The 65626-nt window shown below is 42.5% G+C and overlaps 1 protein-coding gene across 1 annotated transcript; it reads left to right on the top strand.

The window, feature by feature from the left end:
- The first annotated feature begins 6827 nt into the window (after positions 1 to 6827).
- Positions 6828 to 41647, top strand: LOC115091723 (short stature homeobox protein). Its single transcript, XM_029601881.1, has 5 exons — positions 6828 to 7283; positions 10740 to 10948; positions 14810 to 14867; positions 15042 to 15130; positions 40842 to 41647. The coding sequence occupies exons 1-5, from the start codon at positions 6995 to 6997 to the stop codon at positions 41085 to 41087; spliced, it is 891 nt and encodes a 296-aa protein (XP_029457741.1). The 5' UTR covers positions 6828 to 6994; the 3' UTR covers positions 41088 to 41647.
- The last annotated feature ends 23979 nt before the right edge of the window (positions 41648 to 65626 follow it).

Here is a 65626-nt window from a genome sequence, read left to right as displayed (position 1 = left end):
AAGGAAATCCAAAATTAGCCGTAAGGAGTTATGCATTATCACCCAGATACTACCCACCCTAAAACCGTATCTGTTGCAAGAGAAGACCGTAAAGGAGATAGCTACTGCTAAGCCGCCCCCTTTCTTCTGGTAATAAAGTCACAAATGAATTACTCGTCCTCTTGGGCATTGCTCCACTGTTTTATATATGACTTTTCTCTAAGGTTTCCAGAATCCCACAAAGAATTCCCTTGCGAAGAACAAAAAAAAAAAGCTTCTTATTGTTCAGTGAAAAGCAAATGCATAACCATTCCTTCCCATTGTAAAGAAATAAAAAAAAATAAACCCAAACTAGCTTATAATCTGTAGAAACTTATATTAAATGGCATGCAATTCGAGAGCGAGAGAAATTGACCCTGGATTTAAAATTCAACGAGAAATTGTCGCAGTTCTGCAAATCTCATGGAACTGGGGGGGGAAATGCAACAGCTCATTGACTTAATCTTTTGAATGCCATTGCGATATTCGTTTGTTTTGCTGTTTCACGCTCTGGCGCTATACGTAGCCCCACTTCATTTTTAAAATGAAGCTGGTTCCCATGGGAGATTCATACAAAAAAAAAAGTTGGACGACTTTTAGACGTACTAATCGCCTTATACAACTTACGACAAAACGCCGAAAAGGGACTTGCACTCCGATTCTCTTTAGACGGTTCATATACCATAAACCTATATTGTATACATTTACATTTTTGTACCCGAATTAATAAACACTAAAGTTTGGAAGTTGAAAAAAAAAGTCGGTTAGAACTACAGAACAACTGTTTAAATAGCCTTAAACTAGTTTTCCCCACTAGCATTTCTTGGGAGAGGAAGGCACCAAGGTTTACGGTGTGTCAAGATGTTTCTAAGCATATGAACGGCTAAGAACAGCACATTTCTCACCCAGAACCGTGTAAATAATGGGGAGTGCTTCATGCATTTCTCTTTTCGGTATTTTTCTGCAATCCTTGATTAAAGCTTAAATTAGATCCCTTTCATCGCTGGGAGCTGTATAAAGCGATTAGACGCTTAAAAATAGTTGCTGTACATAATAGCCGCCCTAATTATTCCAGGTGTGACGGCCATTTCATAATTTAGAGATCATATGAGCTAGACAGTATTATACGTTTTTTTTATTTGTTTTTCAATTGTTTTTCAACACAACATTGTCCATTAAAGTTGATTAGAAAAAATATATAATTAAAAATGTCGCTTTATATAATGTATTTCAAATGAATAAAATTGCTATTTATTTACAATACATGTCTTACTGCAAATATGTATTAATTTGATTTTTTTTTTCCCTTCTGCGGCCTCTATTCTCGATAAAATATAAACCTCAAGTTTATACGAAAATAAAAAGTGCATTGATGACGGGAAAAAAAAAGTCAATCCTATGTTATATGACATGTCTTTTATTACATTACAGACGTGTGTAGGATGGATCAATCATCCACAATCAGGATTAAAAGAGTGTCTTTAATGAAAATCTATTAGACTCTGGTTTCGGACACGGATGTTGCGTATAAATCAATAAAAAAAAAAAAAAAAAAGGGAATCCAGGCGTTGCTTCCTAATTTAAAAAAAAAAACAAAAAACTTTTCATCTATGAGATGTGTTAAGACGTCTGTAAAATACTGAAACCCTCGATCGATACATATAAATATTTAATGTTTGGGAGGGAGGGGGAGACAAATTGAAAACCATTAACACTGCAACTATCCTTATTATTAACACAAATTGCCCCTTGGAATTCGGCGCTTGAGAAAATGGAGCCAGACTGAGAGAGAGAGAGAGAGAGAGAGATGGAGAGAGAGAGAGATGGAGAGAGAGAGAGGGGGGGGGGGGGGACACACATCTCGTGCATTAGGCTTTACTGCTCTCAGGCGGACTCGGCCCCGTACCAACATGTCCAGGAGGGGGGAAAAAAATCATTGGTGTATCCTGCGCATGATTATTATAGCTCTGAATTAATCAGCAGAGAAAGAATAAGTTCCGGGGGCTCTGTTTAGGGCGCGCTATCTAAAAAGTAAATGCCCAATTAATTGACGCTTTAATTAAATGGATACAGTACAGCAAGTGTCCTCGCTATCTTGATTTTCATGATTTCCTGGTTGGGGGGGGGGGGGGGGGGAAAGAGCTTCATTAAAAAAAAATCTTACGAGCAGGAGATCAAGATGGCATTTCCTTAGCACGTCGGAAAGCAAGCTGCGCGTTGCATAATTCTATAACCTCTGAAAACAAGGCATACATTAGACGCGCATTCTCCAATAGCGCTGTAATTCATTAGAAAGCGTCTTGACGTTCCCTTCCGCTTGATCTATTGGCGTGAGCGTCCCTTTAGGGGCATTCGGCTTGCCCTGTACTATTTACTTTCGACATTACATTTCTCTGGGGGTACTTGTTAAGTCAGTAGCCGGAATGCTATAGGCACAGGGAGAACAGATGCTCTAAAAGTGGCTTTAATTATAGTAATATCCTGGTGAAGCTAAAACATCGGGGGCGGAAATATCTAAAAGCATCGGAAGAAATGCCAATAAAGTTTAGAGCGACTCAGTTGTTCGAGACAATTGCATAGGTGGGGATGAGTTTAACTTTATGGTGAAATATCCAGCGGGTCTACGAGTGTTTGGAAACAAAAAAAAATGAGATTAAACTCCTTGACATTTCAATCCACAAGGCCTCTCTGTTCTTTTCCTGTCACAATGTAGATTTGGAAAATGTTCTTTTTCCGCATAGTTATTTTTTTTTCTCCCAAATGTAATAACTACTACTACTATACCGTGTCGGTGCAGACAAGAGACACTCACACCTGGGACTAAGGTTACATGTTTCAAGCACTTTCAAGCAGCTGAGAGGCTGGAAGACCTGTCCAAAGAAGCTACGGTGATAAGAAGGGTGCAGAGCAAAATCCTAAAATGTATAAAGATCGCGATGTTCTAGCTCTTGTGAACCCCGGTGAGTTGTAAGGAGTGTGCAATTCAGTTTTGTTTTGTTTTTTTTTAATCAGTTTAGTCTGATCAAGCAATTATTTCATCTTCTGCAGAATAGTAAAAAAAAAATAAATAAAAAAAACCATCCGGAAACTTCTAATTAATTGGAACATTTCAGTGATTAGTGGAGGACACCTGTAAGGTTAGATTTAATTTTGGAACTGAAGTTCCACTGAAGGTCGGATTCCGCAGTGGAAGATTGACTCCTTCCTCTAGTACAGTCCAGGTTAAATAAAAATAAAAAAAAAAAATATATATCCCAGATTAGATTTCATCCACGGAGGTACTAACGTGATTTCCTTGTGTAATAGAAAAAAAAAAAAAAAAAAGCAAATAAATTTTGTCAGGATCCCCTCTGCTCCGTTTTCAGGTTCAGCTATGTCCCGTGATTCGGTCTTTTTTTTTTTTTCGCACGCTAAATCCTCACTGTACAGATTCAACATGATGGTCCCGGGTCCCAGGCAGGCTTTTCAGGCTTGCTGTCAACTGTGCACAATATTCAAAGCCCAGAGCAAGCAAGTTATTTTTAAACCGAGGTTTTGCGCCTTTTCTTGAGTTTTTCCCTTCTCCCCAGCGTTTCTTGCTAAGTTTACTGAGCGGCTGTGGCAATAGTATCTGTAGGAAAATATAGTCCTCAAAAATAATCATAGTTTATTTAAAAAAAAAAAAGTGTAACAAAAGTTTCTCACTTCTGGCATTTACTATGCGAGAAGTGGTTTCAAAATACGATCAAAATAAAACGCCGATCGGCTCGGGGTCCCGGTCCCATCTCCACCCCCTTCCCAATATCGGACATTCTCTAGGGGGGGGGGGGGGATTCGTATCTGGGGAGTCATCTACCTATTTATCTACCTCTTTATCCACTCAAGACTGCTCCCTACTGCAGATATTTATACAGATAAAGAAGAATGCCACACTAGGGTAATGTTTACTTGTTTTCATAGACACGTGAGTTCCAAACGCATTAGTTTTAATAATGTTAGGGTCGTTTCCTTAAATTAGGAGGTCTGATCTCGTTGATTCAGATTGCAATACTGGAAAGTTTGAATTAATCCCCAGAATTGTATTATCAAAGTGTTGTATATATTTATGGCTGCCGATTCATACAGTTTATGCTGCCAATTCATCCAACTATTGGGTATTTTATTTCGCCATTCCATCCCCACCCTTCCAAAAATAAAATCGAAGGCATTTTAGGATATTACATTTCGCTACCGATTTTGATGTTGAATGATGCCTGTGACCTTTATTTTTGTTGGCGGGGGGGGGGGGGGGGGGAATTGGTACAGCAGACCCCATGGCAGAGGAGGAGGAGACCAGGCCTCAGGTGGTGGTGGTGGTGGTGTTTGCGTTAAGCGGGGAGCGACATGGGAGAGGATAGAAGGCTCCTTCTGTGAATAGTGGCCGTGAATGACAAAGTTTAACCCTTTCGCTGCACCTCGCCTCCGCCCGCACTAATAAAGCACCCTGCCAGGCCATTGAGAGGAAAACAATTCCAGCACAATTCGGAGAATTAGACTTTAAGAGGCATCCCACGTTGCATTCTGATCCGGACGCTTCTCCAATTATTATTATTTTTTTTTTTCGCACGGTGCATACATAGTGCGTTCTCGTTCCAAAGCATTTTAAGGACCGGGCTCCAAGCAAAATGAAATGTTTCATTCCAGTTCAGTTCTAGTGCAACTGAAAAAAAAAAAAAAGAAGAAGAAGAAGAATGATGCTTGATGAATAGACATTGGCAATTGACCGCACTGGGAGAGGCAAAATGAATGTTGGCCTTTAATATAAGTACCGGGGACAGGCTCTGCAGCTCGCCAGGTGATCGGAAAAGTTATCACCTGATCCCATACTGTGTAAGCAGCTTAGGCACTGTCTTGGATCCAAACAAGTTGCCCAGAGAAAGAGAAGGTCCCTCAGATTCTGATTGTGCAGAGCAGACCTGTGCTCACCACGGTTCTAACAGATGCATAAACTTTCCAATTGCAATAGGATAATTCCTTGTGTGTGTGTAATACTGTATTATACAGATGCTATATACACTGTGAGCACACACTGTTTACAGTAGATTCAAACACAAGCAAAATGCATTTGTTAATTTGGAAGGTTTGAAAGTTGTCTGTCACTTGGGGGAACGCACTAGAAAGCATGGACACGATGAAATGATGCAGTACTTAGGAAAGATCGGCGAATTGGCTTTCAGCTGATCAAATGGTGGTTCCCCGGATAGGTATTAACATTCGCGTAGAAGCAATGATCTGGGGGGGGGGGGGGGAAAATAGTATTTTATGTTTCCTTCCATTTGTTTTTTTTTTTTTTCTCTTTCCGAGAAGGCGTTTGCTTTGCTTACGGGGCCGATCCTGATTAATTAAACCCATCTTGCTCATTATTGGTTTGAGCTGTGCGGATTCTCCCAGCGATCCTACACTTCCAGGCAAAGAAGAAAAGAAAGTGACACCGCGTTTCAATAAAATTGGCAGAACACGGGGTGGTATTAGAGAATAGAGAAAAAAAAAAAAACAACAACGAATCCAGCAGCAGGGCATTTGCAGCAATAATAATAATAACAATAACAACAATAACAATACTGAAGGCAAAGCAGGGAATTAAAAAAAAATGCCAACTTTATTTCAGGACAGCAGGGCAAGCAAGCTGCGGATATTTCCGTGTGGCAGTTTATTTTCGTATTTAATCCGTTCCCCAGGAGATTACGCGTAGCCTAACCCGCGTTGGATGGAAACATCAATGCGCAGTGCTCGGTAAATGCAAAGTGCAACCCTAACTGGTTTCCAAAAGTGCGATTCTCTTCCAGAAATACGCGTTTAAGGGCGCGCTGGGTACCTAGAAATCAGATGAACTTGTTTTAGTAACTGGCATTTTACAGGATAGCACAGTTAGGATTCGTAGACATTTCAAATACAATAAAATCCTCACCCCCCCCCCCCAACCCACACCGCGCGGATGAAACGGCACCGCGGCTGCGAAATACACGGGGGGTTGTTGTATGAGCTTGGTGGAGCCCGCGCTGAGAGGAAGGCGAGTGAGACGGCAAAGTTTGGGGAGGGGGACTAAAGGTACCCCCCACCCCCCCCCCTGGCTTCCGAAACGAGTCGTCTCGCCCTGCGTGGCACAACAGACAGACAAGGTAAAAAAAAAAAACCAAAAAAAAAACCAAACAAACAAACAAGTAGAACAAAGCGCATTATCTACCTTCCGCCTCTCCGTCCTCTTATCAGTTTCCAAATTTATTTTTTTTTATGTTTTATTATTTTTTTTTTAATGATTTTAATGTTGAATCTCCTTTCGTTTCCTCTCCATGGCTCTCAGCTTGCCTGCAAAAAAAAAAGGACTGTGTGACTGTGCCGCCGAGGAAGGGATCTCCCTATAATTAATCAATAGTCGCCCAGGACTTTGATAGGGACATCCCTTTTTTTTTTTTTTTAACAGAAGGCGAGTACCTGTTTTGTTTACTTTGCCCTCCCTCCCCCCTCCTCCTCCCCACTCCCCCTCCCCCACCGCTTTGCTCCGGCTTGTTCGTGGGGGGGGGGGGGAGGGGGGCTCTTTTACGCGTCTAAATGAAGATACCACGATGGCAAACAGTGATGAAAGGCAAAGCAAGCCAATTGCCTGGCCTGAGGTTGGAGGGGGGGGGAGAGAGAGAGAAAGCTTGCTTGCTCGGTACAGCACTCGGTAATTGCTGGAGACAGGGAGAGCTGGGGGGGGGGGGGGGGGGGATGGGCCGAGGTGGCCCCGTGTATAAATAGTGGGATCTGAAATTGAAAGGCATAAATAACCGCAAGGAAGTGCGATCCAAAAACCCTATGCAGCCCGTCCTCCGCGCGCAGATCAAAATTGCACCGGGAGACCACCAGATCTCCCTACCGGCGAGGAAAAGAAAGAAACCACCCAGTGGATTGTCTTGTGGGATAGAGAGAGAGAGAGAGAGAGAGATACTGCAAAAAATAAAAAACTCGCCGGGCAGCTATGGAAGAACTTACGGCGTTTGTGTCCAAATCTTTTGACCAGAAGAGCAAGGAGGGCGGCGGCGGCGGGGCCAGCAGCGCCACGGGCAAGAAGGAGTCTATCACCTACAGGGAAGTTTTGGAGAGTGGCCTGGCCCGGGCCCGGGAGCTGGGCCACTCCGACGGCCACCCCCAGGACGGCCCGGACGGCGGCAGCGGCGGCGGCCATTGCCCGCTGCATCTCTTCAAGGAGCAGGCGGAGGACGAGAAGGAGAAGCTGAAGGAGTTCGGCCCGGGTCGGGCGTCGGAAGGTAAGCGGGCGCGGGGCCGGCCCGAGGAGCTCTCTGAATGCAACCCACCCCCCCCCCCCCCCCACTCCCTCTCTCACCCCCCTCCCCATGCTCCTTCCACTTCGGGAAAAAAAAAAACAAAACAAAAAACTATTCGTTTCCTTTCTAAAGCGGCGGCTGAAAAGCAAAAAAATAAAATAAAATAAAATAAAAATAACGCAGATCAGGTTTCCACTTGTGACAGCAGGAGAATAAGTTGCCTTTCGTTGGTTCCGATTGGACCATTTCTAAGTTCCAGGGAGGTTTATGTTTCGGATGCTCATAAAGATTCTCCAAGCGGGAACTTTCTAAAACTATAAGATTTAAATTGAGCCCCCCCTGCATGGAAAGAGAAACTGTCCCCTCCGTACAAAGAGACTTCCCCTTCCACTAGCAAGGATGGTTTTAGGGTTTGGTTTTTTTAGAAATGATCTTTATTTTGTTCGGAGAGGAAAAGGCCAAAATAAACAATGCTGAAACAGTCCTGCTTTTTTTTTTTTTTGTTTCTTTTTTTTTTTTAAGAAGCGAAACTCGGGGGGCGATTCCTTGTTAGCGTCCCCCCCCCCCCCCCCCCCCCGGTGCAGAGGGCCTAGTCGGAGAGGCGGATAGACAGACAGACCATCGCCGGCACAGATGGAGCTTTTGCGAGCCTCGCATTGCACAGGTGTTTGTTTCTGTGCTACAGGTCCCTTGCAGCCCCCCCCCCCCCCGTCGGTGGCATCAGAAGGCCACACTGCGGTCCTTTCCCCCCCCCCCCCCCCCTCCGTCACCTCCTGGGCAGGGCACAAGCCATAGCTTTCTGCTTCAGCGGGAGGGCAGACAAAAACATCGGCCGAATTCAGAAAACTTTTATATTATTTTCGGAAGGTAAAAACAGGTGTCCTCTCTTTCTCTCACCCGCTCAGTCTCGGTCTGTGAAATAGATGAATCTTTCTTTAAAGGTGTTTTGTTTTTTGCATTTTTCGATGCCCTCTTATGCTTGTTTAGTGTCGATGATCACACCGATTTGCCTTGCATGTTAAGGAAACAAGCAGATAAGAAAACTATCTCACCGCTAAGGGATGCGTGTGTCAGTGTGTGCTGTGTCTGTGTGAAGTAGAAAAGGGGGTAAGGAAACCTACACATAAATAGTACCTGTTCGGCATTGCAAGCAAAGTGCGGTTCGCCGAAGTAAAGACAGAGAATAGCAAACGCAGGGTACTTCAAATACCGAAAAAAAAGTGTATTTGTCTACATATGAATTCCATTTGAATTAAAATGTGCATACATCATTTACATTCATGGAGCAATTTAATATTTATAGGGTGTGTATGTGCTAGTCCACCCATTATTTCTCTTCCTTTCATATTATATACACGTTTGAGGTGTAAGCATTTTTTAAGAAAACACACGTGAAGCAATCCGGTTATCTAGAAAAGTTTTGCGGTGACCTGGGCTGTGTTTTAATCCGGAGCGTTGAATGATTAGGAAAACAAAGAACAGTTAGGCATGAAAGCAGATTATTTTTTTTATGTGGGAAGAAAATGCTAACTTATTCGAAGAGCAGGGGATTTTTGCAAATAGTGATGATGATAGTAGTATGGATTAGGACAGGATTTGATTAAACCATTCAATTCCGCACCATTGAGTTGTGATCAATGAAGGAACACTTTTGTAAGTCCGAGACATAATTGCATAGAAAACAGGAGCTGAGCTGTCAAACAGATCGTGTTTTGCTGCTGTACCCGGTCCTTGGTGTTTCGGCGTTTCTATCTGGCTTGCTCGCTTCCAGTTGTGTTGTTGAATGCAATAGTTAGATATTTATATTGTCAGAATGCAAGGGGCAATCAAGTTTATGGGGGTAGATAAAAATAATAATAATAATAATAATAATAATATAATAAAGGATTATTAGCTGATTAGAGCTTCACAGGAGTTCTTTAAACACGTCCGTATAATTATTACAGGTTTGCAATTTTGCAGCTTACACTAAGGGCGGTAATAACAGCAGCATCTCAAGAAATGACTTCAGCCTGAAGGAGAAATCGGCCAGAGATTTAAATGTCCTCATGCGTTGTTTTGTTTTTTTGTTTTTTGCTGTCGACGTTTGTATTGTGGAGTGAAACAGAAACTGTAGCCATCGGAAAATAATAATAATCATCATCGTCTTCCTTCTCCCCTCCAGGTTTCAGATCGGATTGTTTCTCTCTCCCAGGCTTAGGTTTCTGTTATTTTGCTGAAGCCGGGGTCGTGCATGGCTGGGGGGGAGGGGGCTGGGGAGCGGGCCCGGGCCCAGAGTACGTGGAGGCCATAATTGGACTCCTATTAGCCACCTAGGGAGTTCCGCTTTCCTTCCGATTGAAGCGACCCCCGATGCAAAGCTCGGGGCTTCCTTCTCATCTCGCGACCAGGGCTGGTTGGTGCTAAAAAGAGTTTTGGGGGGGGGGGGGGGCCGCAAAGCTCCCCCTTTCTCCCTGCCCGGGTGCCGTCCTGGGGACCCCCTTAGTTGTTTGCCGGCCAGGACCATTAAACAGCTGAAAGCTTCCTCTTTAAAAAAAGAAAGAAAAAAAAAAGAGAAATATTTCTGAGGAACTTTCTCAGCACTTAATCAGCACATTGCAGGTTTCAATTAACCTGGCGCAGGCATTTCTCATTTCCAATAGCACGTCTATTTTTTTTTTAACAATATATTGTTTTTTCTCTATATAGTTAATTTTTTTATTTTTATAACGGTGTCTTCTGCTAACGAATTAAAAAAAAAACAACACACCAGACATTTGATTTCTTGGGAGAAAAAAAAACATTGATTGAGCAGACCCTTTTTTTTTTTTTTTTTTTTTTTAATGTAAGGCTTTGCTTATTTATTACTAAGTGGTAAATAAAATGAACCAGGAGAAATATACCACAAATTATCCGAACATTTACTGGTCCGTTACCAGTATGTACATCTGAAGCAATGATACAAAAATAATAATAATAACATTAATATATTAACAGGCATTTACCTGCTCTCGTTGCTCTCCCCTGCATACATTAATCTGAATGAGGGCTATTTGCACGCTGCCATATCTGGTGGGCAGGAGCCGAACGGGGCTCGCTCTCTCCCTTTCAGCTGGGAGCTCGGTGCATTAATACGGTCCTAAGTATTATTGCGGATCGATTGAAAGCACATTACGGACCGCATTGCATAGAATTCCTCTTACATTAACAGCAACTTGCTCTGAGCCGTCTGGGGGGGGGGGGGGGGCGTCCGAAATAATTCCACCCCCCCCCTTGTAATTCATCAGACCCCCCCCCCCCCAAACATTTTTATAACTGGAAGGGGGGAAACGTAGGAACAAGATCCTGGGCTTTGCTCGACTGAAGGGAATTATCCTCCTCATCATCCTCATTATTACTGGGGGAGGGGGGCATTGTAACCGGCCTTTACCTCTTGCCCCCCCCCCCCTTCCCCCGCAGGGATGTACGACTGCAAAGAAAAGCGCGAGGACGTGAAGTCGGAGGACGAGGATGGCCAGACCAAGCTCAAGCAGCGGAGGAGCCGGACCAACTTCACCCTGGAGCAGCTGAACGAGCTGGAGCGCCTGTTCGACGAGACGCACTATCCGGACGCCTTCATGCGCGAGGAGCTGAGCCAGCGGCTGGGCCTGTCCGAAGCGCGCGTGCAGGTAAGGCCGAGCCCCGAGAGAGAGAGAGAGAGCAGGCAGGCTCCCGGTCAGCTCGCCCAGCTCCCTGCAAGTTTCACGACTTCCTTTCCCTATGGGGAGGGAAAAAAAAAAAAGAAATATATATATATACGACTTAGGTCAGCAGCTTGGATTTATTTATTTTTTTTTTAATTTATTAAGATGGGATACATTTAAAAAAAAAATAATAATAATAAAAAAATAAAACCATGTTTGGTGCTTTTTCCATCTAACATTTTACCAAAGCTTCAGTGAATTCCAAGGTGGCTTGTGAAAAGGGCTGATGATTAAGATTTGCAAACGCTCTTGTGTTGCTCCCATGTTATCTCCCTCCTGCACCAACTGCAGTGGGGGGAGAGGTTGCCTGGATTACCAAGAACCGAGGGGGGGGGGGGGGGGTAAAACGTTCCCAGCTGATGTGCCTGGCAGCGGGGCCGCTCGCCGAGATGTAAGCCTGCGCCACCTGGTCTCTGCCTTGCCCTGTCAAGAGTTTGAGCAATCCTTTAAGCTAGAATGTAATAAAGAAACGAGCACGTATTGATTTCCAAGTGCTCGCCCTTTGCAGGAGGCGTTGACGTGAGGCATGCCTCGTGGTTCTGCTCTCCGGATGTCAGGGGTGCCCGAGAGGAGAAGAGGCCAAACCTATATTAGGAAGGGCATGGAAGGAGAAATAACAGAGAGGATGGGATCAACCTGTGGAGTGCGGGGCCACGGCTGCTTGCGGGCAGCAGCAGCACTACGATTTGTTTCTCAGAGAAACAAATCGTGGTGTTGAGCAAACACGAACGAGAAGAGCTTTCAGGCAGGAGTACGAATAATCCACACAGCTAAGAAATGCAGGGGGGGAGCGGGGGCTTTATTTATTTTTCCAAATACATCACGGAAAAGTTTCGTTAAGAAGGAGAATACCTCCTGCATAATGCGAGAAAACGAAATAGTACCTGTCTGACGGCGTCGACTGGCTGCCTGCTTTCGAGCCAGAGGGGGGTAGGGTTTGCATAGGGCTACTTTGAATTTTTTTTTTTTTTTTTTTTTGCCCCATCGAAAGAGCAGCCCTGTCGTCCCCGGTCTCGTTTGCTAGAGTGGAAGGGCCGGATACCAGGGGGGAATAGCGCCCGATATTGCCAGGGTGAGCGCGCTGCAGTCTCACCGAAGATTGATCTAACCGCCTGCTCTAAAATTAATGAAAAGATTAAACTTTCGCTGAAGGGGACGTCAACTTTTATGTCAGCTCCCCGTTCGGCGGCTCTCGCTCTGCAATATCTTCCAGGGCCTTGATGTACTGTTTCGATAAAATTAAATTACTGGTAATTTAATTCTGTACTCTTTTTCTTGCAGTACTTTATTACTGGAGCAGCACCTTAACAGGCTGCTCAAAAGTTGCAGGAAACTGTCTCTTAAATCGCTTGCAGATCCTGAAATGACAAAAAAAAAAACCCCAAACCACACACACAAAAAAATACCCCACCACCCAAAGAAGTGATATTGATTGGAGAGTGAATAAGACAAATGACAATAGTAAAAAAAAGAAAAAAAAGAAAAAAAGATTTTCTTTAACAAAAGAGGAAGTAGGATACACTGTATCTCCTCTTTTGCTAAAGACAATCTGTATTTATCTTTCTATCTATCCAGCTCTAGATATAATACGTACGTACACACACACACACACACACTTTGCGATTTTTTTTTTTAATAGCCGTTCTCTCTGCACAGTCTGTCTCTTGTTATTAAAGGATATAGTTTCAATTTAGAGTGGGGAATTTGCTGTAAATAAATTGAAGCTCCAATGGTAGCTGGTCCTTATTAACCTTTTATTTTTAGTGTAGGACGGGAAAGCCATACCACCCAGCTGTCAGGGTCATAATTGAAAGTTATGAAACCATAGTGAGGAGCAGGCAGTAATTCAATTACAACAAATATCTTTGGGTTTATGGTGCAGGGCTAAATTAAATGTCATTATTCACTGTCTCTAATGGAAATCAAAAGGAAATCAGATTAGAGTATTTGTGAAAGAAATCACTGAGTGATCCTTAATGAAGAAATAACTGTCTAAAACAGTGTACTGCGCTTTACTTAGCATATTCATGACTAATTGGCATTGATTGTGAATAACGCCAAGCCTGATTTATTATCGTTTAACGCACTGGCTAATCCATCACTTTTACTCCTCATAACCTGATTTTTGGTTAGCTGAAGGCAAACTGCGCTTTATTTCCTAGATCTAACTATATTTTCACTTTGAAAGGTGAATTTTATTCTGTACAGCGCCTGCTTACATTTATTTATTTATTTTTTGTTTTGCTTCTGCCTTTTATGCATGCAAAACAATGAAGACATACAATGATTGACTGCAACTACTGAATGATGATCCAAAAAAAAAAAAAAGCAGTACAACACCACATTGTTTTATGAAAAAATCTGATTACTATTTATTGATTTTTTTTTTCTTGGTCTTTTTTCGTCTTTTATAATTTTGACGATTTGGGAGCCTTTATAGTCTGTGTGGAAAATATAAATATAATTTTTTTTTTTTTTTTTTTTTTTTTAGTAAACTTTGAAATATACCATGTACCATGAGAAAACGAAGTCTAAGTGGGTAGGCAGATTTAAGGCTAGGCTGGGGAGATAGTGGCATGGAGTTGTACCGAGCTCTGTACGGATCTTAGACAGGGAGCAAACCTAGCAGGCACTATCAGGACAATAACACACCACAACGTGGAGCAGCAGCAGCGGCACAAGAGTACAGTAGGCCAGTTCTGTACTGCTTCCCTGGGTAATTAATGCCTTCAGAAGATTTTCTTTGCACTAATTACTGCATTCTAAATGACCATCATTAAGGCAACTGGAAAAAAAAAAAAGGTTGCAGGCAAATTTGATGTGGGAAGTACATTTAGTATTAATTAACCGTATGATCACTTGGCAAGTGCAACGGACATCAAAGGTTGAAGGTGTTTGTTGAATTCCAGATTTTTCCAGTAATGTTTTCCCAACAGAGAGAGAGAGAGATTTAAGAGGGATGAAATTTTTTTTTATATATATATTTCTTTCAGGCATTTATACTCAACAGACTCGCTGTACTATTCCGATCTGAAAAATAATGAAAAGATTGATATAATGGCTATAATTACTAGGATTATATTATTTCTATTCTTGTTTTGAGACATTCCTCAGTTGCTGTAATGTCATTCTCCAACCCGAATACATTTTAGCCGTGTAACAGAAATTTAAGAATATTAGCATTTGAAACATAGGAGGTAGCCGATAAACCTAAAGGCAATCAATTTGCTAGTTTGGCATTAACATTTTTTTTTTTATAGATATACTCAGATTATTTCATACTGCACATGGAAACAAAGGTGGCTTGACAGTTAAAAAAGAGTTGTTAGTTGCCTTAACAAAGATGCTTAGCAAGTTTGTAGAAAACAGGATTTTCTTTCTTTCCAAGCAGGGCAGTCATCCCATACAGTCTTGGACCCTGAATCTTGCCTTATATGTATAAGGTCTGAGCTGTAGACACATAATCTGTTTTCTTCAGATTGTTAGGAGCATAGCATGTAAATGTGTTATAATTATTTAGGGACCTACCCCTCCCCCCCACCCTCAGAATTAAAAAAACATAATACTAAAGTTTATTAAATCCATAGCATGAATGCTAAATAACCTGAAAACATGCACCGAGTGGAGTTCAGAAGCAATTATTGCACGGTTTCCCTGTCAGCAGCAGAGCAAATTGCACTCCTGTCTCTTTTACGCGAAGAGCTGATTAAAGTTGCTTGGATCCCTTGCACACGTTCCACACTTTCCTTTCTCAGCACCTTTTCTGGTTTTTTTTTTTTTTTTCAGGTCTGGTTCCAGAACAGAAGAGCGAAGTGCCGAAAACAGGAGAATCAAATGCATAAAGGTAGGTACTGCAGACTCCTCCTGGAGGAATTTTCCCCCGGTATCTCAGTAAGTGGGGTGCCAGGTGCCGCAAGGTTGCACACTAATCTACTCCTTGGGCTATGTCATATGGGAAGATTGGTACCTTGGAGAAATGCCTTGTCTAAAAACTGACAAATCTTGCTTTGCCTTGTAGGTGTAATCTTGGGAAACGCCAGTCATCTAGATGCCTGCAGAGTGGCTCCCTATGTGAACATGGGAGCATTAAGGATGCCTTTCCAACAGGTAGTTTCTTTAATATTTTTTTTTTTCCTGTTACCTCAAATAAATTAGCAGCAGGACTCTGAGAGAGGACAGGGACAAGGGCTAATGTAACAAGACTTATGCATTAGCCAAAAGCTCAGTGGAGGGGGGGCTAATAGCAGAAAATGAATGAGGCTCATTTACAGTCTTGACTGCAAAAGCACCATCACGGCATTATTTAGTGCTGCAGTGTACCCACCAGAAAAACGTAGCACCAGACCAACTTATTGCAGAGGCAGAAAACGAATAACGGGGCACACGCACTTGCGGGAGAATTTTCGAAAGGAATAATGCATGCACATGTAACGTACTCTTGTAGCCATTTTCAAAAGCCATTTGCCCATGTTGCGTGCACTTTATTCAATGACATATACTGCAGCAATTTTCAAAAGCCCCCACTTGCACAGGGACCATGCATTTACAAGTGCAGAACCCAGTTTTAAGAAAGCGAATGCTTTTGGAAATCAGGCCCGTAGCATTTTTTTCTACATAGACACAGAATGGTAGGAAGCAGGACTGGGTCTAGGGTTATGGTGCCCATAGGCAGAATGCTGGGGGGGGGGGGTGAGGGATTTCACTCCTGGAAAGGAAAGAGCAGGTGGGCGTTCCTGGTTTTTGGGTGCCTTCAGTACTCGATGCCCTCGGCAGTTGACCATGCCAAAATCCGCCCCCGGGAGGGAGGCCTAAAATGGGGAAGGCCCCTTAGTACAGTTGGCCAATTATTATGTAGCAGTACTGAAGTGCTTAAGTAGGAAGTATCTCGGCCATGCAGATAAAGAGATCCGTTGGAAAAATAGAGCTTTTCTCATTGATTTCTAAAAGCCTGCAAAATTGTGACAAGTGGGCAGTTTTATAGGAAAACCCAATATGAAAAAAAAAAACCAAAAAACAGTGGGGGATATTTTTTTTAAACCTTTGTGATGACATTTTTCCTACTTTCCAGGGCTGGGAAATGCTGAGCACAAAGAAAGCTAGGCAGGTACAATTTCAATTTACACATGTGATTATGCAGACTTTCTGCCTGGTGCCCCTTGATTTTAATATCAAACTAAAGTTCACCTGTAAAAGATGCCGTTAGCTTGTGAATTGCATCCTCGTGTGATTTGACCTTTATTTCCAGTGCTAACAGGGTGTAAATTGAATGTTTATTTAGCACCAGTGCTAAGTATTTATAAAAAAAAAATAAACCCCAATGTATTAAAAGGCACTAAAAAAAGTTCACACTTTAAGAAGTTTGAATTTTAGAAAATGCAAAAGAAGAGAAGAAGAGCGCCAGCTTGCCATGCCCTTCATTAGAATATTAAGCAATAGGCATGGCAAATAGGTAATGCAAGGAAAAGGGAGGAATAGCTAAAATAAGCTGAATTGGGGAATTTATCAAGGTAACCATGCCTTGGAGAAGAATAGTGCCAAAAATACCACTAAAATAAAAAAAGAGCCAATCAATGTACACAATTACTTAAAAGGTTCAGTCGCACTGTGATCATTTGTGTAGTTAACCAACGGAGCAATGTTGGCATGTTATGTTTGCATCATAGATCGAGAGGGCACCTGACGACAATATGCTGCTTCCAAGCCCGTGAAGCAGCATCTGTCAGCCCCATCCAGTCCCTCATTAACATCATCCAATCTCTCACCCCCTCATTAGCACCATCATCTCCTGATAACCATCAGTCCCTCCAAGGATGATCCGGCCCCCCTCTCACACACACACACAAGGCCCTTCCAATTACCCCCAAAACTTGAGGCAAGTCCCACCCCTCCCCTCCCATCCCTTTGGGTTTACCATTACATAGGTAATCTTGTACTTATGGGTATTTGAGACATGAGAAAGCTCTTCTACCGATATCACGTTTCTGTCATGTGATAGGTGAAGCACCACCTAGCCATTCAGCCATTGCAGTGATCAAGCAGGAGGCCTTTGATGACCCTCCTGAATGGTTAAGCTATCATTCTGGTGAAGTGGGAAGGGAGTCAGGGGAAAGCCAGAGAGGGCCCAGGGGATTGGTCTTCCTCAGGGATTAGAGTGATGGCTTTCAAGGGAGGGGGGGTTATCCTATGGCTATCAATGGAGGAGGGGGGAGATTGATGGCTATCGGTGGGGGTTGATGGTGCTGACGAGGAGGATCAGAAGATGTGATCAAAGGGTGCTGATGGGGGGGATCAAATAGTGCTCAAGGCCATTGGGTTTCATTTGTCATTGGAGGATGAGGTTTTTTTTTAGTGTTGGGAGAGGAAATTCCTCCTGGTACTCAGCCCTTTCACTTCTGTCTGGTCAGTAAGGTGGATTTCTAGATGCAGGTTTTAGGCCTTAATTTACATGGTAAAGATTTAACGTCTGCTCTGTAGCTGGTGTTAAACACTTTGGTGTTAGCAAGCACAAAGTAAGCAGCACATGAAGGAGAATACCATTCTGTTTTCCATGCAGATGCCAAGATCTCATTTTCAAGCACATGCACACTAATATTAGCATGAACAACATGCTAACATCTTCTGACTCCGGTTTAGTGCACATGCTAAACTATTGTTGCTTAGGACGCTATTTAGCCCATGCTGAACATCCTAGCAGGCATGCTTCATTTTATGCATAAACCTTCAAAATCTCTTCAAATTTCTTTGTCCTCTCAAGTAATTCTGAGCTTTCAGTACTCTGCTGTGCCTTTTAAAGAAATATTAAACATTGACATCATAGCCCCCTCCCATAAAAATCCATTCATGACTTCTAGTATTACATCATTATTAAATGGCTATTTTATATTGTGATGGAGTCAACACAAAAGGGGGCTATAGATGAAATCTGAGGAGATTCTTTTAATTAAGAAGTAGAGCTATAAAAATGAAGGTGGATAATGAAAGTAATATATGGAATATGGTATATCATGCAGTCATAATTATTTGTATTGTATGTATGCACGTACTCGAAATACTGTGTGGAGAATGGGTAGGTATTTGAAGTTAGTTATATGAAGCAGAAATATACAGAGTATAACTTCATCTCCAACAAAAAGAACATCTTAAGCCACTTTCATTTTTTCTTCTTATAGACCATCCTTTTTAGAACAAACTCAGACTGGCTTACCATGCCAATATAATACACCCAATAAAAAATGCAATTCATAATATCACATAGAAATAAAATAGCAAAGCAAATCAATCAATACAAACTAAATAATGAAAATACACCTAGCAGAAATAAACAGTCAGATAGCCGGCTAAGTAGCGGCAAATATAGTAGACATGCTTGATGAATATCCCATGTAAGTCAGCCAGATAAGTCTTACCTGGCTAACATACTTAGCTGGCTCTGAATATTGACCTCTGAATTTTGGGAGCCCCCATCAACAGCACATTACAATAATCCAACTTTGCTGTGAAGGTTGCATGGATAATCTTAGCAAAGATGACTTTATGAAATGAAGGTTATAGCTAGCTAGTGAAATAAAGATTTCATTTTTTTTTCTGTGTCTTATTAAATGGTGTATTTTGCCATCTATTTTGTTTGTCTGTTTCCAAACATAAAATCTTAAAAAAAAGCAAAGGGTACTCAATTGTTTATCTTGACTTTGTATTGCTTTTAAAAATAAATTTACACACATGCCGATAGCTTTCCATTTGCTTTCTCTACATCCTGAGATTTACTTTCTAATTAGTGCTTGTCTGGTAAAACAAAAAATCCCCCCCCCCCCCCTCTCATTTAGTATCAGTGTCTGAATTACATTGACCCCCATTACTTTAGCATCAGAAGATACATTTCTCTGGCACTAAATTATTCATGCCAGCACTATACTAGGCTACATTTGCCTAGCACTGACATGATACCTCAGCCTCCCAACATGTAAAGAGACCAAAAGGCTCATAGTTGCATGAATCTCTTCCTGCTTGTAGACTATGTTGGAGTTCAGCCATTTTATTGGAATCTATCTATCTATCTATCTTTACATCTTATAAGTGAGATCATTTACAGCTGTACAGCTTTGAGCAAAGATTCAGAAAGCAGTTGCAGAATTTATCCAGGGAGTGTGCCTTTTTTATACAAAATGGGGACAGTGCGGAGACGGGCTGGGTGCTTTTCATCCTATGGAAAGAAACAAATCCGGGGCTGCTTGCTCAGCAATCTGGATCTTTGGGTGGTGACAGGGGCGAGACCAGTTAGCAGCTCTAGTGTTTACTGTAGACACTCTAAAAAGAAGGGAGTGCACTGTATACACCAGCCCAAGGGGAGAAAGTCAACGGAGTGCACTTATGCCCTGGTGCTGCTGTCCAGCCGTACACAGAAGCTGACTGTGCTTCAGCACCTTAATCACGTTTGCTTAACAAAATATTACAACTAAGAATTATATATAGATTTATATATTAATTAAAAATAGTTATTTTTGCATGAAACATATCAGATCACAGCCTGTGCTCAGGAATAAAGGTGCCAGTGTGTGTGCTGTGAAGCCAGGTGGTGGGTTTTCCTTCTACTTGCCGGGGAAAAAATTACAGCTATTTTATATATTACAGTTTAATGAGCGAGAAAATGTCCAGACAAATATTTTGATAGCGTTTTTACTTAGACTTCTATAACCAACAATATTAAACTAATGCACGGCAAGATTAATGGGTTAAGGGATGGATTTAGTGTAGGGAATACTTGTGCTTTTGAACTAGAGACTCTTTCAAAAAGTGGCCAAAACAGATGTTCAAGTATTTGGTTATTGTGTGCATAATTCAGCCATTCCTTCACTATGTTGCTTCCCCATCAGACAAATATGCAGGTTTACTAGAAAATGTGCCTGCTTTGATTAAAACATTTCTAAAACGGGTAAGCTAAGTGTGCAACTCGAAAACTCCCTTGAACATTTGTTTTGCTCAATTGCGATAATAGTCTTAGATCTCTGAGTATAGTGGAGCCAGGGAGATCAGCTAAATTTCAGGTTTTGAAAATCTCCGAATTACTTGCAGCCACATTGTGAAGTATGCTCGTGCTTTTGAAATTCAAAACAACTGTACCTCTTTTGTGATTATGCAATGAAACAGCTTTGTTTGAAAGTCCACTATTTCTGCCACCTTATTGCTGCAATAAATTGCCCTTACAACTTGAAACTGATATATGCAAGGTTTTCTATGATACCTTGTTATGATGTCACTGTGAATCATATCCTTTTCTGAATATAGCGTTAGACTATCTAGAATGTGGGGCTCATATAATAAGAGAGTATAATGCAGCTTTAAACTTAATACAATTTAGTGCTGTATTGCCCCCATGCTTAATATTTTAGCACCAGATTAATTTAATATATCATCTAGAGCTGGAAAAAATGAGGCTATGCACCATTCAAGGCTAATTCTAAAAGTGAACTGTCAGAGACAGGGACAATAAATAGCGCCCGTCGCACATCATCAGAGAGGAGAGTGATGGCGAAACTGGTTTTAGTGTACAGGACAAAAGAGCTAGGACGGTTCATCAAATGAATTCAGAGAGCTTGTGAGAGCTATTTCTATGCAGGGAAAAACATTTTTCTAACTTAGCAAAATCACTCAAGGGTAGGGCATCCAAGTTCTCAGTTTCCTATGGCAGTGATTTTCCAGTATAGAGCAAGATTCCAACCAGTGCATGTTCCTACAAATAGACCATTAGGCATGATTTTATGACTATAATGCCCATTTTCTGTTTCTGCAGAGATAACAGGGTGTCCCTTAGCTTGCATGGTATTAGTGACTTCAGCTGATTTGAGTGCCCTTAGGATATGTAAGAAGTCTCATTAGTATCTTGCTCTAAAAGTAATGTGTATTGTCAGTGTGAAAAGAAAGTACACCACTCCCCATTGAGAAGGATTGTAAGCGTGCTCACAATCTCTGTCTGCATCTATGCAATGAAAGGGAGTACAGAGGAGTCAAGATTTAGAGCTCTGTTTGGGTGCCATCTCTTCACAGAATAGTGGCAATGGGCCTATCCCACAGGAGTGTGTTCCTGCTCCAAAAGGTGGCTGGGACCTGAGAGAAAGGTGAGCCAGGCCTGCTCAGATGTAGGACTCCAGGAAGGGAAAAGACCTAGGAGTTCAGAGAACATTCTGAAGAGGTGTTCCTGAGGAAAATCAGAGACTGCAAGAGGCCCAAGATAGAAGGGGTCTGAAGAGGTGTTCCTGAGGAAAATCAGAAACTGCAAGAGGCCCAAGATAGAAGGGGATTCTTCAGTAGGAATGTATGAGTGTATTTGGGAGGTGCTCGCGGAGAGACATACTGCCTGAAAAAATCCACAAAGACTGAGCCAGCAAATCAGCCAGAGATTACAGAGAGATGGAGAGATGGAGAGTCAAAAAGGAACAGAAACATGATGTCAATTGTCTTTAGACTGCCCCAGAAACTAATGGCCTAAAATCTGGAGAGGCAAATCCAGGCAGCTGATGGTAAAAAGTCTTCTGCTAATGCCAACCACCTTTCTCTCGGGTTAAGCCCTCAGGTACATGTGGCTTGTGAGGCACGAGAAGCAGGCAATAGGTAAAATCAGCAACAGAGATGGTCTCTGGATGGGCCCCTTGTGTGGCCTTGCAAGAAATGTATTCAAAAGATGAGGTACCTGGAGGTCAGATGTATCAACCCAAGATCTTTCTTCAGGGTCATACTCTTTCCAGTGGACCAAGTACTCTACTCTTTTAGGGAATAGCCATCACTGCTATTAATTGCATCAGTAGCATGGGTAATTGTCAGGTTCTTGTGCCCTGGTTTGTCCTCTGTTGGAAACAGGATGCTGGGCTTGATGGACCCTTGGTCTGACCCAGCATGGCAATTTCTTATGGCACATTTTAGAGTCCAAAATATCCTCATCATCAAATTCAGGCTAGCCATCAATCCGGGGGCATTCCTTGCATTTTAAAAGGATCTGGTTTAGCTAGCTTCAACAAGAAAATGTGGAATGATGATGGTATCTTAAGAGAGTTGGGAAGCTGAAGGTGCATGGTTACTGGATTGATTTTCTCATTAATGGAATTTTGCTTGTAATCCACTTAGTAAGGGTTCCTGTATAGGCAGAATAGAAATTGTAAAATTAATAAATAAGCAAATAAATAAATAAATATGGCCCTATGCACTTGGGGCTGAGTTTAACAAAGGGAATCCTTAGATGTACATTCTTGGAAGACCATCAGACCTTATTATCGATCTGAAACTAGTGTTCACATCTGAAGAGGGCGTCAGTGGCACTCCCTGCTGCAAGAGGGTCCCGATAGGCACAACTCCATGCCGCGCTGAAGATTAAAGTCCATGGTCCCTGCCGCGAAGCTCAGCGGCTCCTGTGCTGCGGAGGTAAGCACAGAGTCATAACAAATCTTTACAAATGGTCCTCCAGTATCTGGCAACAAATTGTGGACTTTGATTTAAAACAATAGCAGACAGAATTCCATGTAAATGGGCCACCTTACAAACAGAGATGATGGCCGGTTGATGGGGCCAAAGATAGCTTAGAAACAGGGATAAAGTGCATTTTTCAGGAAAAATGGTCCACTATCATTAAGATAGCTGAATAATTAGTGAAAAGCATAAAGTTTGTGATGAAGTCAGCAGAGAGATGAGTGAACGATGCAAAAGGAATCAGGTTCGAGTCGCCAACAGGTTTGGACCTTGTTTCTAGCACATATTGGACAAGTCAATATGTAAATTATGCAGGGGAGGCCCCCCAGAAAGCCCTGGAAATGAGTTCAAAAGTTTTCTTTATTCCTGAGTGTTCAGAGACTTTGGAATCATACCCCCATTTGTGAACATCTGGACAGCAAGTGTCTGGAATGAAAGTTTGCCTGATGGAAACCTCTGTAGGAGATTCCTGGATTGAAGATTCAGGTGGATTTTCAACAGGTGCTTGCAACAATCCTGGAGGCTGTATAATGGGGCTGTATAATGGGGTCTTAACATTCTTCAAGTCAGGAGGACAGGAGATGACAATGAAAAAGGGCGAAGAACATGAATCGTTAAGCTGACTGGGGGTTCAGACATTTGGCAGCCACAATATAAAGTTTTATGATCCATAAGGGCTTATGATCAGAAAGGTGGTTCTTTCCAGCATGTGTCTCCACTCTTCCAAAGCCCGTTTAATGACAAGGAGTTATCGGTTTCCTGATTCATAGTTGTGCTCCGAGGAAATAACTTTCAAGAAAGGTAACAACAAACAGGTATCCAGAATCTGGATCTGGTCTTTGTGACAAGACTGTACCTATGCCAACCTCAGGAGCATCCACTTGTAAGATGAAAGGCTTGGCTGGATCAAGATGACACAGGATTGGGTCAAATAAGAATTCTGTGCAGACAGACAAAATCCAACCTAATGAAATTGTCCATTGCTCCGGAGTCGGGGAGGGTATCCACTGATCCGGATGTCCAACACAAGCAGACTGAGAGATGCCGGGCCACATGATTAAGAGATACATCAACAAGGTGCAAAGGAATCTGGTCCTGTAATGTTGGTGATGAATGTTCAACAGACCTGGGTTTACGAGGACAATTTCTAAATGAACATCCAAGCAAACACAATAGAAGGAAAGCCCCAGTTGCCTCTTGCTATCTTTCTCCATTTGGGAAAGTGAGTGTCTCAGAGTTGGTCCAGGGGATTGCATGGGTTATATGGTTCCTAGAAGAAGGCTGGAGCTCCAACTGACATTCTCGGATATAGGTGTCTGAACACAGAATGAAGAGGATTAAGGAATCCAACTCTAAAAGCAATTCCCAGCAGATCAGCTCATTCTTGATCCGATCCACTAATCCATTTCAGAAGGCCGCAAGGCAGCCCATCTCTGCCATGACTGTAAAGAATTCCACAGCATACTGCCCAGTGGAAGGGATTCCTTCATGTGGAGAACGGAGGAAGAGGCTTAAATCAAGTGTCTTGGGTTATACAAATTGCATTTAAACCCTGTGACAAAAGCATTACAGTCCAAAATAAAGGGGTCCCGTTTTTCCCAAAGTGGGGTAACCTGCCTAGTCAATAGCAATATTATGTTTGCCACTCTTGATTTATGGTCAGGAAAACAGGAGGCTTGCAGGGAAAATACTATGAGCACTGATTCAGAAAGCCACAGGATTTTGTATCTCCAGTGTATTGCAGGTGGGTTTTCTATTTGGGACTGCTTAAGCTCATGCTTCACAGCTGCAGGAGGCGTAGGAGCAGGCAGAGAAGCTTTCTGTGATCTAGAGGCCCCAGGATGGAGATTCTGGGCAAGCATATTAAATTGTTCCTGCAGGCTTACCAAGCATTGGTTCAGCTTTCCTAGGAGCTTACTCTGGACTACCACACATGCATCCACCTTGGTGAGTCCATATTGGCCAGAGTTGATTTGACATCAATTGTCTAGGTTGCCTCAGGCATGAATGGCCTAATGTCTGGAAAGGTAAATCCAGGCAGCTGACAGTAAAAGGTCTTCCATCTATGCCAACCACCTTCCCCTCGGGTTGAGCTCTCTGTTATTGGTGACTGGTGAAGCATGAGAAACAGAGGTAGCTCTCTGATACAAATAAGAAACAAGAAGATGGAACAGAGCATGAAGCAGGAGAATACTAGGAAACCAAGAACACAACAGGGCCTTGCATGATCCATGACCCTCCTCATGTGACCCTATGCCCAAGAGGTGACCAGACAGAGGTTTCATATTTATTAGGTAGTTGCCTGCCTTTTTATACATAGTGCAATGAAGGTGCAAGGCAAACTCTTACCATTCTGGGGTTATTCAGCAGTGGCATTAAACAACACCAGCCTCATCTATTTGTCTTGCTTAATAAATGTCTCTAGCACTTTAGCCCCAGTCTGTTGGGGTGCAGAGCAATTTATACGATGTTAAATGTTGATACATATGTCCCTGACATTACCTATACATTTTAGTATGTTTAGACAGTTCTACCACTGTTCTCAGTGGAGGTAAATTTCAAAGAGTTATGAGGGGGCTGTACATGTAAAATTAGCATATATGCACAAAAGTAGCATGTGCCTGTACATAAGCTACTTTATAAATGATGAGAAAATGCACGTACTTGCAGTACCACATATAAGTGTGAACAGGAAATAAAGGGCGGTTTAGGGGAAGTTTGGAGTTTGGAAACTGATGCACAAATTGCTATTTTGAAAGCGTCGGACAGGCGTAAGTTGTACAACAAAGGTAGTGGGGTTTTAGATAGGGCTGGGGGGGGGGAGGGGTTAGGTAGGGGAAGGGAGGGGAAGGTGCGGGGGTGTGGAAGGAAAGTTCCCTCCAAAGCCGCTCCGAAAACGGAGGCAGGCTGGGCGGCTCGGCGCGCGCAGGCTGCCGATTTTGGGCAGCTTTGCGCGCGCCGACCCCGGATTTTAAAGGATACGTGCGGCTACGCGCGTATCTATTAAAATCCAGCGTACTTTTATAAAATCTACCCCTTTGTGGGCAGAAATACACTTAGCTGCCTAAGTAAGATTTTATCTGGCTAACTTACGTGGGATTTTCAGCAGCACGTTTGTGCTATGATTATTTTACTGTTAAATGGTTGATAAGAATGTTTTTTTTTTTTTTTTTTGAAACTTTCTTTATTAAATTTTTAAACAGTTTCCAAGTTAACAATACTGCATCGTATCTAACACTTCACACTGAAATCATATCCACCCCCCTTACCCCCCCATCCCCCCCCCCATTCACTCCCCATCCCAGACACATCATACACGAGACAACTGATATAGTGTATCCAGTAGGCATGGAAACAGCCGTACAGAACCCTAGGCGTGGCGCTGTCCAATTTCTCCCTATCAAGAAGCTCGTACGGCTCCCCAATAGCATAAAATCACCTCCACTATCCCAAACATTACTGCATCCCTAAATTCACAGCCTGCGGCTTTCGACCCTCTCCGGAACTCCTGTACTTATAGCCCGTGACGGTTAGTATAAGGTCCCGTCTGGCATCTGTGAGAGTCCACCACAGTCTGTTCCAAATTGCCATACAGTTAGCCTGCTTAGCAGGGGATTGGTACTGCGCTGTCCAGAATTCGTGTTGCAGTAAGGCTATCAGCCGCGAATGCCAATGTCCTCGTGTGGGTCGATCCTGTGAAATCCACTGTGACAGAATGGTCTGGAGTGCAATTAGCAGGGCCTTTTCCAGGAATGTCCAATCCCCATCCGGCAAGTCCTGTAAGGTAAGGGTGTTAGGAAGGCGAAACAGACATACCCTAATATCCCTAGGAATGGAAATGTGAAGAATCGTCTCTAGATTCTGCAGCACTTCCTTCCAAAACATCATAATTTGAGGGCATTCCCACATACCATGTACAAAGGTACTCCGTTCCCCCTGGCATTTAATACATACTGCAGAATCACATAATCTCGCGGCATATCTTTGAGCCTGTGAGACATACATGCCGTGCAGGACCTTAAAACCAATTTCTTGAAGAAGAACATTTTCTGACACCTTAGCACTTTTTTCTAAAATTTCCCCTATGTCATTGAGAGCCAGATACACATTCGCCATTCTCACCCATTTATTTTGTATCTCCAATTTGGCCGTCCGAACCGGAATTTCCCGTAAGGCGTGGGATAACGAAGAGCAGGAATGTCCTGTCTTGGCTCTCGGCCCAAAGAAAGCTCTCAAAGTATCCCACCTGGCGTCCAGCTTGTAAGCTCCCAAAAGTGCATGCACATAATGCCTAACTTGCAGAAAAGCAAAGAAATCCTGTTTTGGGAGCTCATATGCAGCCTGCAACTCCTGAAACGACCACATAATCCCTGTACCCGGCGCAAAGAGCTGATAGATGTTCTGTACCCCTTTTGTACACCACCTGTGGAACACCAGTCCCATCAAGCCACTGGGGAACATAGGGTTGCCCCATAAGGTTATGTATGGCGTGCTAATGCCTCCTAAGGATAATTTTTGAAGACAAAGATATCTCCAGGCCTTCCTCCCCACGCTGATAATCATGTGACTATTATAAGATGCGGGCACTTGCGCCCCCGGGATTTGTATCAGCATTTCCGGACTATATGGATGTAGCCAACCCAGTAAAAACCGTCTGGGCGTATATTTCCCTGTATTTTCCAATCAGTCCTGTACGTGGCGCAGTACACAGGCCAAGTTATATTCCCTCCAGTTGGGACAGGCTAGCCCTCCTTGATCTCGAGTCAGCTGCAATGTCCTTAAGGACAGTCTAGATTTACGCCCTCCCCATAGGTACGTGCGGATCATTCGATTCACCCGATCGATCTCTGTCTTCTTTAACCACAAGGGGACTTGTTGTAATACATACAACCACCGTGGTAATTCTAGCATTTTGAGTAATGCTATTTTCCCCTTCAGGGATAGTGGTAATGTGCCCCACGTTTTAAGTTTTTTAGACATATTTTGGAGTAGGGGGTTTATATTCACTTCATGAAGTTTAGTAGTATCTCTAGTAAGAAGAATTCCTAAGTATCTCATGGTTTTGTCCGCCCAGCGCAAGCGGAAATCCCCCACCCAATTATGCCGAATGTTGCTGCCTAGGTCCATCGCCTCCGATTTCTCAACATTTATTTTGAGCCCGGCAAACGCCCCGAACAAATGTTGGTGGGCTAAGACCCTCTCCAGCGAGCTTTGCGGATTCGTCAGGAAAACAAGGACATCATCCGCAAAGGCGGAAACTTTAAATTCCTGCCTCCCCCATGTAAAGCCTAAGATTTGCGGGTCCGCTTCAATCTTCCGCAACAAGGGATCTATGGATAGAATATATAGCAAGGGAGACAGCGGGCACCCCTGCCTTGTACCCCTATATAACTGAAAATCTTCCGAAACCTGTCCATTGGCTCGGATTGCGGACTTTGGGGCTTGGTAGAGCATCCGAATGGCTTGCACTATCTCCCCTGCAAACACATATCTATTTAGGACGGAGAATAGATAATCCCAAGAAACCCTATCGAATGCCTTTTCCGAATCAAAGCCCACTATGACGGCCTCTATATCCTGTTTTTTGCATTCTTCCATCGCTACTATTAATTTTGTAATATTGGTACTAATTGCTCTCCCTTTTACGAAACCTACTTGATTGGGTGTGATAAGGTCCGGGAAAACCCCACTCAGCCTATCAGCCATAATTTTGGCAAATAGTTTAGCCTCAAAATTTAAGAGAGAAATCGGTCTATACGCCGCTGGCCTGGATAAGTCCTTTCCCGGTTTCTCCAAAACCGTAATGTATGCCCTGGTGGTATCCACCGGGAAGGTACCTCTCCCTTGTGCTTCTCTATAGAAGGCTAAAAGATCTTCCCCCGCCCGGGCATGTAGACTTTTATAATACTCGGCAGTTAGCCCGTCTGGCCCCGGGGCCTTGCTGGCTTTACTAGCCAATATGGCCCCTCGCAGTTCTTCTAATTGGATAGGCTTATTCAGATATTCCAATTGTTGTGCCGTAATCCGTGGTATATGCAGTCCTGTAAAAAACTCATCCTCGTGAGTTCTGCCCCCTATCCTATCCTCTGTATAGAGCTTCTCATAAAATGACCGAAATTCGGCACATATCTCCTCCCCCGTTACCAGTGGGGTGCCATCAGCTTGTCGAAGTTTATCAATCATAGTGCTACTTCTAGCTAGACGGACCATGTTCGCCAGGACCTTACCGGATTTATTGCCAAATCTGAAAAAGGTATGTGCACCCCGTTGCAACCCCCTCTGGGCCCTCTCGTGTAATAGAGTGTTAAGCGATCGTAAGATATCATTGTAATGTACTTGGGCCTGGGCAGATTTCTGGCGAGCCAATGCCTGTTTGGCCTGGCTTAATTGACTTTCCAAGTGCAGTATACTTTTAACCAGTGCTTTTGATCTTGCTATGGTATATGACAGTATCTCACCCCTCATAACTGCCTTACTAGTTTCCCAGTACAACCAAGGGTCTGTTTTATGCGCCTCATTGTTTTTAGCAAACTCGTCCCATTTACTTAATAGGAAATCCTGAAACTTGGAGTCCCCATATAAGTGACTCGGGAATTTCCACTGATGAGCCTGAGCCATCCCTGCCCTATCACCGACATCCACCCAGATGATCGCATGGTCCGAGATTTCTATGGGCCCTATCTTGACACGCCCAATTTTGGAGAGCAGACTATTCGAGACCAGGATATAGTCAATTCTGGACATAGTCGCATGTGCCTTGGAGACGTGTGTATAGTCTCTTTCAGTCGGATTTAGTGTGCGCCAAATATCCAGAAGCTGAAGCTCCTCACACAAGTATGCAACTCCCTTTCCTTTCATAGTTGGCTGAGAAGGAGCCCTATGGGACCTATCGACCAGGGGATCTTTGACACAGTTAAAGTCCCCTAAGAGCACTAATGGGCCCTGCAAATTCCCCACCAGCCTGCTCACCACCTCTTGAAAGAAAGTGTGGGTATATGCATTTGGGGCGTACAAATTGCACAACGTAACCTCCATGCCATTCACTTTTGCAATCAAAACGAGAAGTCTTCCTTGGTCATCAGAGATTTGTCGGATTAATTCAAACTTTATATTCTTATGAATTAGTATCACTACCCCCGCCTTCCTTCCCACCGCTGGCGTGGCATAGCATTGTCCCACCCATTGTTTTTTTAATTTCAAGCTTTCCGCCATAGACAAATGCGTTTCTTGTAGGGCCGCTATTCCCACCTTTTGCCTTTGGAGAGCGCTCAGTATTTTTTGTCTCTTAACCGGGGTACTAATGCCACCCACGTTCCAAGAGATATATCTCGTCTGACCTATCCTGTATTGAATTCCGTCTCATACCATCCTAACCTGAAGTTCTCTAATCCGGCGAGCAGTTTCCCAGCCTGAACCGCCCCCCATCTCAGTTGCACGTCTATATCGCGACAGCCATCTCCTCCCATAGTATAATGTGTCTTCCCCCCCCCCACAATTCCACTCCTCCCCCTGTGGGCCCCCCGCCCCCCCCCCCTCCCCTCCCCCTATACTTCCCTCCCAGAAGCAAAATCACCAATAGAACGGCCCACATATGTGGGCAAGAGGACCGCTTATAATGCGTCCAGGTGTGGACCCCCTCATACACCTCTCTAATCCCCAAACTCTACTTCCAAAACAGCAAACACATAAGAAAACATGTGACAAACGGCGCGTATACCAACAACACTTGTACTTTATAAACTTGTGACCCGCTGGTAGGTCCCAGGCAGCCGAGCAGGCTCCCAGGCCATAAGATAGGGACCAACCCTGGTCAGCGCATAGCCCAAAGAGTGTCCGCCAGCTGCTGCAAACCGTATCAATCGTCCAAGTCCAGAGTGCAGCCATGCAGTTCCAATCTGACACTGTCCAAAGGTTCGGGGCAGTTCGCCTCGGGCGTACTGTAAAATATCTCCCAATGATCTCCCCATCCATCGTATCACAGAGCCCCGCAGCTCCCATCACAATTTGCCCTTACGGGCCAGCAGGTCCAACCAGAACATAACCAAAGTCAACAGGAAACTTGTAAGCTTTATGGCTGAGCCTGGGGTCATAAGCAGCCCCGCCCATTTCCACAGTTCTTCAGGGCTCCTCATATCCCTTCTGTAGAAAGATCTTGTCTAGCAAACACACTGTCTCTGACCAGAAAAAAAAGAAAAACAGGTCCACACGATCTTCTACTGCAGGGCTCTACTGCACACCTCTCGTGTTCTGAAGCCAATCTTTTGCCTTATTTGGTGTATCAAATGAGTGCACTTTGCCATCCCGCCATACTTTTAGTAGGGCTGGAAATTGCAGCGCAAAGCGGATGTTGCTGTTATAAAAATCATTGCAGATAGGGCCAAACATCCGCCGTTTAGCTGCCACCGCCACTGAAAAGTCCTGAAAAAGCACAATTTTATGCTCCTTATATCTGAGGTCTCTCTTCTTCCGAAACGCTGTTAATATGGCAGATCTTTGTGCCCAGTTCATAAATCTAGCAATAACAAGGCGAGGGCGAGTATCAGTGTCCCTTCTGGGCCCCAGTCTATGGGCTCTTTCAATAACGAGCTTCCCCGCCAAATTATCCAAATTTAGAGCACCTGGTAACCACATTTCAATTACAGACTGCAGCTCACTTTCCATAATCTCTTCCGGGAACCCCAGAAATTTAAGATTATTTCTTCTTGCCCTGTTCTCTAAATCTTCCAGCTTGTTATCTGCCACGCTTACCGCTTGCTCTAGGACCTTAACCCGTGCCGTGAGCGCTTGCTGGCCTTCCTCCACAGCAGCTATCCGGCCCTCCGCACTCTCTATTCGTCGGCCAATGTCCCCCAAAGAGCCTTTAATTGTCGCAAAGTTCTCAGCAATGCCTGCAAAATTAGGTTCCAACTCCTCGACCACCGCCGCAGTCATTTTGGAAATCGCCACTTCATCAAAACCGGCAGGTTCAGTCTCCTTCCCGCCGTCGGCCATTTTGGGATCACTGCCGCTACTCTTCGGTTTTTCTTTTTCTTTTCTAGGCGGTTTCGCCGACATGCTCTTCAATGGGCCACTCGCCCTGCCTGATCGCCGAATTTTCCGCTACCCACCGGTCCACTTAAGCCACTTTGTAACGTAGATTGACACTTCCGATTTGCAGTTTTTAGCGGGCCCACACCCGGAGCTCTGGAGAACGCGACTCACCAGGCTATCGCATCACGTGACCTCCCTCTGATAATGTTTTACCCCCTTGTTCCATGTAAACCGATTTGATATGACACCCGTCATGAAGGTCGGTATATAAAAGAATAAAATAAAATAAATAATGGCATAAATCTCTATAGGCCCACTTACTGTGCATGTGCAAATCGGCTCCGTGGACAATTTTGAAAGTTGGGTTCTATGTAAGTCTTAGGTATTGTATAATGTTCCTCACCATTAGCATCCATATAAAGGAGGGTCATAGCATAACAAACATTCTCACTTCTCTATGGCTATGGGATGGTATAATTTCATTAGTGAGCTAAGAAAAATTATATCAATATATTTTTGTCAGTGTTTATTTATGGAGTTGATGTACTAAACTGCTAGTTTTAATGCAGACATTATCTAACTTCAAAGCACCAAATTAAATACCCAGATTAAATGGGTATTAAACTTGGTGTTGGGTGCCAGATAACACTGACGCATTAATGGCGGTGGTAACCCAAGATCCAAAGTGAATAAATATTGTCTCCTTCACTGCTGCTCCCGTGCCAGTCAGAAGCTGGCTTCCCAGGATGATCAATCCCTCCCATGCTGACCACTCCCCCACCCTGAGTCACCTGATTCCCCCTATTCTGCCTACCCCACCCGGCACTATAGAAGTTGAAGGGGGCAAGCGAGCACTCCTGTACTGCTGGCTCTGTCACCAACTGACTTCCTTTGCCCTGCATGAAATCAGCTGCTGCCAGTTTCATTGGTAGAATGGATGGGGCAGGGTGCAGGGATTGTACTGTCCTGGGGCAGCTCAAGGCAATCTGCTACCTGAGGAGAGGGATGAGATGGCACTCCCCCCCGCCTGCTCTGCCTCCCCTCTCACCTGCCCCCTCCCCCTGCCTCCCCCTTTCCACACACAGCCATACAGGCAAGACACAACATAGACACTGCAGTCACGTCTCTCCCGTCTTGCCAGACACACATGAAGACCCACACACACACCACTACAGATTCGCTGCATAGAGAGAGATAGACACACACCACAGACCTCCACCACCCGGCGCCGATACCCACACAGACCCCCACCACCCGGCGTCAGAACCAAGACAGGTACCCCACCCAACCCTTCAGACACCACACAGGACACCACCAACCGCGCATGACACACACAGACAACCAACCGCGCAGAGACACACACCACCCCGCCAACCTGCGCAGAGACACACATACACCACCAACTTCTCATACACACACACCACCCCACCAACCTCTCATATACACACATACACCACCAACCTCTCATACACACACACCACCCCACCAACCTCTCATATACACACATACACCACCAACCTCTCATACACACACACCACCCCACCAACCTCTCATACACACACATACCCCACCAACCTTCATACACACACATACACCACCAACCTCTCATACACACACATACCCCACACCCTCTCATACACACACACCACCCCACCAACCTCTCATATATATACACACCCACCCACCCATATATACACACACCTTTACCCACCTACTCTTTCATATACACACACAAATACATATACATACCCACCCACACACATACACACACCCACCCTGTCATATATATGCACACACATACTTACCCTCTCATGCACACACACTCATACAGACAAACACCCTCTGAGAGACCCATCCACACCCACCCTCCATTTCATACACCCCCCTTTCATACATACACAAGCCCACTCATATACACACTCGCCCGCACACACCCTCTCCTACAGACACTCCCACTCTCCCATATAGACAACCACCCACCCACCCTCTCATACTCATACCCAGCTTTTCATACACACACACACACATACACACCCCCAACCTCCCATATGCATACGCACACCCTCTCATTTGCACTCACAAGCTGCATCCCCGCCACCCAAGCTAGCTGCCACACACACACACACACACACACACACACACACACACACACACAAATTGTACCTTTTCTTGTTCTTCAGCCACCGCTGGCTTGGGATCTGGGGGCGGCCCACAGCCTCTTTTTTTTTTTTATTTCTTTGCCGCCTCCAGCCTACGTGCAGACTCCTTTCTCTTTCTGTAGCTGCCGCTGGGCTCCAGTGGCGGTCCGTGGTCTCTTTCTTTTCTTTTTTGGCCATCTCCGATAACCTCGGCTTCCTTTTCCTTTCTCTGCCACCGGCAGCCTGGGCTCTGGTGGTGGTGGTGGCACGCGGCCTCTTTTTTTTGTTTGTTGGCCGCCAATGGCTCTAGCGGTGGCCTTTCTTTTTTTTTGTTTTCCTTGGCTGCGCTCGCTGCCTCCGTTTTTTTCCCCGCTGCTGCCGGTCTGGGATCCAGCAGCGGGCCACGATCTCCTTTCCCTTTCTTTGGCTGCCACCGGCCCGGGCTCCGGAGGCGGCCCACGGTCTCTCTTCTCTTTGGCCGTTGGCAGCCCGCAGTCTCTCTTCTCCTTTTTGCCTCCGCGCCGCCAGCCCTGCAGGTTTTCCTGCCTGCAGAGTTGTTTGCCTGAATGAAGGGTGAGGCGGCCGTGGCAGGAAGGTTTCAGGGGGCAATTTTGACGCCTCGAATTCTTGCCGCCCGAAGTGGCTGCCTCACCCTGCCTCATTAAACAACCGCCCCTGACTGTCCCTACAAACATCGAGTCTGCAGCTGATGAAATAGACAGGGATCCCGGGCTGTGGGGAGGAGAATGAGAAGGTGGGCTGTGTCAGGCTGCCATTCGCAAAACTGAGTGCAAACGTTCATTAGTACGTGTGTGAAAAGTCATTTGAAGAGTGCTAGGACTACGCAGGAGAGAAATTAAATAGAGGAGAAAACTGTTTCAAGTGTAGTATTTATGTTTCAAAAACTAATTTAAAATTTCCCAAGTCGTTAAATTATGTTGGAGATATAAAAAGCTCAAAATGAACACGAAAGGGTGATTTTTCTTATTAAATAGACACAGATAGTCCAGAAAATTCAAATATTTAGAGTTCAGGCACCAGCTAATAGCTAAAATATGTTGCATGGCAAATTTATTTGTTTCTTCTATAAGTAACATTATTACTTTTTTTCATGGTTCAAGCTACTGTCCCCATAGTCTATATTTAAAAGACAATGGGGCAGATTTTCAAAGGGGTTCGCGTGTACCCCCCGAAAACCTACCCCAAACCCCCCTGCACGCGCTGAGCCTATCTTGCATAGGCTGCCGGCGCGCGCAAAGCCCCGGGACGCGCGTAAGTCCCGGGGCTTTCCTGGGGCGGGGTGTGTCGGGCGTGTCACGGCCGGTACGTCATTCGGGGGCGGGGCCACGGGCATGGTTCCGGCTCAGGGGCATTTCGGGGGCGTGGCTGAGGCCTCCGAAACAGCTCCTGGACTGGGGAATCGCGTCGGCCGGCTGGCCAGCGTGCGCGAGTTATGCCTGCCTTTGGCAGGCGTAAGGTTTAAAACAAAGGTACGGGGGGTTTAGATAGGGCTGGGGGGGTGGGTTAGGTAGGGGAAGAGAGGGGAAGGTGCGAGGGGGTGGAAGGACAGTTCCCTCCGAGGCCGCTCCAATTTCGGAGCGGCCTCGGAGGGAACGGAGGCAGGCTGTGCGGCTCGGCGCGCACAGGCTGCCGATTTTGGGCAGCCTTGTGCACGCCGACTCCGGATTTTAACAGATACGCATGGCTACATGCGTAAATATTGAAATCCGGCGTACTTTTGTTTGTGCCTGGTGCAATCTACCCCAATATGAACAAGACCAGGAGATCTCCTTATCAAAAATGGTGGACAGTTGTCCCCGTATATCTTCCCAAAAGGAACGTATGGCTGTGCACTCCCACAAACAATGTATTAACGTAGCCGATGAGGCGCCACATTTAAGTCAAGAGTCAGAGGTAATAATATTCATTCGATGTGCTTGAACAGGAGAGATGATGATCCTGTGAAATACCCGTTGCTGGAGTTCTCTCAGGCCCACATTTTTGGTTAATGTAGGAATATCATTATAGTAATGTTGAAGCACTGATATAGTTATGGGTTCATTACAGTCCCTAGACCACTTAGGTATTAATGTGGAGTAGATATGATGGGGGGATAGCGACATATAAAACTTGTTTAACGTGTCCAGCAAAGCAGGTAAACAACCTTCGGCAGATAGGATTGTTGATCAGTCCCTGTCCCTCTGTAAAAAGCCGCTGACAGGTTGCCCTCAAATGCCCATATAAAATAAGATGGTGTGGTCGGAAGCCCAGAATATCCTGACATTGTATAAAAGTGTACACAAACCCAGTCTGGGAGTCAATTAAGTCCTTCAACTGCCAGTTGGGGGTCACCTTAAAGTCATGGAGTTTAGAGAGAACAGTTAAATATTCTGGTGTGGACCCTCGCACTGGAAAATGGGATGAAATATGAATAGGTAATTTTAAGAGCTTACAGGTTACACGCCATATATGATGCAACATTTTTACTTTATATTTTATAAATTGTATTTTAAACAAAATATAATAGTCCAATGATTGTGCTTTAAATCCCTGTCTATTATCTAGGTCTTCAATGATTTCAATGTTTGATATAGTAGTTGATTAAAATGTGTGTAGTGAGGGAGAGAGGGTGTGGGTGTGTGAGTTTCTGAGAAAGGTAGTATATCAAAATTTATTAAAATCATCACATTTTATTAAAATTAGAGGTGAAGTATTTGTGATAGAGCACATATGTGAGTGAGAGAGGGGGAGAATGTGTGTGTTAAATCATGTATGTGAGAGAGGGAGCAAGTGTGTGTGTGTGTGAGTGAGTGAGTGAGTGTATGAGTGACAGAATGAAAATGTATGTGTTAAAGAGAGGAGAAAGCTTATGCTCCCCCCCATTCCATAACTATGTAGGATTACTGGAAATCAGGTGCGGAGAGTGAGGGAAATATATATATATATATTTTTTTTTTAAATCTTTATTTGTTTTAATTTTGGGGTGTTATTTGATGTGTCTCCTGTTTTAAAATATTTTATTGGGAAAATATTGAAACATTTTTATGTAAGTTTTAAATTATTGGAATTTCTATTTCTTAGCTGATATTTTTAAACTTTATATTCATAGAATTTTTGAAATAGCAACCAAAAGATCCTTGTACAGGATAATGTGTAAAGGAATCAAAATGTTATTCCCACACTAGCAGAAGAAACTTAACTCTAGTACATTATCATTAGTCCTCAATAAGGAGGAACCTACTCCAAGCTGTGAGGAAATGCAACTCAAATTAAAGTAATGGACAAGAAAAAACCCTGGGCTGCACTAATACATTACGAACCGTTATTTTCCCACAGAAGATGTTATCGTAGGACTAGGGATAAGGATGATCCCAGCTGGCTCTGAAGACGTAATAAAATTGGCCAGTTGTGAAGGATCAAAGATGATCTATTTAACCCCTTTGCATTTAACAACACATTTGCAGGGAAAGATAAACCAAAACGGCTTAGCCGATTGCAATCCCCCAGGCCTCAACAGAAGAACATTTTTTCCTCTTCATTTGCATTACTTGAGCCTCATCAAGAGAAATACCCATAATCTAGAAAAGGAGTCGGTCTATTGCAAAAAAGTAATTTCAAGACAAAATCCTTATCCGAGTGCAGAAGAGAGGTAGCCACTAAAGTCACCGAACACATTTCTTCCACTGATGATTTTTCCAGAAAGTCTGTTAAGTTCAGATTATCCATTGATTCTCTGTACAGAGGAATCTTCATTAGAAACTTTCTTAGTGGAGGGCACGTATAGGCCTTAGATAAAGGTGGAACTAGATTCTCAGGAAGCTTTAGCATTTCCAAGAAATATCTTGTTAACATTTCTAACGGTAGTACAGATTTTTTCTTAGGAAAATTAATCAGCCTAATATTCTAACTTCTTGCTACATTTTCCAAAGCTTCTATTTTATTCTTTAACATCTGTTATCCCTTAGGACACCAACATTATCTTGACGAGCAATAATATTAGGTTCTAATTCACCAATTTTAGTGGCAAGTTGAGTCACATCTTTCCGGCAACTCTCTAGCACTTCTGATGAGCAGATGAGCCACAAATTGAACAAGTTGGAAGGACAACATTGTTAAATCTTCCCTTTTCATGTCCAAGTTAATATTTGAGGTTTCATCAATGAAAACTTAGACATTATCTCCTGATTGATTGGTAACCCAAGGTCCAATGTGAATAAATATTGTCTCCTTCACTGCTGCTCCCGTGTCAGTCAGAAGCTGGCCTCCCAGGATGATCAATCCCTCCCATGCTGACCATTCCCCCAAGATAGAAGCAGGCCACCCTGAGTCACCTGATTCCCCCTATTCTGCCTACCCCATCTGGCACTATAGAAGTTGAAGGGGGCAGATGAGCACTCCTGTACTGCTGGCTCTGTCATGCAAAATGACACCGGCTAACTTCCTTTGCCCTGCATGAAATCAGCTGCTGCCAGTTAACTCTGAGCAGAAAGCAGCCACCATCAATGGATTCACTCTCGATTGAAGCTTAGGGTTCTTTCTCCCTTTACTTATCGTTGATAAGTAACACATTGCTGTTCTGGGAGGGGAAGCCATGATGTCACCAGGGTGTGTAACTCAGTCAATGCTGAGATCTCTTCACCCTCCCATTTTGAAGATCTGGTTGCATGGGAGGATTTTAGCTCTCTGAAGATAGTGAGATCTCTCCAGTCTAGGGAGCTACTTATCAAACTTTCACCCATCATAGCTTCCAATGATGCCTCCTCCCCTGGCGTTCCTGGTCTGTCCTTCACCTCAGAAATAAGAACAAACTTATCCATGACACCTGCTGCCATTACCAATGAAGCAACAGGAAAGCTGTGAATTTTCCACTTGCATTTACCCATAGAAGCAAAGAAAATAATTTAAAAGGAAATACAAAGAGTCATCAAAATGAGCCATCTTGATTACTCCCCTCAGCTGTTTTTAAATATGTATTCTTGTTATTACTATTCTTGATTTTACTATTCTTGATATTTTGTGTTTCTTGGTTTTAATATTTGTTTTGAAGCATGGTTATCTATAGCATACAGAGTTTGACTTCTTGCAGCTTCCTGTTCAGTTTTTGCCCGTTATTTCTATATCTACTTTATGATCACTTTGTTCTGTATTTGGTGAGGGTTTGTGAAATGTATGTGTGACCAAGATGAGATATTCTACAGCCATGTAGTTTCTGTGTAGGGCTCTATAGCAGTCTGGCTTTTCTGTTTTCCTAATAGGATGTGTTAGTAACTTAGGGCCTTGAGTAATATTTCAGTGTTGCCTTTTCATAGGTAGGATAGTTACTGTTTGAGAATTGGCAGTTAGTGCTGTTTTGGTATGGGAGGTTTACTATATTATAATTCATTTTACTCATGACTTTATGAGGGCCAAGCCCACACCCAACACGCATTACAAATAGCCCTAATACCCTATGGCAGGGGTTGCCAACTCCTGTCCTCAAGAACCACAAACAGGCCTACTTCTTAGGATATGCACCATGAATATGCATGAGATAGATTTGCATCTACTGCCTTTCATTGTTTGTAAATCTATCTCATGCATATTCATTGTACATATACTGAAAATCTGACCTGTTGTGTTTCTCAGGGACTGGATTTAGCCATCCCGCCATACGGGTTTCAAGTATCTTTTGTACAGAGTTTTCTGGTCAGTACAACAGGTGTGCATGTAAATATAATATAAATGTGGTAAGTGATATTTTTACCTCAGAAGTTTGTACTTTGAAGGAACTTTTTCATGTAAAATCTATTATTATAAGCTTTTAAACAGGCGCGTGGGAGCACATGTGCACACATTTGTCAGCTCATGTCCAGGAATATGGCCAGTTTATAACATATGTGAATAAATGCATGCACGTTATAAATAGCCTGAATGCACACACATGTGGATGTGAGCCTATGTGCGCAAATGCTGCTTCTACCACTGTGGGGGGATTTTAATAGATACGTGCACTGACTCCATTACCATTTTTTCCATTTCATTCCCAGTTTGCCCAGGTAAGGGTCAGGATTTCCAAACCCTCCCAGTTGTAAAGCCTCCCTTCTCCCCCTGTGAGCCCTAACCCTTAAAACCCCGCTGATCTCTATATCTTTATCTTATTACTTACACATCCTCGTTTGCAGACGTTGTGCAGCAGGGAACCCTGGCGCATGCCTGTGTGTGTAAGTATTTCCGTGCTAATTTTGAAGCTGAAATCCATGAATGCCCAAGCCCCCCCACCCAGAGCACGCCCAATCCCCGCCCCCTTTTCCGGAACTTTTCATTTGGGGGGCACAGTGGGAGATATGTGTGGCGGCTTTTTAAAATCCACTTGGCACGTGCCGGCCTGACACATTTTGGGGATTTCACAGTTTTGGCACACACATCAAGCTTTTAAAATTCACCTAAAACATTTTAATTGTGTGTGTGTGTGTTTGTGTGTGTGTGTGAAGAGGACCCTGGCAGAGGGGAAGGGTCGCAAGGCTATAAGGTTCACCTAAAGCACCTAATACCCTTGCAAGGGCCCTGCAGGCTGGGAGAGGGAGTGAAGGCTTAATGGAGGTGGAGGTGGTGGTTAATTTTTAACACTTGGCTCACTGGAGGGAACTAGGCTTATATTTATTTATTTTTTTTGCAGGCCTGGGTCAGAGACTGCATAAGTTGGGTGGTAATAGGGGGCAGCACCGTCATTTTTCGCACAGGGGTTAGCAAAAAAAGCCAGCACTGGCTCTTAGTTGAATGCCTGATCTGGGGAACAGAATCAAACTCGGGCGGCGTGAAGCATTGACGCTGAGCCAAGGGATTGGCCCATGACCTATTTCTCAAACACTACCGAGCAGTGATTTCCCCGATACTGGAGGCAAGATGCTGGGTGAGATGGCCCTTTAGTCTGACACAATTTGGCAATTTCTCTATTTTTATAAAATACAATTATTGTTGTGTCCACAATACACTGTAGAATACAGATGTACCGATATCCCACTCAAATTCTATTATTTTGTTCCCTTTTTCTGTGTTCTCAACTCATAAGTAGCATAAACCTTGATCATCTGGCACTGCAGATATATTGTTATGAAAGTTTCAGGAACGGATGTGGTAAAGCTGATTCTGAAATGCTTTGCCCAGACTATGGAGACATTTCTTAAGCTTTCCTTTGTTTTTTTTGTTTTTTTTTCTAGGTACAAGCTCAGTTGCAGCTTGAAGGAGTCGCTCATGCCCATCCCCATCTACACCCCCACCTGGCTGCTCACGCTCCCTACCTCATGTTTCCTCCTCCACCTTTTGGACTCCCCATAGCTTCTCTGGCGGAATCTGCGTCGGCCGCCGCCGTCGTGGCCGCCGCGGCCAAGAGCAACAGTAAAAATTCCAGCATCGCGGACCTGCGACTGAAGGCCAGAAAACACGCCGAGGCTCTGGGGCTCTGACGCTTTCAGGAGGAAGTGAAACTGTATTTTTTATTTTTTTTTTTTGCTCCCCCCTTAGCACTTCTACTCGACTTGCCTTTCACCAGGGCTCACTGAGAGAACATGAGCTGCTAACAGGGAAAAAAAAAAAAAAAAAGAAAAAAAGCTGAAGGCCTACAAGCAATTCTGAATATGGGTAGAAAAAGACCTAACTTGCCCGGTCAATGGCACTTTGTATAATCAGTTGATCTGAATGGTGGACGTCCAGCCTATTGTTCCTCTCTTCGAGTACTCTTGTGGCCACTCATCAAAACCCTGATTGATATGATGCAGGGCGAGAGGAGATCAGCCTGAGATCAAGCAAAAAAAAAATAAATAAAAATAAAATAAAAAAATCTGTCTGATAAAATCAGAGGAGAATACTAAAGTTGGAGACATGTAAGAATCATACGTCTTGTGCTTAACGCTGACCGTGGAGAATCTAAGGGATTTCGGTCCTGGCAAAAGCACTCACTTCAGCATCACGGCATCTGCTGCTGTCAGTTTTACTAACTCTGTGCATGTGTCTAACTAAACACATTTTGATGATCATAAATATATAAATATCTATGTCTATCTATCTATCTATACATATATAATATTATATATGTATAGATATATATAATATTATATGTATAGATATATGTATATTATCTATACATATATTATATATGGTATATATAGTATATACTGTATATATATACTGTATAAACTTTATATATAGTATATACTGTATATGTAAAGTATATATAGTATATTATATATATACTGTATATAAAAAATGTTCTTGGGGCTGGTCTCCATTAAAAAATAATATTTCTATGTTGCCAACAGTATTATTTCACTGCCAGGAAAATCTTCCATCACTAAAGCATTGCTGCAAATTTGCTTGAATTTAAATGTGGAATTTCGTATCTGAGGAAAACATTAGTCCTGCACTATAACTTCCCACCAAAAAAGCAGCAATAACAAATGACTGATTTTTTTTTTTAAAGGAAATAAGGCAAACAAAAAAAGATAATAACATGATTTGCTAGAGCCACAGTGTGACTGGTAACGGCGGCCCAAATAACAGGAAATATGAAAACAACGGGATTGTGCATACTTTTTTTTTTTTTGCCTTTTTGACTAGCGGAAGTTTTCAAATGTTTAAGATGGAGATGCACTGTGCCATAGGAACAATTTGACTTCAGCAGCCTCAAAATGGTCCAGAGGTTTCGGAAACCTCCCTGAACAAATATGAAAAAGAAGGTCGGATGGTATTAAGATAATAATACTGATGCAGCATTAATTTTAGTGAAATGCAATTAAAGTGAAGTAAAAGTGCAATATTTGTAAATACTAGAGATTAACAAAACAAAAAAAGAAGACATTGTACATTCTCTGTTAGCAACCAACTTTGTGAGCGCCTGGTGCCGGTCTTTTGTGCTGGACCAGGAGCATTGCAGTTCATTGCCAAATGACCGTCTGACTCCGCTAGGAATGGATACAATAATATGTAGTACACATGGGAAACTAACAGATGCCATGGCTATTTTTTAGTGCAGTTAATGTGCCATATTTAAAAACAGAGTTGACTGAAAAGCATTGTTTTATTTCATAAATCCATTTCTGAGGTGGGCAAGCTCAGTGTTTGACACATGTTTGCTGATTCTGTAGACACCAAATACTAACTGTTGTATGCATCATTGCTGAGAAACAGGGGACAGATCCCATAGAACAAGCATTACCAAAGTGTCTGGATGTTTACAAAACTTGTGTTTCTAATTTTTATTTTATTGTCTCCTGATCAGCTTGCTATGCATTGTTGACAGCAAGAGCAAATACCGATCTAGTCTGCCTTCAGCAAAAACCCATACAAGTTTTACCTTGGTTTTCATTGCATCCATATAAGCATTGCAGCTCAAGACAGGCATCGCTTCCCGTTTTCTTTGCAGTTTTGTCTGTGGACATTTTATTTATTGATCTGTTTGGAAATTTCTAAATGTGTAATATTTTAATTCTGTTGAATGTAAATTTTAAACAATGCTTTGCATTTATTTTTATATTTTTCAAACGTATTATAGCGTTTTGCAAACTTCAGAGCAGCCAGTATGATTTTACCCAATTGCATCATTTCGGTTTTGTACATATTATTATGTAATGTGTCTGAGTTTACAGACATTTCAGGGATTGAAAAAAAAAAAAAAGAAAAAAAATCCTGCTCCAAAACCAACTGCTCTTAAAAGTTTATACCCCTTTCTTAGAGCTGGAAAGTCTTTTATAGGGTTTTGTCACAGTAGCATGCTTCTACACAAATCCGCCCAACATGGTAAGTTCAAAGTCAGAGTGTATTTTGTTGATCACATGGTATGAATGTACATCTTGTAAAAGTGAGATATCAATAAACTTATAAAGATTTGTATTTATGTATACCCCCATGCCCTTTGTCCCTTTCCTCCCTCAGCCCCCCATACACACACATAAGTGAAATTACCCACATAGCTGATACTGATAGAGATCAAGTCATGGAAGACATTCTTTTCAATTGACATGCATAGGGCTTATCAACATTTTATTTTATCTTTTTTTTGTAAATACTGAAAGATTTAGTGATTATCCATCTAAATCCATAATTTACTTATTTACCCCTCATTTTGATGCTCGGTCTGAAATTAATTCCTTCCAGGATCAATATTCTGTACCCAGAGAAAGTCACAAGCTAGATACGATGATGTGCATACCCACTATGAGCCTCATTTTCTAAAGTATTGCAGGCCTGCGATACTTTAGGGAATGAGGGGCGGGGGGCCGAACCGGGGGCGGGCCTGTGCTAGCCGGCAGCGATCGCACCGTCGCAGTGTGGTTGCCGGTTTTGCACCCAATAGCGCCACCATAGAAGGTGTAGCGGGTGCGAACTCGGAAGCAAAAAGGGCCTTACCTTTTCGGCGTCCACGGCGTCTTCACGGAGTCGGCCCCAGTGACGACCCGACTCCTCCTCTTCCGGGGCCAACTCCGCCCCCATTTGGGTATCGCATGCGATAAGGGACATTTCGCGTGCGAAAGGTCCCTTATCGCGTGCGATCCGGGTAGAAATTGACCCCCTATGTCTGTGCACAGGCAGTATTTTGTTTCTCTTTGTTTGGTATACTTATTATTAAATGTACTAGATATGCCCATTCAAATGTTCAGAAAACCCAGTTCTGTATTGCCTCATCACCTAATTTCACAAGTTTAAAGGGGACAACTTTCAAACTGCAAAGAAATGTAAGAAGTAGTACTATATGCATAACTTTATCTTCAGATAAGATAGGCAAGAAGGATATACATTTATTTGAAACAGATGTTTAAAAAAAGGATGAATGAGGCCATTTTTGGTTCATTCCAAATGGAACAAACCAAATAAACAGTGCACAAATTAAAAAAATATATATATTTCATTTGCTTTCTGCAATTTGTGCACGCATGCATGTGTGTGTATATATCGGTTAATTTTCTGCACAGTTATGAACTAGGCATGCAGCTACCAAGCTGTATGTACAGTTCAATAGTTGTGTGCACAGTTTGCCAATTTATGAGAATAGTTACCAAACTGCACAAAGAAATTGCCAAAAAGGAAAAATTAATGAAATGGGGGGAAAAAAAAGGAGAATGAAATGAACCAAAATAAAAATTCCCACTGAAACAAAACAAACTGAAAATGTTTGGCCTGCAGATACAGTGGCTTGCAAAAGTATTCAATCCCCTAAAAATTCAGCAGATTTATGTGGATTACAAATGACACTTACACAGATTGTTCCAGATGTTTATTGCAAACCAGTATGCTCTTAAAACAATTTTTCAAAGACAAGTCATTATTTCTCTGCATTTTTTGTAAAATAAAATTAAAAACTGAAAAATGCTGCTTGCATAAGTATTTAATCCCTTCAGACTAGATTGCAGAACATATAGAAAGGCATGGTTTAATGGAACAAAGTCTGCATGGCTTTAACCATGGCAAGTCTTGCCTCACAAATCTGCTTCCCATTTATGAAGGGGTTAATAAGCATGTGGATAAAGCTGAACCAGTAGACGTAGTGTATTTGGATTTTCAGAAGGCATTTGACAAAGTCCCTCATGAGAGGCTTCTAAGAAAACTAAAAGTCATGGGAAAGGAGGCCATGTTCTTTCATGGATTACAAACTGGCTAAAAGACAGGAAACAGAGAGTAGAATTAAATAGTCAATTTTTTCAGTGGAGTGGGGTAGGTAGTGGAGTGCCTCAGGGATCTGTACTGGGACCCGTGCTTTTCAATATATTTATAAATGATCTGGAAAGGAATATGAAGTGTGAGGTAATCAAATTTGCAGATGATACAAAATTATTCAGAGTAGTTAAATCACAAGCAGATTGTGATAAATTGCAGGAAGACCTTGTAAGACTGGAAAACTGGGCATTCAAATGGCAAATGAAATTTAATGTGGATAAGTGCAAGGAGATGATATAGGGAAAAATAATCCATGATATAGTTACACGATGTTAGGTTCCATATTAGGAGCTACCACCCAGGAAAGAGATCTAGGCGTCATAGTGGATAATACATTGAAATCATCGGGTCAATGTGCTCGGCAGTCAAAAAAGCAGACTGTTAGGAATTATTAGGAAGGGAATGATTAATAAAACGGTAAATGTCATAATGCCTCTGTATCGCTCCACTGTGAGACTGCACCTTGAATGCTGTGTATAATTCTGGTTGCTGCATCTCAAAAAAGATATAGTTGCGATGGAGAAGGTACAGAGAAGGGCGACCAAAATGATAAAGGGGTTGGAACAGCTCCCCTATGAGGAAAGACTAAAGAGGTTCAGCTTGGAGAACAGACGGCTGAGGGGGGGATATAATAGAGGTGTTTAAAATCATGAGAGGTATAGAATGGGTAAATGTGGATCGGTTATTTACTCTTTCTCATAATAGAAGGACTAAGGGGCACTCCATGAAGTTAGCATGTAGCACATTTAAAATTAATTGGAGAAAATTCTTTTTCACTAAACGCACAATTAAACTCTGGAATTTGTTGCCAGGGGATGTGGTTAGTGCAGTTAGTGTAGCTGGGTTTAAAAAAGGTTTGGATAAGTTCTTGGAGGACAAGTCCATTAATGGCTATTAATCAAGTTGACTTAAAAAATAGCCACTGCTATTACTAGTACCAGTAGCATGGGATAGAATTAGTTTTTGGGTACTTGCCAGGTACTTGCCAGGTACTTGGGTACTTGCCAGGTACTTGCCAGGTACTTTTAGCCTGGATGGGCCACTGTTGGAAACAGGATGCTGGGCTTGATGGACCCTTGGTCTGGCCCAGTGTGGCATGTTCTTATGTTAACAACCTATTGCTGCAATAATAGCTTTAAGTCTGTTGGGGTAAATTTCTACCAGCATTCCTCACTGTTTGTGAATGATTTTTGCCCATTTTTCTTGGCAGATTTGCTCCAGGTTGTTCAGGTTGGTTGGATGATGCTATTGGACTGCAATTTTCAAATAGTGCTACAGATTCTTGATTAGATTGAGATTTGGACTTTGACTTGTCTAGGCAGTGTCTGGGTGATACGTTGCAGCTTCCATTTCCTCACAATTGATCCACAGTGCTCAATTGGATATCCAAGCACTTGGATGTTATTTTGTAGCTTTATCCTATCTTGTCTATAATTTAATCTTTAATTTCCTTAAAGTGCTCTTTGGTCTTCATTTTTACAGCTTTCCTTCAGAGTCTGTCCAATGGGTCTGGAATTATGGCATCTTTTATTAAAAAAAACGGACCTTTTTTAATGCTTCACAGGTAGAGGCCAATTGTAAGTCAATTGTTAAGGCAATCTCTTTCATCTGTGTAAACTTGGAGCTTCCACAGCACAGGGGGGTTGAATACTTATGCAAGCAGCATTTCTCAGGTTTTCATTTTATTTTACAAAAAATGCAAAGAAATAATGAATTGTGACTTTTAAAAATTTATTTTAAGAACATTCTGGTTTGCAATAAACATATTGCCTAGAACAATCTGTGTAAGTGTTATTTGTAATCCAAACAAATCCGCTGACTTTTTATGGGGTTGAATACTTTTGCAAGCCACTGTATCTAGTAGGACATTTTTCAAAGATCTAATTTCTGCTGGTAAAACATTGTTTTATGCACAGAAATGGTTTTGAAAATTGCCCTCATAAAGGCTACTGAAAAGGATGAAAAATGACTAGTCTTGTAGAGCCTGTTATGAGGACATATGTTCTGCAATTAGAATACACTAGATAGGAAAATGGATTCCAAAACCTTTTCATTATTCCCAGTTTCCCATTGAGGCTAGCTAGATTTTCCATTTTACATGTATCCTGAAGCAGTGCATTCAATTTATATAGGTTGCAGGACAAACAATAACTTGTGCAGCATGACTTTTTCTCATTAGAAAATGAGTCCATGTATACCAGAGAGTCTAAAGTTTGCTCCTTATAATAAGTATTTTAGAATTTTCTTTTTTCATACCTAGAATTGCAGTGTTGTCAAAATGTGGCATTTTTCTGTTATTGCAGAAATCAAACTGAGGCCAGACATTTGCAAATGTGGCAAACTGGAAATCATCCTTGACACAATGAAAATAAGTGAAGTGACAAAAAAGTGGAATATAAATAAAACAAATAAGCAGTGATACCTTGTTTTTGACTTGAATGCAAACTTTCATTATGACAAGGATGAATATTTTTATAAGAATAATGAACTGAAAAACAATGTTACTAGAAATTACCTGGAAGTAGGGATGTACATTCCTTTGAATCAAATGGGTAAAATATAATGAATGTGCCTATATTTATGAACCCCCCACATGAAACAAATATTCTTTCTTCCATTTGTTGGCAAGGAAACTAGCACAGGACAAATCTCAGTGCGGCATCATTTTACTAGCCTATAGCTGCTATCTGGATCAAGTAATACTGATATCCTCCACCTGTAAACCTAGCATGTGCAAGAAGCAGTCTCTATTTTCTTTTTAGCTCTTTGCAGAGAAGGATGTGATAAGAGAAGCTCACCTAAAGTTTTTAAAAAAGTTTAACTTTAGATTTGGCATTAGTAAAGGGCAACTTCTAATCTTCTCTGTGCTGCAGTAGTCTCACTCAATGTGCCAGAAAAACTGGCAGAGCACTGTTGCTGATTTTGATAATTGTCTTCACTGGGGAGAGTAAGAGTGGAAAATAGTGTAGAGATTGTAGTTGCAGCAATGCAAGTGATTTTTTTTGCCTCTGAGGTGAGTACAACACACTCGGAAACTGAAGGGAAGAGTCTTATCAGGCTGCCAGTATTTTTGGCTGTTAGTATTTGACAGTTTTTTTTTGTGTGTGTGTGTGTGTGTGTGTAGTTATTTAGCACTACTGCACACAGCACAGCACGCATAGATCAGTCCGTATTTAGTCACTGTCCGGATAGAAAAGTTAGGCCTAGATTCATCAAAATGCTATAAATATAGCACCTGTGATAAAAAGGGGGAGTCTTGGTTAGGCTAATTTTCTTGCTCTTTCTGTGCTATCTTTTGCATTATATGCTGATTAATCCACTGCAGAGTCCAATACTAGCACGTGCTGTAGAGACCAATATGTCACTCTACTATTTATACTACTGTAAGAGGGGGCACCTTTAACTCAGGCTGAGGTTTGGGGGTGGGATAGGTTTGGTAGAGGTAGAAACAGCAAAGTTGACATCACTGAAGATTTTCTGTCATTTGGAGCAATGAAAGGTAAAAGAGAGTTGATTTGTACAATGATGTCAACTTTGCTGTTCATACCTCTGACTGTGTATGTAAAATTGCCCCTCCCCCCCCAAACCTTACCCCAAGTTAAAAGTGCCCCCTTTTACAGTGGTATAAATAATAGCGTGACAGATTGGTCTCTCTCTTTCTCTGTCTCGCTGTCTATCTCTCTCTCTATCTCATATGTTTTGCTATTTAACACATGCATTAAGGCCCTAATGATAAATGAGTCAGATAAACGTATCCAGGTAACTTTGGAGGTCTATTCCATATTGCAGCTGCATTATTGAATACAGATAGCTTTTTGGCCTGACCAGACTTAACCGGAAGACACATCTGGCTAATTCTGAATATCAGTCATCTCTTCCCAATTATGCCCCTGGAATTCCTCTAACATCCAGATAAATTCTAGCTGACTAACTTATTAATCAGCTAGAATTTAGTTGGAAAAGTTCCCAAATCTTCATTTAGCCAGATCATTTCTGTTATCTGGCTAAATGCTTTTAAAACTGGACCTCAGACTGTATATATGTATATATATGTGTGTATGTGTGTGTGTATGCATGACTTGTTTCTCCATATAGTGAATGGTACTGTGAGAAGGAGTACAGTTACATTATCAATAAATTCACATGAAATATCCAAACACCTAGTAGGCAGTAAACTAACAAAGTCTATTATGTTATGAAAGGACAAAGGCATGGATCTTGGAAAGGCTTGCAGCCATGGCAGGGGTCAGAAATAAAGAATCCTGTCTAGAATCTGTATTAAAGTGGGACTTTTAGGATAGCAGGATAGAAAAGCAGCTCAATGCAGAAAAAAATTGAAATTTGGAGAGCATGTACCACCGCCCCCTATTCCTTTTTCTTTTGGAGTAAGGGGAAATATGAAAGAATCATTCAACAATGATATTAGCAGGGCAAGAGTTGAAGCAGAAGTGCAATGCCAAAAATGAATAATAAGCTCCTCTCTGCTTCCTTCTTCTGAGGCAGTGAAAGCAGTGTTTGTACCAACTGATTCAGAGGAAGAATCTTGCATGGGATTTTATGAATCAGAAGATATTGAAGAGCTAGTAGCTGAAGAGAATTTGCTAAGTTTAGTCAGTGGTATATATAGGGGAGAGAGATGATACTGACATTGAAATCAATGCCTAGGGAGAACAGCCAGAACAGAGTGAGTGCATGAATGAAATCCATAGCATTTTTCCTCAGGGTCCACCCTCTACCTCAACTTCAGTGATAGTATCAACATCTAAAGTTGTAAAGAAGGGATTGTGGAAGAAATATTTGATCTGGGTGCACTTTATAGAGAAAGGAAGACACACATTTTGCTCATGTTTTCATTGCAGAAAGGATCTCAGTTGAGGGAAGCAAGTGGGGCAACTCTCACCTTCAGAAGCAGCATGTGCTAGTATTGGCATTAGGAGAAGGTGGCAGTAATAGACTAGTAATCCCTTCTGCCACTCCAAGGTGATAAAAAGAAGACTTTTCCTCAGCTGACCCCCACAGTCCTTTCCAGCAGTCAGGTAGCAGACAGCAGACCCAGCCATATGTCCAAAATGGTAATCCATCTTAAAGGAAATGGGGTGGTGTTCAAGAAGTAAGCAGCATCTAAAATAGTAACAAGGAGCAGTGGGGGAATGATTGTTCTTGATGACCAGCCCCTGCAGGTAGTGAAGAACATGGGCCTTACGCATTTACTGCATGTGTTAGTCTCCAGTTACAAAGTGTTCTTCAGGACCAAATTTAGTAGGAAGATAATTTCCACCCTGTACAAATACTGCCATAGTTGCATGTAGGTGCAGATGACTAAGACAGAGGACAGAAGTGTGCATTTACCAGTGATGCCTGCACTATGCCATGCACTCTTTCTTCTCTCTGATATTATGCTGATGGGACCTGGCTAAGGTAGGGTCTGGCTGCAGCTCTAATGGGCATGGAGTAGCAGGATCCAAGTAGGCTTTGTTGCACACCCAGTGCATGCATAGCCCCCAAACCTCATGCAATATTCTATCAGCTATAAGAAAGATGCTGGGGGATTTCAGCTAGAGCCTTCAGGCTGTTTTCTTTCTGGAAGACTGGTACAAGTATGGTAAAGACAATAGAAGATGGGAGCTTTCAATGTATCCTTTTCTTTGCACACTTACTGGTGAGAGAGGGATGCCCTGTGATTTGGGCCCAACAGTGATGGAAATCCATAGCACAAGAACCTTATAGAGAGGTGCAGGAAAATAGGGCATTTACACAGACATGTGAAGAATGGGCATCTTCTCCATGAGAAACAGGATGAATGTGGGATGCCTTATAAACATCTGATTCAAGATGTTGGCACCCATTAGAATTCCACCTAAATTATGTTGCAGAGGTTAGTGGAGCAGTAGATACCCCTTCATGATCTATCTCTGAAAACAAAGGTATGTGTCTGTTGCTCCCTGTTGCATTATGATTGGTTTGTGATTATACAGATGGCACAAATACTGAAGCCCTTCAAGGATGCAATGGAAGATCTGAGTTTCAGAAGCACTAACCCAGTAACCTGGAAGAAAAGTTAGAGAAGCTTCCTTGAGCAATAGGGGATGGAAGCAGAGGTCTTGCAGTTTCTAGACTTTATTGCAGCAGCAGGTGCAAGGGAGATGGAAATTTCACACTGAAAACAATTCATACATGCTTGATATATTTTGTGATGTGGGTGAAAGGGAATCTCATTCTCAAGTCCCAGCCTCTCACATTTATTAAGAAGATGCTGGTAGTTAGGGAGTGTGAACAGAAGGGTCAGAGGCTAAAGCACAGTGTGGATGTGGCACAGAAAAGCATGGCCACCTCAGAGAGTAGTTCAAGCAGGAACAGCTCCCTGTCAACTAAAACTTCCTCCCCTACCTCAATTCTCCAAAGTCATGTTGCTCACAAAGAACAATCTCACCTCATAGAAGCCATAGCTAAAGCAGTTGGCAAGAGAGATCCTCGGCCCACCTCAGCAAAAGAGACCTCAGCCCAAATTTCTGTGACATGGAGATATGATGACATACTGAGCACACAAGTCTACAGACTGGCCAGACCTAGTCAAGGTGGCTCAGCACTATCTTTACTGTCCATCAGTGAACATGTCTTCTCTGTGACAGGGAACATTGTGAACACTCTTGACTGAAGACTGGCACCAGAGTTGATGGGAAAAGCTGGGGTATTATTTTGAAAATCAATCTGCCTTTGGTTGGATATCCAAAATTTCCATGTGACAAGATGACTGAAACGAAGGCCTTGCTGTCACTCTGCTTACCAGCCTTGGCCCAGCTATACCACCTTAGGGTCTTGTTGCCACATGCCTACCTGCCTTGCCCTTCATATATGTTATATTTAGTGACACTCAGGACATCACCACGAGCTGTCTTACCATGCCACAAGCATTTCTTCATGGCCAAATGCCACCGACAGTGCCCATAGACACCACAATGCCATGCATCCCACTCTAGGCGCATGAGTGCCTGACTTCCTGACACATAAAGGATCCATGACAGGGACCAAGTTTAAGTTATGATGCCCAGAGATGACATCATATGCCTCTCGCTACTTAAAGCTCCTTCCTTGAACAATAGATGCCTCAGCAAGTCTCCTGTTGTGCTCTGTGCCTTCAGAGCATGTTCTTGTGTTCTTGCCTTGTTCCTGCATCTTTGTCTTGTTCCTACATTCCTACCTTGTTGTCTTGCCTTGTCACAATAAATAATCAGGGATTTAAAGCTCAATAAACATTCTAATTGCAATATATAATGAGCTAATATTCTTCTTAAACTTTCTTTATGTGAAAACAGTTCTAATGTTTTTTTTCTATACAGGGAAAAAGACCTCAGAGACCAGCTTGTTGATCACAAATCTCATTACAAGCTTTGAATAATCATTGGTCAAATAAATTCCAACCTCCCTATTTTTAATGTGTTAATTCTTACTTTCAATTTTTTAAAAATATGTTTTCTTTATAAATTATTTATTTTCATATCTTCTTACGTGCTGTATGTATTGTGTCTCCACTTAACCACTTTAATAAAATTCTATATATCCATAATATTCTTTTAAAGCATTTAAAGTCCAACTTTACAGTTCAAAAACTCTGTCTAGAAAATCACAACTTATCTTTTATATTGTACATCTATCAGTGGTCTCTGATTCCCACATGATATCAAAATTACAACAAATGGAGCTTAAAGGAATTTCTGAATACCAATGCCAATTGCCGATGTGACACACGTTTTGCTATAGATAGCTGCATCAGGGCAATGCTGTAGAAATACTAAAATATGTCAGACAACATTCTCTTTAATTATTTACATATAGTAAAATAAAGCTTACTTACTCCAAATCTTTTGTTCTCAGTAAACTCAGCATTCTGCTCTTTACTTTTCAATTTAATGACAGTCCATTTGCATAGCATTCAGACTAAAGTGGTGCATTTAAATATACCTAAGGCTATTTGCTATGGCCGCTGGCCATGGCGTCCTGCGACCGGGGCCAGTCCGCACTGTCATGGCCGCAGGTCGTGGTAGTCCGCGACCGGGGCCAAGTACCTTTCCGCGGCGTCGGGCCGCCTCTGAGGCTCCTGCGGGGACAGGCTGCTCCCTTCAACGTTCTCTGCGCGGCCGCTGCAGCTACTAGCTCAGCCGCATGCTCCTGCGATGCCTGGCTGACTCCTCCCCCTCTGAGCTCCCTAGAGCCATGCACGCGGCTGAAGATTATAATTAAAGGGGCCACGACGAAGCTGTCGTGGCTCCTACCTGAAGATTTTCCTCGACTCAGGTATTTAAGGCAAGGTCTGCTCCTCAGACCTTGCCTTGGTATTGAGGCTTCCGGTGGTTTGGGTTCAGTGTTGGTGTTCCTGGTTCCTGGTCTTCGTTCCGCTTCTGTTCTCCTCCCTCTTTGGACTGATTCTTGGCATCTGACCCTTGGATCGGCTGTCGTTCTTCTCTTGGCTTGACCCTGGACTGGCTGTGGACCCATCTCCTGGCTTGCTCCTGGACTGGCTGTATTGCTCCTGGAACAGATTCTCCTGTATTGCTTCTGGAACAGATTTCAGCTCTTCTACTGACAGAGAAAGAGCTGTCTCGTTGGTGGGCCCAAAACTGTGGAACTCTATGGCACCTGAATTGAGGCTACAAAGAGATATGAAAGGGGCTACAAAGAGATATGAAAAGGGCCAAAAATGTGGCTTTTTAATCAAGCATTTCATATAGAACTGAGCAAATGATTTTATCTTTATTTTAATTATTTTTAATTTCATTTTAATCCATTTATTGTAAGTGATTTTATTTATGAACTAATTAATGTTTATTTAAGTTTTATTTTAAGACCAAATTGTATTTTAATTTGTATAATTTGATTTAAGTATCATGTCTGTTCTTTTTTAAATTTTGACAATGTAAACCGTTGTGAAGGTTGAAAAACTATACATCGGTATATAAAACCGAATAAATAAATAAATAAATAATGATAGAGAAGACCAACTTGGTGGTGGGGTGGTACTTTATATCTGGGATGGCATAGATTCCAACAGGATAAACATCCTGCAGGAGACTAAATACACAATTGAAACTTTAAGGGTAGAAATCCCTTGTGTGTTGGGGAAGAGTATAGCGATAGGAGTATACTACGTCCACCTGGTCAAGATGGTGAGATGGACAGTGAAATGCTAAGAGAAATTAGGGAAGTTAACCAAATTGGTAGTGCAGTAATAATGGGAGATTTCAATTACCCCAATATTGACTGGGTAAATATATCAATGAGACATCCTAGAGAGATAAAATCAATAGATGGAACAAATGAAAGTTTTATCAAGCAATTGGTTCAGGAACAGATGAGAGAGGGAACAATTTTAGATCTAATTCTCAGTGGAGCGCAGGATTTGGTGAGAGGGGTAAAGATGGTGGAGCCACTTGGCAATAATGTTCATAATATGATCAAATTCGAATTAATGACAGGAAGGGGAACAGCAAATAAATCCACGGTTCTAGCACTAAACTTTCAAAAGGGAAACTAATAAAATAGGAAAAATAGTAAAATAAAACCTTAAAGGTACAGCTACAAAGGTTAAGAGTGTGCAACAGGTATGGAAATTGTTAAAAAAAAAAAAAATCCCATCTTAGAAGTGCATTCCAGATGTATTCCACACATTAAGAAAGGTGGAAGGAAGGTCAAATGTTTGCCAGTAAGGATAAAAAGTGAGGTGAAAGAGGCTATTTTAGCCAAAAGATTTTCATTCAAAAATTGAAAGAAGCATCCATCAGAAGAAAATAGGATAAAGCATAAGTATTGCCAAGTTAAATGTGAGACATTAATAAGACAGGCTAAGAGAGAATTTGAAAATAAGTTATCCATAGAAGCAAAAAATTATAATAAAAGCTTTTTTAAATATATCCAAAGCAGAAAGCCTGTGAAGCAGTCGGTTGGACCGTTAAATGATTGAGGGGTTAAAGAGAAACTTAAAGAAGATAAGGCCATTGCAGGAAGACTAAACACATTCTTTGCTTCGGAATTTACTGAAGAGAATGTTGAAGAGATACCCGTTCCGGAGATGATTTTCAAGGGTGACGATTCAGATGAACAGAACCAGATAAAGGTGAACCTGAAAGATGTGTTAGGCCAGACTGACAAACTAAAGAGTAATAAATCATCTGGACCAGATAGTATACATCCCAGGGTTCTGAAAGACCTCAAAAATGAAATTTCTATTAGTAAAAATTTGTAAACTATCATTAAAATCATCCTTTGTACCTGAAGACTGGAAGGTGGCCAATGTAACCCCAATATTTAAAAAGGGCTCCAGGGGTGATCTGTGAAATTATAGACCGATAAGTCTGACCAGTGCTGGGAAAAATCATGGAAAATGTTATAAAGAATAAAATCACAAAACATTTAGATAGACATGGTTTAATGGGACACAGCCAGCTAGAGATGTGCAGGCAAAATGTTTTCCTTGCGTACACGATACGTACTCGTGGGGGGTCAATTCCATTCAATGCGAATGTATGGCGAATTCAATAAGTTGTCGATCTGTAAATACGTTACTACTAAATTAACTACAACCCCCCACCCTCCTGATCCCCCCCCCCAAGACTTACCAAAACTCCCTGGTGGTCCAGCGGGGAGTCAGGAAGCCATCCCTGCACTTGTTTGCGGTTTCCTCACAGCGCCGATAGCCTGTGTCACAGGGGCTGCCGGTGCCATTGGTCAGCCCCTGTCACATGGTCACCGGCGCCATCTTGTGCTCCTACCACGTGACAGGTAGGTCATGTGGCAGGAGGTCGCTCCGGGACCCTCGTTGGACCCAACCGGAACTTTTGGCCAGCTTGGGGGGGCCTCCTGACCCCCACAAGACTTGCCAAAAGTCCAGCGGGGGTCCGTGAGCGACCTCCTGCCACATGACCTACCTGTCACGTGGTAGGAGCACAAGATAGCGCCGGTGACCATGTGACAGGGGCTGACCAATGGCACCGGCAGCCCCTGTGACACAGGCTATCGGCGCCGTGAGGAAACCGCAAACGAGTGCAGGGATGGCTTCCTGACTCCCCGCTGGACCACCAGGGAGTTTTGGTAAGTCTTGGGGGGGGTCAGGAGGGTGGGGGGTTTAAATGTTTATTTAGGAGGCCGAATACAACGGATATCTGTTGAATACGTGGGGAGTCGCGATGCGTTTCGCCTCCCCACGTATTTTTCAGATTGCAAAAAATAAGTTGCAGATTACAAATACGTGGAAAACGGATGGACACCCCTACAGCCAGCATGGATTTACCCAAGGGAGGTCTTGCCTCACAAATGTTCTATATTTTTTGAAGGGGTGAATAAGCATACAGAGAAAGGTGAACCGGTAGATGTGTTGTATTTGGATTTTCAGAAGACATTCGACAAAGTCCCTCATGAGAGGCTTCTAAGAAAACTAAAAAGTCATGGGGTAGCTGGTGATGTCCTTTTGTGGATTGCAAGTTGGTTAAAAGACAGAAAACAGAGTAGGATTACATCTGTACTGGTGCTTTTTAATATATTTATAAATGAAAGGGGTACAATGAGTGAGGTTATCAAATTTGCCGATGGCACAAAATTATGCAGAGTATTTAAATCTCAAGAGGATTGTGATAAATTGCAAGAGGACCTTGCAAGATTGGAAGACTGGGCTTCAAAATGACAGATGAAATTTAATGTGGACAAGTGCTAGGTGATGCATCTAGAGAAAAATAATCCTTGCTGTATTAAACAATATTAGGTTCTATCTTAGGAGTTACCACCCAGGAAAGAGCTCTAGGGAGGATGAATAGCCTAGTAGGGATGTGCAGAGCAAAAGTTTAAGTTCATATGTCCATATGTCCAAAGGGGGTCCCATTTGCGGTCAATATGGACATAAACAGAATTCAATGAGTTGAGTATATGTCCATATGTGCAAATAAAAATTTAAACCCCTCACCCTCCTTAATCCCCCCCCCCCCAAGACTTACCACAACTCCCTGGTGGTCCAGCGGGGTCAGGACGCCATTTCTGACCAACTTTGCAAGGAGCACGTGACGTCGGCATCACGTCGGAGTGACGCGGCGTCACGTGATTCCCCGCGGGTTCGCGCCGGAACGCTCGTTCGGCCCAAAAGGAACTTTTGGCCAGCTTGGGGGGGCCTCCTGACACCCCCAAGCTGGCCAAAAGTTCCTTTTGGGCCGAACGAGGGTGCCGGAGGGAACTCGCGGGGAATCACGTGACGCCGCGTCACTGCGACGTGGCGCCGACGTCACGTGATTCCCCGTGGGGTCGCTTCCGGGATCCTCGTTCGGCCCAAAAGGAACTTTTGGCCAGCTTGGGGGTGTCAGGAGGCCCCCCCAAGCTGGCCAAAAGTTCCTTTTGGGCCGAATGAGGATCCCAGAAGCGACCCCGCGGGGAATCACGTGACGTCGGCGTGACGCGGCGTCACGTGATTCCCCGCGAGTTCCCTCCGGCACGTTCGTTCGGCCCAAAGAACTTTTGGGCCGAACGAGCGTTCCGGCGCGAACCCGCGGGGAATCACGTGACGCCGCGTCACTCCGACGTGGCGCCGACGTCACGTGCTCCTCGGAAAGGCTTTCAGAAATGGCGTCCTCACTCCTCGCTGGATCACCAGGGAGTTGTGGTAAGTCTTTGGGGGGGGATTAAGGAAGGTGAGGGGTTTAAATTTTTATTTTGGATCAACAATCGCGATTTCCAACTTATCCAACATAGCTATGTTGAATAAGTTGGAAATCCGATCGTTTATGTCTTATCACTTTTTTAAGTTAAAAAAAAAAAAAGTAGCGTTTTACATTTATGTTCAATACGAATGCACACCCCTATAGCCTAGTGGTTAGAGCAATGGTCTATAAACCAGCAAATCAGGGTTCAAGTCCTCCTGTCACTCCTTGTGACCTTGCACAAGTCACTTTACCCTCCATTACCTCAGCTACAAACTTAGGGCCTCATTTTCTAAAGTATCACAGGCCTGCGATACTTTAGGAAATGAGGGGCGGGGGGCTGAAACGGCGGGCGGGCCTGCGCTAGCCGGCAGCGATCGCACCATCACAGTGTGATCGCTGCTGGTTTCGCACCTAATAGCGCCACCATAGGAGGTGTAGCTATTGGGCTGATAGAAATCTAGAACCTGGGAAATTCAAGAGCCTGAGATGCTTCTTCCAATTTGATTTTCCAAGGACTCTAATTTATTACGCAGTTGGGAGTTATTGATTTTAAAAAGTATACATGTAAATTAACATGTACACATTATGCTTTCCAAAGGAGAGATGTAACTTTGTTTGGGTTAGTTTATGTGTGCCTTAGGGATACATTTCAAAGCAATCTATTTGCATGCTTACTTTGAAACATGGTGTACCATGCATTTTGACAAACCATAAGTTATGTGGATTATTATAAAACTACCCTGCCTATGTAATACATACTAGAAACTCAAATATCACACGGTAAAGGTCTACTCATAAAGCTTTCATCATATTAATAAAACCATTCCTAAGCAGATAAATATCAAAGGGTGGCAAGAATAGTTTACAACCCTAAATCATTTCAACAGACTATTTAAAACCCAGGACAGAGCAATAGAAAAGGAAAGATAAGGAGAAATCTGAGACAAGGGAAAACAAGGGATGACTGGAGTTACCAAGTTCAAGAAACCTGACCCAGTTGTTTCGGTTAAGATCAGATCCCCATTTGACTTTGACCCTACTATCAAAGAAATAATCTCCGGGCATCACTATTCATCTTTACAAAAATATTGAATAAAAGAGAGAAATGATTTGGGTAAGGTCTGCAGTAGAAGGGGGAATTGTTGTTAACGGTGGAAACGTGCCAATTAAATATAATTTCTTATTTCTTATCCTGTTGGTTAAATGTACCCAACTATTTTGCCTGAAGGGTGGAAAACAAATCTTCCAAGACAAAACTCCAAATAAAATAGCTTTTGAATCAAAAAAATGTGGCAATGTCAGATCAGTAGAAAATGGATTCTTGATGAACAGGAACACACATCCTTCAGAAATCAGTACATTAATTACAAAAAATATTCATTCATGCTCAGTAGTAGTGCTGGAAAACAATTTATCGGGTTCAGTTTGCTGGCAGTTTCACATAGATCACATAATTCACAAAGGGCTAAGTCATTCAACTTCCTGCAGAAAAATATTTGTGGTGTTCAAAAAGAAAGAAAAGTTAAGAAAAAAGTTGACCTGTTGTACGTTAGGCATCTCAGAGAGGATGCATATTGAGAAATGTAATATAAACCTCCTTTATTTGGTGTTTTAGACGTACTGGCCTTTTTTCAATATGTGCAGCCTTCATTATCGCTCTAATAGAGTTATGCTTTTCTAAAATGGGGTAAAGGAACCAACTGAGCATGCTCATACACCGATGTCAGAACAGAGGGAGAGCACGAAGGCAAGAATGAATACCCCATCCCCAACCCCAAAATACACCTGATTGCGTCTTTGTTAATAAAGCTTTTGTTGTACATCTCAACAGGAATAAATGAAGTAAAACAATAAAAAATAAACAATAAAAAAACCCAAACCTATATTTCTAATAAGGACAAAATTTTAGAAGAGGACTTCTCAGATCTGTCCGGGGAGTCCTACAGCCAGTTGGATTTTCAGGATACCAACAATCAATATGCATGAGATAGCTTTGTATACACTGGAGACCCAACATATACACATTTATTTCCTGCATATTCACGGAGGTCCAGATTCAGAGGCATTTAGTCATCCAGCTAATTGCTGATTCTTGAATATTGCCTCTATTTATCCAGCTAAACTTAGCTGAATATCTCATTATCTGGCTAAACCTTAGCCAGATAATTTAGGGGAGTTCCAGGGGCTTTTCTGGGAGAAGATAGGTTAGCTCGTTAAGATATCTGGCTAAATATGATATTCAAAGTAAGCCGAAAAACATATCCGGCTAATTCTGATCGTGCTGTAGAGCTAAAAAGTTAGCTGGAGAAACTTATCCACCTATCTTTAAGATAGCTGTCTTTATTCAGCACCTCGGCTTGCTTCTTCCTCCTTGGCTGCCTTATGCCTGAATTACATCCTGGTACTAGCAGCCAAGGAGAAGGAAGCAGCCTGAAGTACTGCAAGATTATAATCCTGCTACTCTTTCAAAACATGCAGGGGGAGTAAGGGGGACTGAGGCAGCTAGTGGAGGACATAAAAGGAAATAATGCACTGTCCCACTTACCATCAGTGAGGCTTCTTTTCCCACGGTGAGTAGTGGGCAGAGAGTGACAGAGGTGAGGATATTGTGGGGGATGAGAGTGAAGGGTTGGAAGATGTGTGTGAAGGAGGTGGGTAAGGATATTGTAGAGGTGAAAGTGGAGAAAGTGGGTGAGGGGATTATTAGGAGAGGGTGTGGATTGAGTCGGGTGGGAGTGAAATAAGGGATTTTGGCAGTGTAAAAATGAGTGGATTGTGGGAGTCAAGGAAATGAGTGAGGATTGTTGGGGGAGTGGACTGTGAGGGTGGCATGAGGTGACTGAAGGTATTGTGGGGGTCAGAATGAAGGAATGAGGGGGATTGTGGGGAGATGGGATGAAGAAGGTGAGGGTATTGGGAGTTGGGAGTGAAGGGGCTGAATGAGAGGCTTGTGGTGGGAAAGGCATAGATTGTGGGCATGAGAATGAAAGAGGTGAGGGAAGGATTTCTGGAGGGAGGGAGTAGATTGTGAGGATGGAAGTGAAAAATGTGAATGACAGACTCTGTTGGGGTTGGAGTGAAGGATTAGATGATTATGTGGGAATGAAGGAGGTGAGTGAGGGGATTGTGGCTGGGAGTGAAAGAATGAGGGGAATTTGGGGGAGAGGAAGTAAAATAATGTGTAGGAGAGGGAGTGCATAAGGGTGAGGGGATTGGGAGAAGGTAAGTGAACCTGGGAGGGTGAGGTGATCAGGTGAATGGGGTGGGGGTGAAGAAGAAGAAGGGGATGGGGGAAGTGAATGAGGGAGCACGAGGATAGCTATTCTTCCTACACAGTGTTTTAACTTGATTTTGAATTTAGCATTATATGGTTTAAATAAAGAACATATGTAAGAGAATGTTAATTGGAGGCAGAATCAGAGGCAATTAACATGCCCCCCAACCAGAAAGACATTCCGCTGCCCCTGCCAAGGCTTATATTCCAATCCCACAGGATTCTCAAACAGAGCAAAATATCTTTTCGCAGAGTATGTTCCACTATTCAGACTGCCCTGGTGGCCACAGACAGACATGACAGACTGACTGACTGACACAACAAGCCTTTTATACATATACTAAAAACAAAACCCCATAATCTATACTTTACTACAATGAAGGGTTCATAAATCCTTCTCCATATGAAAACCTGACATCACAGTGCTTCAACACCTCTATACCTGGTTCTAGGGAAGTCTTTTGTTAAAACAAACCCAAACCCATTAATTTATTTTTATTTATTTAAAAAACTTTATAAACCGCATAAAACAAATACATTGCAATAAGCTGTTTACAAATATACATATATCACTTAAAAACATATAAGCAAACAAAACAGTACAATAAAACTTAAAATAACAGCTCTACAGCAAAATACATCTAAACATTCTCATAGACTTCATGGAACATGTGACGTGATATTAAACGATCAAAAACCTAAGGAGCTTCCATTTCTCAGTTCTTTAAGGGATGCAAATCTTAATATGTGTGAAACTCAGGTTGGGAGACATAGCTTTTATTCAGAGGCTGATTCACAACAATTTAAAAAGAAAATGCTCATTATTGATTACTGAAAGGTACAGTATTGGACAAACTCAACCAGTTCAATTCTTGCAAGGTTTTTCCCTCCATTGCTCCATCAGTTTCATTCATTGAAAAGTTATTAACTTTAGCATATGAATGAATAATTATACATTCACAATGCTTTTATACTAAGGTTATACATATCAACTAAAATATGGGAAGTTTGTTTATTGGTTACTTGAAGTCACATGGTAAGTTCATCTAGTCCTATTCCTCCAGTGTTCTCTCACCAGTCTCATTCATAAAAACAAACATAAAGGCCAAGATGATGGCATGAGGAAGCCACGCTGGCATTCCACTATTTCCTTTTCTTTCCTTTTTCTTAGTTTCTTCATGGTCAGGAAACATAAAAGAAGGATTAGGAAAGTTTGTTCTGCACCTTGGACTTCCCTGTTGAGTTGCCAATTGTCTTTTGCTAGATTTGTGCAATCTGTGGGTGAGATTGCACAAATCTGAGGACTAGAGTTAGAGGTTTCTGCTCCCAGCTCCAGGGCAGATGTATTGCTTAGCCGGGGCCTCAGGACCACCCGTTCGCAGCCAGAGTGGAGTGGTGACCCCCCCCCCCCCCCGAAACTGGAAGTTCTCCATTTCCTACACTGTTTTCTTCTACTGCGAGACCTGAAGGGATGAGCTGCTGAAAGCTGGTAGGTGAGGAGAGTTCAGCAGACCAGTCCCTCTGGAAGCACACTATCATGATGGTGGTATCTGGAGGTGAACCCAGAGTTCAAATCGGGCGGAGGGTCTGGAAGTGAATCAAGCATTGGGTTCTGGTGGTTCAGAGGGCCCCCATTCTTCCTTCCTGGTTCCCTCATTGGAAAATGAGATAATTACGCGGGATGCTATCTGGTTGGTGCTGAATTCTCTTCACCAGATTATTTCATTATTTTGAGCCTTTTTCAACCAAGCACAAGAACAGTTCTAGCTTTGGGAGTCTGCTATGGTGTCTCTGGAGAAGTAAACCAGCTGGCTACTGTTCAGGCTAAAATGGTAGTTAGTAAGAAAATTGAACACTTTGAAAATTATGGGCCGGATTTTAAAAGGGTTACGCGAGCCAAACCTATTTTCAAAAGGCCCGGCGACACGAGTAAAGCCCCGGGATGCGTATAAGCCCCAGAGCTTTACTAAAGGGGCGGGGTGTGGGCGGGGCATGGTTGGGGCGGTCCAGGGGCGGGGTGGGGCATGCTCAGGCTCCCAGCACAGCAGCCATATTTGCGCCTGCACGCACATGTTATAAAATTGGGCATACATGTGGGTGCGGCGTGTAGCACGCCCATATCTAGGCCGCATGCGCTTCTTTTAAAATCTACCCCTATATGAGGTATTTGCATTCTAGATTTATTAATTTTCCTAAAGGTGTGTAAAGTTTCTCCTTTAGATATATTTAAAAAATATTAGATTGAGGTGCTCAAGATGCTTAAGATTGTGATAGCCCCAGTGGGTAAAATCTGTTCTCTGCCTATGAGGAGGAGAGTACAGCAAGGTACTGGTTTACCTACAAGAGATTTCTTATTGGATCCTTTGGACTTGACAGTAGTTTAGGAAAGATCTGTGGAGGAAGAAGACTCACAGGTCTCAATTTTGATTTAATTTATGTTTGATCAGGATAAGGAATCCATTCTACATTTATATTTTATTTTATATGTATTACAGTGGAAGAGTAGCCTAGTGGTTAGAGCAGTAGCTACCAAGCAGGAGAGCAGTGGTCAACTCTTGCTTGGGCAAGTCACTTTACCCTCCATTGATTTGATAAATGACCCTGTTAGATTGTAACCCCTCTGGGGATAGGGAAATCCCTACAGTACCTGAATATAATCTTTGAAGTGCAAAAAGCAGAATATAAAAAATCTAAATAAAAAATAAAGATGCTGTTTTCATGGGGAGGGTGGGTGTACAAATTAGGGTTTACCCTGATTTATGTTAAAAAAGAGAGAAGTAAGTTTTTGGGAATACATTGAGGTTCTGTCACTTGGTGCTTTTTTTGTTGTTCATTTTCCTTGCAAATGATTTGTTAAATGTCAACAAGCTACTTATACAGTTTTTGATCCCTCACAGCTTTGTTTCTTGCTAGATTCTGAACAGATAGTAGAGGGAATAGGGTCCAAAGTGGGTTTAGGTATAGACACAGGGGTTTTTAGCTTCATGTTAATTTTAATAGACTCCCATACCCTCGATGGTTTTTTTCATTCTTGGCCTTTCTTTTATCATGGGCTAATTGGAGATATATGTTTGAATTTCTCTTTTGTGTTGCCTTATAGACTTCTATTACTGTGTTCAGGTGTATGCTTGTACAATTTGGAAATTATAAATACAAAGTTTAAAGAAAAAGTTAATTTAGCTGTTAAGTCAGCTAGTTTTTTGTGGTGCACTTTTAAGATGCAAATAAAAATACATTGTATCTCTGTCTGGCACCCCTTTGGCCAGAGCCAGTAACTATGGAGGCAGAAGAGAGGAAGGTAAGGAAGGAGCTAACAATACTGAAGAATCACTTAAATATTTTTGTTTTGTTTTTCATTTATTTTTATTTTTTTATTTCATTTGTGGTTTTTCTTGTTTCATTTATTTGAAATTAAATACAGACAATTAATGAAAAACAAAACAACAACAACAAAAAAAAAAGACAAAATGGAAGGAAGGTGCCATGGTCTGCCCTCCCCCTGCCAAAAACTAACGGTGCCAACACCAGCAAAATTTTAAAATTGAAGCCTTCCCTCCTATCCCCTAGACACATCTTACCCCATCCTTGAGGTATAGATGTTCAAATGGGGCAGGAGCATCATTCCATAGTCACTACTGTCCCACTGTAGTCCCCAGGAGTCAATTTTGGCATCATTTTTTGTATGGAGGTGCCCATGTTTTAACATTCTTTATTTATAGTATTTTTAAACCAAATACAGTCAAAATTTGACTTTAAGAAAAACACAGCTATGAATAATTAGAATAATTACAGCAAAGGTATCAGAAACAAGAAAATCTCAATTATAGAAGCTGCAATATTTAGTCCACAGAAAACAGAAAGAAAAGCAAGTAGAAAAGAATATTCTGCAATACCGATTAAGACTTTCCTGGAATTTCATAGACCAGTCAGGTTAGGAGATACTTGATTAACAAGAAAAGATTCTAATTGAGAAGGAACATAAAAAGCATAGCTAGCTATATCCTTCACATTTAATGCAACATTTGCAAGAACATTTTATCAAAAAGGATCCTCCCATAGCAATCACTTTTTGTTTATAACTTAAAAAATCTTTACGACTCTGTTAAGTTTCTTTCAAAACATCAAGAAATGTCCTGGCCCCAAGATGAAAAAAAAAAATCTTAAGGTGCAGTCCTTATCGTTTTCACAGGCATAAGTAAGAAAGAGAGTGGCTGTTTCCAGTCCAGATTTAGATTGCTCCAAAAAGATCTAAATCACCTGAGGTGTAGAGGTAATTGCAGATGCAAAATGGGAGGGTAAATAATACAATTTAACAAGTGATGGGATGAGTTATTTAGAAACTTTGAGA

The sequence above is a fragment of the Rhinatrema bivittatum genome, chromosome 5 (assembly GCF_901001135.1).
Source record: "Rhinatrema bivittatum chromosome 5, aRhiBiv1.1, whole genome shotgun sequence".
NCBI lineage: Eukaryota > Metazoa > Chordata > Amphibia > Gymnophiona > Rhinatrematidae > Rhinatrema > Rhinatrema bivittatum.
The sequence above is the reverse complement of the archived record's forward strand: the minus strand, read 5'-3'. Positions and strand labels throughout refer to the sequence as shown.

Bases quoted from the DNA above. Each gene is read 5' to 3' on its own strand.
- LOC115091723 (XM_029601881.1), top strand. From the start codon at position 6,995: ATGGAAGAACTTACGGCGTTTGTGTCCAAATCTTTTGACCAGAAGAGC. The intron at 14,868-15,041 runs GTAGGTACTGCA...TTTGCCTTGTAG, and splicing joins GGAGAATCAAATGCATAAAG to GTGTAATCTTGGGAAACGCC. The intron at 15,131-40,841 runs GTAGTTTCTTTA...TTTTTTTTCTAG, and splicing joins TAAGGATGCCTTTCCAACAG to GTACAAGCTCAGTTGCAGCT.